The sequence below is a fragment of the Convolutriloba macropyga genome, chromosome 12 (assembly GCF_964194025.1).
Source record: "Convolutriloba macropyga chromosome 12, txConMacr16.3, whole genome shotgun sequence".
Lineage (NCBI taxonomy): Eukaryota > Metazoa > Xenacoelomorpha > Acoela > Convolutidae > Convolutriloba > Convolutriloba macropyga.
Window position 1 is genome coordinate 36573499 of NC_134479.1, and position 72089 is coordinate 36645587.

The 72089-nt window shown below is 34.5% G+C and overlaps 1 protein-coding gene across 1 annotated transcript; it reads left to right on the forward strand.

Moving 5' to 3' along the window:
* Positions 1 to 4642: 4642 nt before the first annotated feature.
* On the forward strand, positions 4643 to 43175 carry LOC142350763 (uncharacterized). Its single transcript, XM_075402717.1, has 5 exons — positions 4643 to 4877; positions 31678 to 31758; positions 34288 to 34460; positions 42671 to 42692; positions 42798 to 43175. Exons 1-5 carry the CDS (start codon positions 4709 to 4711, stop codon positions 42815 to 42817), a joined length of 465 nt encoding a protein of 154 aa, XP_075258832.1. The 5' UTR covers positions 4643 to 4708; the 3' UTR covers positions 42818 to 43175.
* The last annotated feature ends 28914 nt before the right edge of the window (positions 43176 to 72089 follow it).

Consider the following 72089-nt stretch of genomic DNA (forward strand, 5'->3'; position numbering starts at 1 on the left):
GCTGCTAGGCATTGCCACGTCATCACTCTAAGTTTTAGCTTGACTAGGATTGTTGCCAAGACGGCATAGTAAAAAAGAGACCTTGTCATTTCACGAAAATCATTATATCCGATATCGCGAGAAATTGAATTTGTAGCAAGATTCGTTGTTTCCAATTTTGAGTTTGGTGATATATCCCGAATCTCAATCAAGAAAGTATCACGCCTTGATACATCATTACCATCTCGCAATACACTTTATACTTGAGTCAAATTTATTCATAACTGAAGCAGAACTTCTCATTTTTTGTTTTTGTTTACACCGTGAACGTTAAAAGAAATTTACAAAAAACAGCATCATAAACAGATCCAGTAAATTGATTGATGTCTTTTCCAACAGTTCTTTCATTGAGAAAATAAAACAAGCGTCGAGCAGGTATCATTTTCACTAATAAAATTTGCTCTCGAAAAATTGGAGAATTAAACAAATTTTTAGTCAAACTGATCTATGACAAAACGTAACATTTTAATTAAAAAACCAAAGGAATTTCAAGTTATTTTTTTCTAAGTCTTTCAAGTAGTTTATTTTCCACATTTCTCTCTCTAACTTCTAACATAAAATAAAGACATTATCTTCTCTGAAGCTACATTTTGCTTAGAAAAAACTGTGTATATAATCCATGACATTTGTATTTGTAAAACCAGGAAAAAAATAAAACTATTATTATGTCGGAAAAATATATTGGCGAAACTTTGTTAATGATTCTCTTGTTCTAATATCAAGCTCTCAACGCTTCCATGACCTTGCTCAAACGCCCGGGAATAGAAGAATGTGAAATGGATAAAGAAAACTTCTTTTCTCATTAAATTATATTTCTAATATTTCTATATATTATATAGAAATTATATTTCTATAAATATTTCTAAGACTTATACAGCGCCGTAGTACGGCCGTACTAAGTTTTGTATGTTTGGTCAACCCGGGATTGTACTTACATCTCCTTACCCTTGTTCTGACATTTATTGACAGTAATGTCCAATATGATATCAAAAATTAGTATACGGTTGATTATAAAATTTGATTTAATTAGGATTCATGTGAGACAATGAAAAACAGGAGAGCCAAAATTTTAGCATCAAAGCAGACGCGTTCTCTAATTAAGTTAACTAAAAAACTTTTTCGTAAACCAAATTTGCTCGTTTCATTTACAGTTGCTCCTTTCGATGCTTTAAAACTTTTGGAACGTTACTGTGCTCTGAAAAAAAGTCTTTACCCATTGAATTGAAGAATTTTTCAAAAACAATTATCTCAAGAAACCAAAAAAATGAAAATTTAACTAAAAGATACACTTAGGGACCTCAAGGCAACTATCAGAGCTTCTGAGTTAAGTAATCGAACCTGGTCATTCATATTTCGATCATTTTTCTTTCTAATTCATAAAAGTTTCTGATTGTGAAAATGCGGATTTGGCTAAGCACTGGATTGAAATATACCGGTCGCACACCAACATCAAAACCCTCCGTGGATTGCGGAACCGTTCAGTCGACAAAGACAGCTATCTACAAAAGTCTGAAATAATGAACTGTTTGAGGTGTAATAAAAACTATAGTGTTGAAACAAAATTTTTCACATTGATACAAATATAATTAAATGGACCATATCGATGATGCCACATTGAACTGACAATTAGTGGTGTCAGCCTACTAATGCATTTGGATTGAGGGGAAACTAAAAATGAAATCGAAGAACTCATTAAAGCTTGTCAAAGCAGTGAAATTGAAAGTAGAATTTCTTCAGTGGCTTCGAAAAAAAAAAACAAAAATCAGTGAAATCACTAATCAACTAGAGTTAACTACTGTTTTATTAAATCAAAATTGCATCAATCTGAAAAATACACTGTAAAACAACCCCATCAACTCAGCGGCTTATATCTTTTACACCCCACAGGTGCACGAGCTATTTTTTACATAGTAGCGTGCTATATAACTAACATAATTCATAAGTGGGTCGTAAAAAACACTGCCTCGAACTAATGAATAGGTTGCCACGAAATTGACCGAACTGTTTCACAACTGAAGAATTCCAAATATTCTAGCATTCTCTTTTTTATTGAAAAATCCACAAAAAGTTCCGCAATCTTCCGTTAAATTATAAATTCAAATTTGATTTAAATGTTTGTCGACCCTAAATATGAAGAGTTGCCCGGACCCTAGTGCCATAGTATTTCAGTGCTGAAACATTGGATTCCAATTGTATATCGTCGGCCCAGTACTGTATCAGTGTATTCTAAGGGTATCTTTCAACTCATTATGTGCAGTATAAGTGCCATAGAAACTTTTTTTTCTGAAAATAGTCTGTGCATCTGGGATTTTGATTCCCATAATGTTCATAGTAAAGTCATGATAAATTGTGAAAATTTCGAAAAAATTTTTTGAAATTTTGAGTGATGCACTTTTTGAGCATGATGATGACTTACAATCTTAAAACGTTGTAACAAACGTATTAAGATTAGCAAAGAACCCGCCAAATCCATGGATCTTTTCCGTTTGTACCCCCGAACGTCTTGGATGCAAATTATTTATTTAATGAAGAATGGTCCAAATTTTTACATAATGACCGACTATTTATTGCTCTCTATCTGGGAGGTTCGTAACGTACTGGAGGGCACGAACGGAAAAGATCCAAGGAGTTATGAACACTTTTAGGGAGCGACAATCATTGAAAAATGCAGTTGCTAAGTACTGCATTTAATGTTCTAAAAATTGATAAATAACTCCTTTACATATGTGTTTGTCCTAAAATTTTTATATTAATCCAATTTATCATGAACATAGCTGAAATAGTTTGAACTATTGTATCTGAAAGCCAGAATTTAGTAATAATTGCTGAATTGAACGTACGATAATTTAGAAAAGGCATTAAACGGGCTCTAAATTCTAATGTAGTTTTCTGCAAAGTAAAACCAGTAAACAAACAAAAACCAAAAAAAATAATTGTTGAAAGCAAGAATTACACCTACTATATCTCTACTGATTCAGCAAATCAACTATGGGGTTGCAATCCGATAAAATTGTTGAAAACATAACAAATAACCATTCGATTAGGTCAGCAAAAGAGTACAGCATCTCCTTCAGATATTAATCTTTGACAAAGCAAAATATTCCGCAGAATTTTTAGGTCAAATATTTTGAGAAAGTATTTGAAACTAGTTTTACAGACTACAGTGTCGTGAAATGGGGATATTTCTAGTATAGAGAACATGGGAGTTTTTGTAGTTTTCGCAAATCGTTTTTTGACAATAATAAAAATGGTTTAATTTTACATCAAAAATTGGCCACTTTGCAATCTAAAATTTGATTCACGAGGAGAACGTGTACTAAATCCTAAAACATTTAGAGAGTTTTCTATGAATTCTTTTTTTTGTAATACTGAAAAATGGAATATGCTTTTTTTTAAATTTTAAACTGAAAAGAAAAAAAGAATATTAGTGAGGGGGCAAATTTTATACTCGAAAGTTCAGGTAGAGTTGAAAAGCAAACATAACATTTTAGAAAATTACAATGAAAAAAGAAACAAGTCCTCGAATACCTAAACTGTAATGTCTCAAGTCTGAGAGACTCTTTCAGCAGGTTGGAAGTGATATAATGTTTACTTTTGTCTCTATAATGTCTTAATCCAACGCCACGTTGATAGGAAATTGTTTTTCATGTTATTGTTATGCTTCTGGTCGTCGCTAATTTGTAAATTCGTTCAGTAAAAATTTATATTCAAACCGGATTCTAGTCTCACGATTGTAATTACTGTAATCAATGGCAATTTATGTTAAACAAAAACTATACAAATTGAATTTTCGAAGAAGAGAGTGGCTATTATAAGCAAGTTGATCAAACGTTTTTAAAGTAAAAGTTAAAAAAGACTAAAAATACCACAAAAACTTTGTGAGTTAATTAATTGTTTCTTGAGATTTCATTAAGAGAAAAATAAATTATCTGTATTTTCCGATTGGTTAGTCATACTTATGCTTATTTGTAATTTGGCATTGCGCATTTCTGTAGATTTTTCGCTCACCTCTTGATGAGTCGTTCGACTTGTATGGTGTCTCAGGCGGTGAATTGAACTTATGTACTGTAAAATTTATTGATACGTTCCGCCATCTGAAGTGAATTATTTATACTCTAGAACGGCCACTAGACGCCATCATCCAATTTTTAAAGTCTTCATTACCGATGGTTGCCTCATTGTTATAGCACAAAACGAAATTACGCTATGCATAGGGAAACTTATAGTTTGTATTTGCGGAACTTGTTTATGCTATAAACGGCACTTGTTTAGGAAATAGGACAGATCAATTTCAGTTATTCCAGATTTATCTATCAGCAACATTTGATTTTTCAGTATCTAGTTTTTAGTATAAAACATTTTTTCTGAAAAAGTGATATGGAACTTATATTTGACATTGTAATGTGATTGTGGGCAAACCTGGTCAACCTAACGAACAAGTTCATCTTGCAGGATATTGCAAGATACATCTTCTTAATTGGCATGTGGATTGTAGCCTGAAAACAAATTTTCAACTAATATTGCAGCTAAATATAAAAGTAACCCGGCCAATTAACATACCTTTTTAGAGTTCTAAGTTGACGACGAACGTGTTTCAGACACTAAATGCATCTTCGGTAACCTTGGGAATACGAGACTAGACGACCTTGGTCTAAATAATGAAAATTATATGGGCGAAAAAATGGACTGTGTTCGATCTGCTCGGCAAAGCCACACCGTTGCAGCTGTTTCTGAAAACCCTTATCAAGTTGACCCACCCCTTGACTGCTACTCGTACAACAGTTACACCAAAATCAAACTGGTATACGACCCAGGATTCATGACATGTTTCTATAAAGGTATGTGCGTACATTTATATTGTCAAATGAAGAAGAAGTTTGATCACCCAGTTTTAGAAGGGATAAAAATCCAACCGCAATATTAAGAGATGTAAGAGTTGAGTAGCGGACGGGGGGGGGGGCTGGTAGTCGGAGAACGTTTTAAAAATTCTGCTCTAATAATTTCTACCATTTTATGCCGGTAATGGGGCTATTTTTGCACGTAGAGGGTTGCCTTCTTTGTTGAATATGAGGGTTGTTTATGTTAAATTAGCGATATATAATAGTTTGTTTATTTTATTTATTGGATTGTATTTCAAGAATCGTCCTGCTACGTTTATCGTCCACAATGAAAAATCAACCAGAAATCAAAAGTGACAGAAGTGAATTTTGTTTACAATACACCAGAATAGAGCCTTAAGCAAAATTAAAAGAAAAAAGAACTAAATTAAATTGGACCTCAATTTCGCTCTTTACAAAATATCAACGATAGAGATAGGCTTGATAATTAATTTTGAAAGCAGACCAAGAAAGAAGTCATTATTTCATACTTTCTCCAGCGTTCAACTTTTTTTCAAGATTTCAAGTTTGATATCACACTAGATTTCGAACTTCATTGATCCGACCCACTTTAGAGAGGGAAGAAAAATAGACTCAATTGGTTTTTTTCAGTCCATTTTTACCGATCGAACATCATATATTCATCAAACAGGGCTGTGAGTGGTATCTTTAGGAAACTTATTGACGCAGAATTTTATCAAATTGTTATTCAATATCGCTTACTCTGAGGCGTTATGAAGGTTTATAGTTTTTTGAACGTTATAACCTAATTTCCGGTGTTTAGCTCAAATTTTTCGGAATTTTTGCTGAAATTTTGATTATTTTTTCAATGTTAGCTAAAATAAAAATATGAGGAAATTGTAACGACAGTCTTGTTGGTTTAACATTTAAAGATAAAAGGGAGTTGGTGAAATGTTTGAAACAACGGTTTGGGCTAAATTTTAGCTAAAGTTATGAAAAATCAGCAGTTTTTATCATTAAAAATAAATGGCATCAAAACTGCCTATTTGGCTTCTTTTATGCTGTTTGACCGAAAGTGCAGACATGAAAAACGCTGACGCAACATTCGTTTGTTCAGATATTAGCTCATTGTACATCCGGATCATAAAATTGTTTTCTTTAACTCATATATTTTTGGTCTTTCGCTAATTTAAACCGATATTTTTAAAAACTGAATAATTTGTTCTTGAAATATAAATTTCATCTGCAAAAAAATACTACGCAATGTTTAGCCGCGCTGCGAAAGAAAAGCCAGTTTTAATTTCCTTGTTGGTTTTTGCAATAAAATAGGATTTAGAATGCATTTTGAGTCTGACTTCTTCAAAAACATTTCGACAATTTGTTCATCCCAATTACATGCCGGTCCCTCGCAATTTAAAATGCGATTGAAAAGAGATCTGATTTGTTTTATTATAAGAATCAAAAGAAAACTCCTTTTTTTGAAAAAGCGCATGGTTTGTATGGCTTGTTTTCTTTAATTTCTGATGATCTCTAGAAGTTTGCCTGTATTTGATGTTGTTTGTCTAGTATAATGACAGATTATAATTATTCAAACGCCTAAGTCAGTATTGAAGGAGCTATTAATGAAGCTATCCAATGCTTTCAGTTGATACACAAAGATATTACGGTAATATAAGTCAATAATGGTTCAAAACTCTTAATTTTTGAAACATTGGTTTTTGGGTGTTATTAGCTATTTCGATAACATTTGGAACATTGTTTTATTTGTTCTAATGCAAAAAGGGAGGAAGTAGAGACTCAACTGGTCTTTTTGTTCAGTCAATTTTTGCCTATCGAAAATCATTTATTTATCAAACAGGGCTGTGAGTCGTATCTTTAGGATAGTTTTCGAAAGTAGCTTTTTAAAAAAAATTATTTCTCATTGTCGCCTACTTCGAGGCGTTACGGAGGTGTACAGTTTTGTGAACGTTATAGCCTTAATTCCATTTTTTTTCACATTTTTAATAAATTTTGCTTAAGTTTTGATCAATTTTTCAATGTTAGCTAAAACAACTATTACAAACTTGTTACGATTTTCTCGCAGTTTTAACATTTAAAAATAAAAGGGAGTTACTTAAAAGCTTGAAACAACAGTTTGGGCTAATTTTTAGCTAAAAATATGAAAAATCAGCAGATTTTTCCACTAAAAAGCAACGAATATGCCTATCGGGCTTCTTTTGTCCTGTTTGACAGTGAGTGCAGACATGAAAAACGCTGACGCAATATTCAATTACTCAAATTTTGGCCCATAGCACCTCTGGTTCATAAGATAGTATTCTTGAAAAAAAATTTTGAGGTCTTTCTCTAATTTATCCCGCAATTTTTAAAAACTGCATAATTTATTTTTGGCAACTTTTTTTTATTTGCCCATAACTCTACACAATACTTAAGCGCGCTGCAAAAAACGCTAGTTTTAATTTCCTCATTGATTCTTGCAATGAAAAAGGATTCGGGATGCATTTTTGGTCTGAATTCTTCAAATTTTTACACGCCAGTCCCTCGCAATTTAAAATGCAATTGAAAACAGGTCTGATTTGTTCTAAAATTTGGTTAAAAAACTCCTTTTTTGGAGAAGCGCATGGTTTGTATGGCTTGTTTTCTCTAATTTTTCAGTAATGAATTCTGATGAAATTACCTTGCAGATGATGGTGTTTTTCTAGTCTTATAATTATTCTAACTAACCAAACGCCTAATTCAGAATTGAAGGAACTATTGAAGACGCTATCTGATGCTTTCTGTTGATACACAAAAGTTTTAGGGTAACATAACTCGACAAGAGTCCAAAATTCCTATATATAAAATTGATAATTTGTCCTCATGATCTAATTAGCTATTTCGATAGCATTTGGAACAATGTTTTATTTGTTTTATTGCAGACGCAGCCAAAACAATACAATTTTTTTATAAAGTGAGTTTTTTAAGTTAAGAATTTTTTTCGTACTATGATTGCGCGCCGTATATTTTTTTAAATCTCAGAAATCTGCATCAATCTGATGGTACTGGAGCCTGAAGTAACATCGCTGCGACATCTGCTGTCATCGCGGTTGAATGCTCTCTTAATCGGATAATTATTCCTATTAAATTTTGTAGCAGATTTAAACCCGACAAAAGCATGTCATTCAGTGAAACATCTCGATCTAGCATTACAAACACTACAATTTTTTTCGGGTTTATTTGGATTGATAACCGGACGTTTTTTCATATTTTAGACACAGAACAGAATGATTTCTGATCTAACATTGATTAATAACAAGCGTGTTAATTAAAGCCAATAGACATAGATGATAATCGCAGCAGAATACAGTGTTTTTGGCTCCAGTGTTTTTGGCTAGCGTAGAATTGTTTTTGACATTTTGGTTTCTGCCTTTATTCGTTGTTAATTTAAGTTCTTTTGACTTAAGCTCACTAATAAAATGTCCAATTGACCTCTCAAGCAGTAAAGAATTAATTTATTTATCGTTTTCTGTTTGATAGCTATCGGTTGTTATCTCTTGCGGTTTCAAATTGTCTGTTTTCCAAGGAAATAAAGATTTTTAAAAAATATTTGCAACTTTCAATTTTTGTTCTGCCACCTTTTACCTTGATCTCAGCAAATAGAGGTTGCATTTATTGTCAAGTGAAAATCAATTTAATCTCCATTGCTGTTTTCTAATTTAAAGATTGGTTTTTGGCGTTGATACTACTAGTTTTCGAAATTGAAAAAGTTTTTTTTTGACAAACAGCAATTGTTGAGGTTGTATTTCGTTGTTTTGTCCGATCATCTCAATATTGGTAAATTAATGAGAAATTGCTTATCACATTTTTGGCATTCAGGTAAGGAGCATTTGATGATTTTGACGAAAATATTAGTTTTGTCGCAAAATGTAATTTTTTTAATTTTTGCCTGAATATGTTAATTCTGCAGTCGTATGCCATTCTGGATAATGACAGTTCTTAATGGTTTAGCTTAAAGGTATAAGTGAAGCCGCTGAATGGTTCCAGATGATAGCTAATTGTTTTCATGACTTTGAATTTAATTGATTTCAATACGCGTAAATTTTCTCCTGAGCTTAACTTTTTTTTTCTACTTGTTGTTTATTCTCAAAAAAGGACAAGTGAAATATTTTTCTGGTAAAATATAATTGTTTTGATGGAGTTTAGTTTTTGTTTAATGCAAGTTTGACCTTTCCATTATATTATTTTAAAGATAGTAAATGAGGTTTTGACGTAAGTAATTCTTGTTGTTTTCTTATATTGTTGCTTGTCTTGTCTCTCACTCTCTTTTATATCAGTCACCATCGGCTGTCTAATGTTTTATCAATTAAATTCAATGGTGGTTTGAGTTCAAAGATTTGAGTTCAATGGAATTGTATTTTTAAAAGTTGACTGTCTCTTCCTCAATGGTGGACCTTTCAGTCAAAAACGTGTTTGAGCGGTGTCTCAATAATACGTGCAATTGCACAATTTTGAGCCTCCTTGCCAGTTTTTCGGTCGCATATTTCCTGGCTTGAAGAAAGCAAGCTGAGAAATCGGTTTTAAATGAGTAATCAACTGAACAAGTTTCTTGAAAGCCCTAAGGAAGGTTTCTTGGAAAATTTATTGGCAAGCGCAAATTTTCTGGAGAGCTAAATCTTCTCTTCAAAGATAGTCAAATGGAATAGTAAAAATGCAGTGGCACACAATTAACAACTTTGGTTTCTTCTTAAATTCAAAATTGATTCAATAAAGAGAAAAATTTTCATAGTTTTCATAGAAAAATTTTTGTAGCTCGTTTTGGAGATTAACACAAGGGAAAGAGGAAAAATTGAGCACAAAGATTAAAGAAAAGCATATCGGAAAACAAACGTTCATTTAAGAGGAAACGTCCAAAGTACCAAAAAAGAAGTTATTGCGATGGGAGAAGAGAATAAGATTAACTCTGAGAGAAAACAAGTTAATGGAAAATTTTTCATTGCAGAATTGCAATGCTATTATAATTTCCCATTAAAATCTCCCTTTGAGTTTTCAACAGTCAGATTGGGGTCTAAATAAGTTAGAGTATAATTTGGGGCTGCCTTTGGCAATTCAAACTAAGTCTCGCGGGAAATTGCCCACTGCTCTGGGGTTTAATTGCATCGCGCTTTCAAGAACTGTTACCGGACAAATAGTTAATTGCTATTTCAGAAGAATAGGTTCCATAGTAGACAATTACCAGTCACTTGTTTGACATAAAATGAACAACGGCAATTTAAAATGAAGTCTGGATTAAGTTGATGAAAAATTGTAAGGAAGTCGAAGAAAAAGATTTGGGAAACTAGAGAAATTTGTACTTCGCCAACACGGAGAAATTGAAAAATATCAAGCAATGTTTTATTGTTTGATGACCTAAACTTATTCAATTGATTATATGAGAAATTAATCATTAATAGCCGCCCTCATCTTCTCAGCCGGCTATCATAGCTCCTATTTTTTTTTACAATCCAAGAATTGGATTGTATTGGTGCTCTGTCTTTTTTTATATTTTTGTAAGATGTTTTCACACCTGTTTTCATGACTTTGAGCTTTCAAAACGGGATAAACAGGTAACGCTCAGCGGGCATAAAGTTTCATTAGAGGCCCGCGTTTAGTAGTCCCTCAAGTACTCAGAGTGGTGATGCTACTGGGAAGGCCGTAAATCAAGGTTAAAAGGTCATTTTTGGGAGTTTTTGAGACTAAAAGAATAAAATTTTTAGCACTTTTTCGTCTTTTTTGGAGTTTTGTCTGCAATTGAAGTTTATTAAAGTTGATAAAGGTCCTTTGCAAGACGTAATTGCTTTTTACGGCTACTTTAAGCGCTATATCTATTGCTACTCCAAACATAAACACGGAAATTTATACTAATTTTTTCAAATTGTTTGAAATTGTTCGTCATTTTTTGAGTTGTTTCAGACTTTGATGTCAGAAAAAGCTCCTCTGGGGTTCAATAATAGTTTATTGCATAGTTTTTAGTGGTAATGAAGTGGTTTTAAACATATTAACTTCATGAGTTTTACCAATTTTTTTTAATCAATCTTTGTTTCTTTCAAATTTTCTGACATTTATTGTCATTATTCAAGATTTCCAGCCCCAGGGGGCAAGAAACCTCATCTAGGGTTCGATAACAGTTTACTGAAAATATTTTTTGGTCATGGAATGGTATTCAACATTTTAATATCTTTACCAATTTATTGATAAAATTGCAATTTTTTTTTAATTTTCGAAATTTTTATTCAGTGGCCAGGGAACCTCCTATAGGGTTTGCTAGTATGTTACATAGTTCCTAGGGGCAGTAAAATATTTTCTAAATTTTTAATTTTGCAATTGTAGGTAATTTTTTAAATAAAGCTTGCAATTTAAAATTTTCGATTGTTTTCAAATTTTTCGATTTTTTTGTCATTCTCTGAGTTTAACTATCTTTACTGGCCAACGAAACTTTTTAAATGTTGTAGACGGTTTACAAAACAGAAATCCAGAGTCAAAAAATTGTTTTGAATTTTTTGTAGCGACATTTTTGGAAATTTTCTTTAAATTTTCTCTTCTCAGTTTCTTGATGCATTTGTCATATTTGTCCAGTTTATCTACTTTTTAGGGCAGATTCATCTCTTTCAAGGTTTTTGCGTGAGTTAATTTACTTTGAAATGAGTCATATATATATGGCTTTCAGTTAAAAGCTTCAAGGCTTTTAGCAATGATCTCTTTTTTGGTTAGTTTGTTTGATTCTTTTAGTTTCTCAACTTTTGAGATTTTGTCTTGTTGGCTGGGATTGTTCAATTGATCTGCTCGTCAGGTTCATTAGGTTTGTCATTCACTCAATTACTTGGATTGTAATTCAGGACTTGTCCTGCTATGTTTTCTACTTCGTCGTATAAAGAAATGTTTCGCTTTACCTCATTTTCCCGCATTTTCAACATTTTGCCTGATAGCTTTTTGACTTCTCTAGGCTAGTTTCTCTCTTCTCTCATACTGCTAAAAGTGATTTTGAACATCAGTTGCTCAGCAAAGCAATTCAAAATGAACAGAGTCAGTATAAAAAATTGAAGTCAGAAGTAGAAACGGGATAAACCCATAAAGCCCAATTTTAGATGCCCGCTATTTGAACGTCGTTCCTATAAGTCTTAGTTACCATCTCTAATGCTTATTGGTATTGATAGTAGCCCCTGTAGCCTCTCTTGAAGAAACAGAAGTACTTTATGTTCAACTAGGAAATGCCATCAAAATAAATCGGACTTAAAAAATGTTTTTGTACAAAAATCTTTTTTTTTTTTCAATATCTTCTATTCTTTCAATCCCAATCATGCTTATTGGAATCATAGGCGACTATTTTCCGGCAATTTGCCGGGTATGTTTTGTTATTTGAGACAGGTCTTTGATGAGAATTAAAAGAGTTGGTTGCTATTTCTGGAAGCATTTGTGAAAGAAAATGGTGCACTTTGTGAATCTGTATCTGAAGACTCGTTTGAAAGAAAACTAACGTTTTGTGGTGATTCGTTAATTGCTGACACACTGTGAACTGGTTATGGTAAATCTGAGCTGTGAGATTCAATTTGGCTGCAACAATAATTGTTTTAGTAGAGAGGTTAGGTGAGTTTGAGTAGCTTAAGAGGTTTGAGAGTTGTGCTCTCGGTGGAGCTGGTTATAGAGGAAATTGTTGCAAAGGTGTGCTTGCTGTTTAATGACCTGTGTTAGGTAATAAGGGTTGTGTGTTTACTTGTTGTTGCTGTGATTGTTGTTTATGGGGTATTTCCCATTTTAGCCCCCACCCCCCGCATGAAATTATAGCCCCCTATTATTTTATAAACACAATGATTGGCGGGCTATAGGTTATCTGACCCCTAAGATTGGGGGGCTATGATGGGAGGGAACCGTGTTTTTTTGTGGTTATTCTTTTTGCTTTCGTTGTTGATTTGGTCGGTAGATTATGGGAACCAATAAAAATTATTTGTTATAGGGTTAAAATGGAGGAGAGTGTCCTTTAAAACGAGGTCGATCTGCTTATTTGGAAGAAGTAATGACTGAGTAGGGGGTGTTCTCCTGTTTCTTGATTTAGCGGTTTTTACTTAAAAATTTTTAGATGATGATCTTTTTGTGGTTGGATTGTTTTGTAGCGTCACTCTATGAACACGTTGGTAACTCTGTGACTGGGGGAGAGGTTGGATTTGCATTGGGAGAAAAGTAGGGATACCAATTCTGAATACCTATTCTGTACAATTGTTAGACAAATTTTACAATAGTATACATGATGAGGATTACATGAGGGAGAACGAGAATAAAAAATTTTAATGTGTTACACTTACATGGATTTCTGCGAAGGGAGATTGTGGTGAACGGCATTATATTGGTAGATGAGATCATGAAAATCAAAAGAAAGTTAACAATTCGTTTAAAGTAAATTACGGAACTGTTAAGAAAACAGCACAGAGGATACTAATTGCTGTATATTTTCTGGAGATGAGAATTTTTTATTGCTGTAGTTCTTATATTGGAGGGACAAAATGATTGTTTGTGAAAAAAATTATTCCAAGCCACTCAAATTCACGTTTTCAAAGGACCACTCAATGCGAGACCTATTCTGAGATTATTTTTGTGTAATTTTTAGTGACAATTAATAACAGCTTCTGGAGATATTCTCGGTTACATCAGTAAGCTCATTGTTTTCCCATTTCTCGCCTATTTTTGTTGTTCTGGAGTGTGGTTGAATTTTGATTTTTTGCACACTTTTGCAAAATGTTACTTGTTTGCACATGTTTTATAGGTCTTTTCTTGAGCTGGGTTTGGTTTGCATTGCTCTGTTTGCCACGTTTAAGCACAATTAAAGGAACACCGTTGTTTTGTGGATCCGAGGTTTGATTCTGTTGGATAGCGTTTATCGTTTGCGATGGCATACTTGTTACAATCTTTTCATTGTTTGGTCTTTTCATTGTTGCCCCTTTTGCTGTTTATTGTTGAATAGGCTTGCTATTGACAAGTATCATTAGTCATTTTAGTTGGACAAATGATTTAAGGTAATATAACTCGATAAGAGTGCAGAGTTCATAATTTTTTCTGATATTTTTTCTTTTTGCTCTAATTAGATACTTCGATAACATTTAGAACATTGCAGAAGCAGCGGAGGCGAGACAATTTTTTCAATGTTAAGTTTTTTAGTTAAGAAATTGTTCGGACTTTAATTGCGCGCTGTATATTTTTAAATCTCAGAAATCGGCATCATTCTGACGGTACTGCAGCCTGAAGGAACCTTGCTTCGACATGTACTGTCATTGCTACTGAGTGTTCTCTTAATCGGGTAATTATTCCTATTAAAATTTGCAGCAGATTAGAACCCGACAAAAGCATGTCATTCAGTGAAACATCTCGATCTAGCATTACAAACTCTACGATTTTTTTGGGTTTATTTGGATTGATAACCGGACGTTTTTTCATATTTTAGATACAAAACAAGATTTCTGATATAACATTGATTAATAATAATAAGCGTGATGAGAGACCATAGACATAGATGATAATCTTTGTGACATTTTGGTTTCTGCATTATTCTTTGTTAATTTATGTTCTTTTGATTTAAGCTCATTAATAACATGTCCCATTGACTTCATAGGCATTTACAAGTTAACTTATTCATCGTTTTTTGTTTGATAACACGCGGTTATCTATTGCGGTTTCAAAATATCTGTTTTCAAAAGAAATTAAGAAATTTTTAAATATTTGCCACTATCAATCTTATTTCTGCCACCTTCTACCTTTATCTCAGCCAATAGAGTTTAGATTAATTGTCAAGATAAAATCAATTTATTCTCCATTGCTTTTTTTTATTTTGAATATTTGTTTTTTGATGCTGATACCGCTAGTTTTCAAAATTGAAAAAAATAATTTTGACAAAATCAATTTTTGAGGTTGTGTTTTGCTGATTTGTCCGATCATTGCAAAGATGAAAAATTAACGAGAATTTGATTATCACATTTTCTGCTTTCGGAAAAACAGAACTTGATTATTTTGATTACTTTAACCAATAGATTGTGATTATTTTGGTCTTCGGCAAAATATTATTTTTGTCGCAAAATGTAATTGACTTTTGATTTTTGCCTGTATATGTTCTTTCTGCAGTCGTGTGCCATCCTGGATAATGACAGGTCTTAATGGTTTAGCCTAAAAGTATAAGTGAAACCTCTGAATGGTTTGAGTTGATAGCTAATTGCTTTCATGACTTTGAATTTAATTGTATTCAAACGAGTAAAATTTTTCGTAAGTTTACCTTTTTTTATGTCTACTTGTTGTTTATTCTCAACAAAGGACAGGTAACATTTCTTTTCTGGAGAACTATCATTTGTTTGATTGAGTTTAGTTTTTATTTAATGCAAATTTGACCTTTCCATTATATTATTTTAAAGATAGACAATGAGTTTTGGACGTAAGTAATTGTCGTTGCTTTTTTATTTTGTGGCTCGTCTTGTCTCTCATTTTCTTTTATATCAGGTACCATCGGCTGTCTAATGTTTTATCATTCGAATTGTATAGATGTTTGAGTTCAAAAATAGGAGTTCAATAAATTTGTGTTTTTGAAAGTTGACTGTCTCTTCATCATATAGTTGACAATTCAATTTAAAACTTGTTCGAGCGGGGTCTCAATATTAGGTGCAATTGCAGAATTTTGATCCTCCTTGTCAGTTTGTGGTTGTATATTATCCTGTCTCAAAAAAAGCAAGCTGAAAAATGGGTTTGAAATGAGCAATCAACTGAACAAGTTTCTTGGAAGCCCTAAGGAAGGTTTCTTGGTAAATTTATAGGGATTCGCAAATTTTCTGGAGAGCTAGATCTTCTCATCAAATACAGTCAAACGGGATAGTAAAAAAGTAGTGGCGCACAATTAACAACTTTGGTTTCTTCTTAAGGTCAATATTGATTCAGTAAATAGAAAAACTTTCATAGTTTTCATAGAAAAATTTTCATAGCTCGTTTTGACGAACATTAAGATTAACACAAGGGAAAGAGGAAAAATTTAGCACAAAGAATAAAAAAACATATCGGAAAACAAAGGTTCATTTAAGAAGTAACGTCCAAAGCACCAAAAAAGAAGTTAACAAAACAATGAATACGACCATTTTCTCGGATATTGCGGTGGGAAACGAGAATTTGATTAACTCAAATAGAAAAAAAGTTGATGAAATTTTTTTCTTTGCAGACTTGCAATGCTATTATTAGTTCTCATTGAATTTTCCCTTTGAGTTTTCAACAGTCAGATTGGGGTCTAAATAATTTAGAGAATAGTTCGGGGCTGCCGTTGGCAATTCAAGCTAAGTCTCGCATGCAATCGCCCTCTGCTCTGGGCTTTAATTGCTTCGCGCTTTCACGAACTGTTATCGGACAAATAATTAATGGCTATTTCAGTAGAATAGGTTGCTTAGTAGACAATTACGAATCACTTGTTCGAAACAAAGATCTTTGAATGACAAAATCAACAACGGCAATTTAAAATGAAGTCTGGATTCATTTGATGGGAAAATGTAAGGAACTCGAAGCAAAAGATATAGAAAACTAGAGAAATTTGTAGGTCGCCAACACGGGGATATAGAAATATATCAAGCACTGTTTTATTGATTGATGACATAAGCTTTTCCAATTCATTAAGTGAGAAATTAATCGTTCGTTTATTGAAGAAAATGGTGCACTTAGTGAATATGTATGTGAAGACTCGTTTGAAAGACGACTAACGTTTTGTAATGAATCGTTAATTGCTGACGAAGTGTGAACTGGTTTTTGCAGATCTGAGCTTTGAGATTTGGCTGCAGAAATAATTGTTGTAGTAGAGAGGTTTGGAGAGTTTGAGTAGTTTAAGAGGTTTGGGCGTTGTGCTCTCGGTAGAGCTGGTTTTAGAGGAAATTGTTGCAAACCCGTGTTTGCTGTTTAAAGACCTGTGTCAGCTAATAAGGGTTGCGTGTTTAACTGTTTTTGCTGCGATTGTTGATTTTGGGGTGTTTCCCATTTTAGCCCATCATGAAAATATAGCCCCTCATTATGGTAAAATTACAATGATTGGGCGCTATAGGTTATCTGACCCTTAAGATTGGGGGATATAATGGGAACGAACCGTATTTTGTTTGTGATTTTTCTTTTTGAGTTTGTTGTTGATTTGGTTGGTAGATTGTGGGAACCAATAAAAAATTACTGGTTATTGGGTTAAAATGGAATAGAGTGTCCTGTAGAACGAGGTCAGTCTGCTGATTTGGAAGCGGTAATGACTGGTAGTGTGTGTATTCATGTTTCTTGAGTTTGCGGTTTCTACTTAAAGACTTTGAATGATGACCTTTTTGTCGTTGGTTTGTTTTGTAGCGTCACTCTGTGAACACCTTGGTGATTCTGTGAACGGGGGAGAGGTTGGGTTTGTATTGGGAGGAAATTAGGAGTCACAATTGTGAGTTTTTGTTTTGTCCAATTGTTGGACAAATTTTACAATAGTATACATGAAAAAGAATACTTGACGGAGAACGAGAATCAAAAAGTTTAATTATGGTATAATTGCATGTATTGCTGCGAAGGGAGATTCTGGTGGGACGGCATTATGTTGGTAGATGAGTTCTAGAAAACCAGAAGAAAATATTCTTAACAATTCTTCTAATGTAAATTACGGAACAATAAAGGAAACCGAACAGGAGATACTAATTGCTATATAATTTATTTGAGATGAGAATTTTTTTTGATGTCTGGCTAATACTGGAGGGACAAAATGATTGTTTGTGAAAAAAATTTATTCCAAGCCACTCAAATTCACTTTTTTCAAAAAACGACTCTATCAGAAAATTAATCTGAGATTATTTTTGTGTAATTTTTCGTGACAATTAATAACCAGCTTCTGGCGATATTCTCGGTTACATCATTAAGTTCAATGTTTGCCCAATTTTTCGCCCATTTTTGTTGTTCTGGAGTATTGTTGAATTTTGATTTTCTGGAAACTTTTGCTAAATATTAATTGAGTGCACATGTATAATAGGTCTTTATTGAGCTGGATGTGATTTGCATTACGCTGTTTGCCACGTTTCAGCACAATTAAGAGAACACCGTTGTATTGTGGATTCGAGGTTTGATTATGTTGGATACCGTTTATCGTTTGCGAATGCGCACTTGTGACAATATTGTCATTGTTTGATCCAGATTGAGGACCAAACCCAAATTATTGTCTGATCAGAACTTCCAGATCGAAATTAAATCTGATCCGACTTTCCTGACGGAAATTGACCCTGATCAGATTTTTCAGACCCAAGATACCTCTGATCAGACTTTGCAGACACGAAGGGTCTCTGATCATACTTTTCAGACCGACGGCGTTCTGGTCAGACCACCTTCAGACCATGATCCAGACTCAAATTCAGACCATTGCCCAGACCTTAATCAGACTATGATCAGAATCAAGTGCACTCGAAGAGGTTATGATCCGTCCCAGTTGCGCATGCAGCCATTTATTATCAGACTGAAACGCGCTCAATACCAGTTTTGATCAAACTCGAGTGCGCTCGAAAAATTCTGATCAGAGAAAGATTTTATATATGAACAAATCTCTTAATTTCGCTATAATATATTCATTTCATTAAAAAATGATGTTTGCAGCATTTAATTCATCTAAGGAAAGATCAAATATAAAAGTATTGCTAAAGAAAACAAAACCCAACTGTTGAGAACGAATTTTATTTAGTGTACCGTTTAGTGTATATTTCTGACTCAATGGATGAGTTTAGACAGCTTTCCATAAGAAACATCGTGGTTTCCAGTTGATCAAAATTTCCTCTGAAGGGGACCGGCATTTGCTATCAGCTGATCAGAGCTATCGCACTTTAGATGAGTCTCTGATCAGAACGCTGCTTTATTGTTGCATCTTGGCAGAGCCAACATCTCCCAGTAAAAAAAAAACAAAAAAAAAAATGAAAAAATAAGGCGCTCGGGTTTGTCCCTGATCAGATCCAATTGCGTTCGAATCCGCTCCTATGATCAGACTTTTCAGTCCAAATTGACCTCCGATCAGACCAACTCCAGATCATGAGCCAGACTTTAGTTCGCTCGAAATTCCGTCCAGACCCTGTAATTTCGGTCTGGGAGCACACGGGTGTGCGCTCGACTGGGTCTGATCATAAACCAATTTGGGTCCATTGTAATTCTTTGAAACCATTGTAATGACTAAAATGACAAGTTCTTAAGAATGGAGTGTATGTAATCAAAATTTTTTGCTCTTTATTTTTGTTGCTAATTTTTTAAACCATTTTTCCGTATTTGTTGCGTGCGTAGTTAGCCACAATAATGACAGATCTCATTGGTTGCCATTGTGTCTTGCGTTAATCTAATTGTTTGTTTGTACTCCTAGCTATTGGGTTTTAGGAATCTGGGGTCAAAATATTAACTAGTTTTAACAGTTTTGTTACTTTTTGGTCGCTTGTCGCTCAGTCTCACTGACAACAAGCCTGATTGGCCAAGTGGTTTGTTTTTAATCAACGTACTGGCTTTATTTTTACATTGCTACAGTGGTGGTGAAGATATTAATTTCAGTAACCTGTTTTCTTTTGACACCACTAATTTTCAAATAAACATTCTTACTTGTTACAAAAATTCCATTTTTTGCTCTTTTTCTCTCTTTTCCTGCATTTGTTTTTCATTACATTGTCTTTTTTTAAATCTCATGAACAACATCATGGACAACGTTATGGTTACCAATGAGGCCCAAGTCACTCTTAAATTTGTATTAGTTCAACACAAATTGCGGCTAGTAGTCTGACACTCCTGTACTCAAAAAATAATTGTAGATTATTTGCCCCGTATTTTTGTTGTTCCTGTTGTTGTGTTAAGTCAAGTCATTTATATGACGAGTCTCATTGGTTTCTAAGTAGGACAAAAAGACTAGAAGTACATATTTAATCATTGCAAATGCTATCGACTAGTTTAAAAATAATGTAGACAAAAAAAATTGATGCAAATTTCAAATTTTGCTTTTGGTTGTTGTTAAATTTGTGTCATGTTTTACTTAATTATTGCAGGTTTCATTGCTGCTATTGAGGCAAAGTGATTTGAAAGCCATTTCGGGCCTAAGTTAATGATTTCTGAAACTTTGACACTATTGCAATGACTAAACGATTAGATCATAAAAATAGAGTGTACAAAAACGAAATTATTTGCTTTTAATTTTTTGGTGCTAATTAAAGACCTTTCTTAGTACTTATTGTCTGGCTTTTGTTGCTCTTGAAGTTAGCCTGATAAACGACAGGTCCTATTGGCTGCTAATGCGAATCACGTCAATCTAATTGTTGATTTGTATTCCTAGCTAGTGGGTTTTACGAATCTGTTGTTAAAAAATTAATTAGTTTTAACCGTTTTGTTAACTTTTGGTCGCTTTTCGCTAAATCTAAATAATGACAAATTTCACTGGCCTAATGTGGTGTTCTTTAATCATCGTACTCGTTTTAGTTTTTAGGTTGCTACGCTGGTTGTTTTTTTTGGCATCTGTAATTTTCAAAAATGTTTTGACGTGTTACAGAATTCTCATTTTTCATCATTTAACTCTCATTACTCTTTGTTGTATTGCTGATGTATACGTTCTTTTAACGCAGTGTCCATAAATAGATTTAAAACTGTTGTTGTTCAACAAATTTTCACTAGTTACTAAGTTTTTCTTACAGAATTAAATCATAAACGTTGCAGATTGTCGCAATTTGATAGCATCAAACTGTCAACAAAAGTTATCAAAAGAAGCAGCAAAATAAGAAACAAAATGATAACCTATATAGTTTTTCCGAAAACGTGTTCTGAAAATTGAAAATTGTCAGAAGTAACACTATTTTATGTACCGATCCACAACACGTCTTTAGAAATATGGCGATGTTTCTTAAAATTAGATATCTCTTTTAGATATTTCGTTTTCGATTTTTCAATTCTTTAGATTGTACGTCAGAACTTTTCAGTTTTTTCTGTAACAGTCATTTCACTTTTCGATTACTTTTTCTTTTTACACAAGTCAAAAGTCATTTGAATGACTGCTACCCAGGTTGAGGTCCAGACCCAAATTTCCGTCTGATCAGACTTTCCAGAACCAAGATTCCTCTGATCAGACTTTCTAGACACGAAGTGTCTCTGACCATACTTTTCAGACCGAAAGCGTTCTGATCAGACAATCTTCAGACCATAGTCCAGACTCAAATTCAGACCATTGCCCAGACCTTAATCAGACTATGATCAGAATCAAGTGCACTCGAAGAGGTTATGATCCGTCCCAGTTGCGCATGCAGCCATTTATTATCAGACTGAAACGCGCTCAATACCAGTTTTGATCAAACTCGAGTGCGCTCGAAAAATTCTGATCAGAGAAAGATTTTATATATGAACAAATCTCTTAATTTCGCTATAATATATTCATTTCATTAAAAAATGATGTTTGCAGCATTTAATTCATCTAAGGAAAGATCAAATATAAAAGTATTGCTAAAGAAAACAAAACCCAACTGTTGAGAACGAATTTTATTTAGTGTACCGTTTAGTGTATATTTCTGACTCAATGGATGAGTTTAGACAGCTTTCCATAAGAAACATCGTGGTTTCCAGTTGATCAAAATTTCCTCTGAAGGGGACCGGCATTTGCTATCAGCTGATCAGAGCTATCGCACTTTAGATGAGTCTCTGATCAGAACGCTGCTTTATTGTTGCATCTTGGCAGAGCCAACATCTCCCAGTAAAAAACACAAAATGAAAAAATAAGGCGCTCGGGTTTGTCCCTGATCAGATCCAATTGCGTTCGAATCCGCCCCTATGATCAGACTTTTCAGTCCGAATTGACCTCTGATCAGACCCTCTCCAGACCATGGTCCAGATTTTTCAGACCAAAATTACCTCTGATCAGACCATCTCCAGACCATCGTCCAGACTTTATTGTGTCTCAAATTTTGAAAAAATAACAACCTCTCTAATCTCTTCAGATTTTAGTTTGGTCCAAGTTACAGGAAAATGATGAAGATTTTTTGTTGTTTTTCGGTATAGACATTACGCTTGCTTAGAAAATTATTGGTAAACTTAGTCGGAATCCACAAGAAGCAATGGCGTCTAGACACATGTCATTTCAAAAAATGATAAATGAAATAAATAAATTAATTTTCCTTAATGATCAACATGCATGCGAGTGACATATTGAAAATAAAACTAAACCTATATATTAATTCTAACTCGAATGCTATACCACCATGTTTAAGCGCCTATCTTCACATGTTTTAGCGTCCCTTAAACATGCAGCCTAGCGTAATGCATGCATCCTATACCACCATGTTTAAGCGCCAATCTTCACATGTTTTAACGGTCCTTAAAAATGCAGGGTGTTCTGTGGCTTGGTTTTATGTGTGTGCGTGCGTGTGTCCGTGATCATGCATGCGTATGTGTGTGCATGTATGTGTGTGTATGTGTGTGTGCACGTAGGCTTTCAAATGACCATTTTGCTCTTTTTGGTTTTGGGACGTTCAATTCGTTTTCGAACGTTTGATTAGTTTTTCGAACGTTCGCTTGCTTTTCAAACGTTCAATTTGTTTTCGAACGTTCTTTATACCAGACCGCTTAAGTCTATGTGACTCTGTTTGTGTGTGTGTGTGTTTGTGACTGATAAAATTTAACTGACGTTAACCATGGCTTGGAGTACAACCACTGAATTTTGTCTTTGTGCGTTTGTGTGTGAACCTGTTTGCGCGCGCGTGTGTGTGTGTGTGTGTGTGTGTACGTAAGTGTATTTGCGTGCACGCGTGTGAGACCTTGAGATTTTGACATTTAACTGAAGTTAACCGTTACATTGAGTTGCTTTAATGCAATATTGATTGTTCTTTTAACATATTATCATTTCTTCTTGCATATCCCAGATGGCCAACGATTTGATAAGCATACATTGGTGATTAAAATTATTTAGGGCGGGCAGATCTTAACTGTTCTAAATGTTTTTGAGGCTTTGCTCAGGTTTTTTTCATTGTCTCAAACTCTTACCCTGAAATTCAGTTATCCTCCTGACTTTTCTTTGCTAAAACTTTTCTTCGCTTTTCTTGATTAAAGCGTTCTTCGCTTTTCTTCGTTAATGATAACTTTCAGAAATGACTGCTCTACCAATAAAAGGACTGCAGCAAAGCTTTAAAGCTGAGATCACAAAATTTGAGCAGCAAATTATGGTTGCTGTTGAGCGGTTGCAGACGGCATTGAATTATTCTGTCTATAAAACGAAAAGCCAAGAGTCTGACAGAAAGAAACTCAAAAAGATTGAGAGCAATTATCAAAAAGAACTTTTTTGCTAACTTTCCTCACTTTCTTTTCTCACTTTTTTTTCTCACTTTCTCTTCTCACATTCTTTTCTCACTTTCTTTTCTCACTTTCTCTTCTCACTTTCGCTGCTCACTTTCTTTTCTCACTTTCGTCTCTCACTATCTTGTCTAACTTTTTTCTCACTTTCTTTTCTCACTTTCTTTTCTCACTTTTTTTTTCACTTTCTCTTCTCACTTTCTTTTCTCACTTTCTTTTCTCCCTTTTTTTTCTCACTTTCTTTTCTCTTTTTTTTTCTCACTTTCTTTTCTCACTTTCTTTTCTCACTTCCTTTTTTCCCACTTTCTTTTTCTCACTTTCTTTTTCTAACTTTCTTTTCTCACTTCCTTTTCTCACTTTCTTTTCTCATTTTTTCCTCCCTTTTTTCTCACTTTCTTTTCTCACTTTCTTTTCTCACTTTCTTTTCTCACTTTCTTTTCTCTTTTTCCTTTCTCACTTTCTTTTCTCACTTTCTTTTCTCTTTTCTTTCCTCACTTTCTTTTCTCATTTTCTTTTCTCACTTTTTTTTCTCACTTTCTTTTCTCACTTCCTTTTCTCACTTTCTTTTCTCACTTCCTTTTCTCACGTTCTTTTCTCACTTTTTTTTCTCACTTTTTTTCTCACTTTCTTTTCTCACTTTCTTTTCTCACTTTCTTTTCTCACTTTCTTTTCTCACTTTCTTTTCTCCTTTTCTTTTCTCACTTTCTTTTCTCACTTTCCTTTCTCACGTTCTTTTCTCACTTTCTTTTCTCAATTTCTTTTCTCACTTTTTTTGCTCACTTTCTTTTCTCACTTTCTTTTCTCACTTTCTTTTCTCACTTTCTTTTCTCACTTTCTTTTCTCACTTTCTTTTCTCACTTTCTTTTCTCACTTTCTTTTCTCACTTTTTTTCACTTTCTTTTCTCATTTTATTTTCTTTTCCTTTTTTCACTTTTTTCCTCACTTTCATTTCTCACTTTCTTTTCTCACTTTCTTTTCTCACTTTCTTTTCTCACTTTCTTTTCTCACTTTCTTTTCTCACTTTCTTTTCTCATTTTATTTTCTTTTCCTTTTTTCACTTTTTTCCTCACTTTCATTTCTCACTTTCTTTTCTCACTTTCTTTTCTCCTGTTCTTTTCTCACTTTCTTTTCACACTTTCTTTTCTCACTTTCTTTTCTCACTTTCTTTTCTCACTTTCTTTTCTCACTTTCTTTTCTCACTTTCTTTTCTCCCTTTTTTTGCTCACTTTCTTTTCTCACTTTCTTTTCTCACTTTCTTTTCTCTTTTCTTTCCTCACTTTCTTTTCTCACTTTCTTTTCTCACTTTCTTTTCTCACTTTCTTTTCTCACTTCCTTTTCTCACTTTCTTTTCTCACTTCCTTTTCTCACGTTCTTTTCTCACTTTTTTTTCTCACTTTTTTTTCTCACTTTCTTTTCTCACTTTCTTTTCTCACTTTCTTTTCTCACTTTCTTTTCTCACTTTCTTTTCTCCTTTTCTTTTCTCACTTTCTTTTCTCACTTTACTTTCTCACGTTCTTTTCTCACTTTCTTTTCTCACTTTCTTTTCTCAATTTCTTTTCTCACTTTTTTTGCTCACTTTCTTTTCTCACTTTCTTTTCTCACTTTCTTTGCTCACTTTCTTTTCTCACTTTCTTTTCTCACTTTCTTTTCTCACTTTTTTTCTCACTTTCTTTTCTCACTTTCTTTTCTCACTTTCTTTTCTCACTTTCTTTTCTCACTTTCTTTTCTCATTTTATTTTCTTTTCCTTTTTTCACTTTTTTCCTCACTTTCATTTCTCACTTTCTTTTCTCACTTTCTTTTCTACTTTTCTTCTCTCACTTTCTTTTCACACTTTCTTTTCTCACTTTCTTTTCTCACTTTCTTTTCTCACTTTCTTTTCTCACTTTCTTTTCTCACTTTCTTTTCTCACTTTTTTTGCTCACTTTCTTTTCCCACTTTCTTTCCTCACTTTCTTTTCTCACTTTCTTTTCTCATTTTATTTTCATTTCTTTTTCTCACTTTCATTTCTCACTTTCTTTTTTCACTTTCTTTTCTCACTTTTTTTCTCACTTTCTTTTCTCATTTTATTTTCTTTTCCTTTTTTCACTTTTTTCCTCACTTTCTTTTCTCACTTTCTTTTCTCACTTTCTTTTCTCACTTTCTTTTCTCACTTTCTTTTCTCACTTTTTTTCTCACTTTCTTTTCTCATTTTATTTTCTTTTCCTTTTTTCACTTTTTTCCTCACTTTCATTTCTCACTTTCTTTTCTCACTTTCTTTTCTCACTTTCTTTTCTCACTTTCTTTTCTCACTTTCTTTTCTCACTTTCTTTTCTCATTTTATTTTCTTTTCCTTTTTTCACTTTTTTCCTCACTTTCATTTCTCACTTTCTTTTCTCACTTTCTTTTCTCCTGTTCTTTTCTCACTTTCTTTTCTCACTTTCTTTTCTCACTTTCTTTTCTCACTTTCTTTTCTCACTTTCTTTTCTCACTTTCTTTTCTCCCTTTTTTTGCTCACTTTCTTTTCTCACTTTCTTTTCTCTTTTTCTTTTCTCACTTTCTTTTCTCACTTTCTTTTCTCTTTTCTTTCCTCACTTTCTTTTCTCACTTTCTTTTCTCACTTTCTTTTCTCACTTTCTTTTCTCACTTCCTTTTCTCACTTTCTTTTCTCACTTCCTTTTCTCACGTTCTTTTCTCACTTTTTTTCTCACTTTTTTCTCACTTTCTTTTCTCACTTTCTTTTCTCACTTTCTTTTCTCACTTTCTTTTCTCACTTTCTTTTCTCCTTTTCTTTTCTCACTTTCTCTTCTCACTTCCTTTTCTCACTTTCTTTTCTCACTTCCTTTTCTCACGTTCTTTTCTCACTTTTTTTCTCACTTTCCTTTCTCACGTTCTTTTCTCACTTTCTTTTCTCACTTTCTTTTCTCAATTTCTTTTCTCACTTTTTTTGCTCACTTTCTTTTCTCACTTTCTTTTCTCACTTTCTTTTCTCACTTTCTTTTCTCACTTTCTTTTCTCAGTTTTTCTCACTTTTTTTCTCACTTTCTTTTCTCATTTTATTTTCTTTTCCTTTTTTCACTTTTTTCCTCACTTTTATTTCTCACTTTCTTTTCTCACTTTCTTTTCTCACTTTCTTTTCTCACATTCTTTTCTCACTTTCTTTTCTCATTTTATTTTCTCACTTTCTTTTCTCACTTTCTTTTCTCACTTTCTTTTCTCACTTTTTTTGCTCACTTTCTTTTCCCACTTTCTTTCCTCACTTTCTTTTCTCAGTTTCTTTCCTCACTTTCTTTTCTCAGTTTCTTTTCTCATTTTATTTTCTTTTCCTTTTTTCACTTTTTTCCTCACTTTCATTTCTCACTTTCTTTTCTCACTTTCTTTTCTCCTTTTCTTCTCTCACATTCTTTTCACACTTTCTTTTCTCCCTTTCTTTTCTCACTTTCTTTTCTCACTTTCTTTTCTCACTTTCTTTTCTCACTTTCTTTTCTCACTTTTTTTGCTCACTTTCTTTTCCCACTTTCTTTCCTCACTTTCTTTTCTCAGTTTCTTTTCTCATTTTATTTTCATTTCTTTTTCTCACTTTCATTTCTCACTTTCTTTTTTCACTTTCTTTTCTCACTTTTTTTTCTCTTTTTCTTTTTTCACTCTCTTTTTTCCTTTTTTCTCACTTTCTTTTCTCACTTTCGTTTCTCATTTTCTTTTGTCATTTTCTTTTCTCACTTTCTTTTCTCACTTTCTTTTCTCACTTTCTTTTCTCACTTTCTTTTCTCACTTTCTTTTCTCACTTTCTTTTCTCACTTTCTTTTCTTATTTTATTTTTTTTTCTTTTTCTCACTTTCATTTCTCACTTTCTTTTCTCACTTTCTCTTCTCACTTTCTTCTGTCACTTTCTTTTCTCACTTTTTTCTCACTTTCTTTTCTCACTTTCTTTTCTCATTTTCTTTTCTCACTTTCTTTTCTCACTTTTTTGCTCACTTTCTTTTCTCACTTTCTTTTCTCACTTTCTTTTCTCATTTTCTTTTCTTTTTCTTTTCTCACTTTCTTTTCTCACTATCTTTTCTCACTTTCATTTCTCACTTTCTTTTCTCTTTTTCTTTTTTCACTCTTTTTTCGTTTTTTTCTCACTTTCGTTTCTCACTTTCTTTTCTCATTTTTTCCTCCTTTTTTCTCACTTTCTTTTCTCACCTTCTTTCCTCACTTTCTTTTCTCATTTTCTTTTCTCATTTTCTTTTCTCACTTTCTTTTCTCACTTTCCTTTCTCATTTTCTTTCCTCACTTTTTTTTCTCACTTTCTTTTCTCACTTTCTTTTCTCACTTTCTTTTCTCACTTTTTTTCTCACTTTCTTTTCTCACTTTCTTTTCTCAATTTCTTTTCTCACTTTCTTTTCTTTTTCTTTTCTCTTTTTCTTTTCTCTTTTTCTTTTCTCACTTTCTTTTCTCTTTTCCTTTTCTCGTTTTTTTCTCACTTTCTTTTCTCATTTTCTTTTCTCACTTTCTTTTCTCTTTTTCTTTTCTCCCTTTTTTCTCACTTTTCTCACATTCTTTTCTTACTTTCTTTTCTGACTTTCTTCTCTCACTTTCTTTTTTCACTGTTCTCAGTTTCTTTTCTCATTTTCGTTTCTCATTTTTTTCCTCCCTTTTTTCTCACTTTCTTTTCTCACTTTCTTTTCTCACTTTCTTTTCTCATTTTCTTTTCTCACTTTCTTTACTCACTTCCTTTTCTCACTTTCTTTTATCTTTTTCTTTTCTCGTTTTGTTCTCTTTTTCTTTTCTTACTTTCATTTCTCAATTTCTTTTCTCACTTTCTTTTCTCTTTTTCTTTGCTCTTTTTCTTTTCTCTTTTTCTTTTCTCACTTTCTTTTCTCTTTTCCTTTTCTCGTTTTTTTCTCACTTTCTTTTCTCATTTTCTTTTCTCACTTTCTTTTCTCACTTTCTTTTCTCCCTTTTTTCTCACTTTTCTCACTTTCTTTTCTCTCTTTCTTTTCTGACTTTCTTCTCTCACTTTCTTTTCTCACTGTTCTCACTTTCTTTTCTCATTTTCGTTTCTCATTTTTTTCCTCCCTTTTTTCTCACTTTCTTTTCTCACTTTCTTTTCTCACTTTCTTTTCGCACTTTCTTTTCTCACTTTCTTTTCTCACTTTCTTTTCTCACTTTCTTTTCTCACTTTCTTTTCTCACTTTCTTTTCTCACTTTTTTTCTCACTTTCTTTTCTCACTGTTTTTCCTCACTTTTTTCCCTCACTTTCTTCTTCCACTTTTCTCTTTTTCTTTTCTCTTTTTCTTTTCTCACTTTCTTTTCTCTTTTCCTTTTCTCGTTTTTTCTCACTTTCTATTCTCTTTTTCTTTCCTCACTATCTTTTCTCGCTTTCTTTTCTCACTTTTTCTCACTTTCTTTTCTCACTTTCTTTTCTAATTTTTTCCTCCTTTTTTCTCACTTTCTTTTCTCACCTTCTTTCCTCACTTTCTTTTCTCGTTTTCTTTTCTCATTTTCTTTTCTCACTTTCTTTTCTCACTTTCCTTTCTCACTTTCTTTCCTCACTTTTTTTTCTCACTTTCTTTTCTCACTTTCTTTTCTCACTTTTTTTCTCACTTTCTTTTCTCACTTTCTTTTCTCAATTTCTTTTCTCACTTTCTTTTCTCTTTTTCTTTTCTCTTTTTCTTTTCTCTTTTTCTTTTCTCACTTTATTTTCTCTTTTCCTTTTCTCGTTTTTTTCTCACTTTCTTGTCTCATTTTCTTTTCTCACTTTCTTTTCTCACTTTCTTTTCTCCTTTTTTTCTCACTTTTCTCACTTTCTTTTCTCACTTTCTTTTCTGACTTTCTTCTCTCACTTTCTTTTCTCACTGTTCTCACTTTCTTTTCTCATTTTCGTTTCTCATTTTTTTCCTCCCTTTTTTCTCACTTTCTTTTTTCACTTTCTTTTCTCACTTTCTTTTCTCACTTTCTTTTCTCATTTTCTTTTCTCACTTTCTTTACTCGCTTTCTTTTCTCACTTTTTTTTCTCACTTTCTTTTCTCACTTTCTTTTCTCACTTCCTTTTCTCACTTTCTTTTATCTTTTTTTTTCTCGTTTTGTTCTCTTTTTCTTTTCTTACTTTCATTTCTCACTTTCTTTTCTCACTTTCTTATCTCACTTTTGTTCTCATTTTCTTTCTAACTTTCTTTCTCACTTCCTTTTCTCACTTTCTTTTCGCACTTTCTTTTCTCACTTTCTTTTCTCACTTTCTTTTCTCACTTTCTTTTCTCACTTTCTTTTCTCACTTTCTTTTCTCACTTTTTTTCTCACTTTCTTTTCTCACTGTTTTTCCTCACTTTTTTCCCTCACTTTCTTCTTCCACTTTTCTCTTTTTCTTTTCTCTTTTTCTTTTCTCACTTTCTTTTCTCTTTTCCTTTTCTCGTTTTTTTCTCACTTTCTTTTCTCTTTTTCTTTCCTCACTATCTTTTCTCGCTTTCTTTTCTCACTTTTTCTCACTTTCTTTTCTCACTTTCTTTTCACTTTCTTTTCTCACTTTCTTTTCTCACTTTCTTTAAGCACGAATTTAAGATTACGTCGTATGTGACGACGTCATCTATTGTAATAGATTGTTAATGTTCACCTCCATTTATGATGGAGGTAGATTGGCCAAGTCCTTCACTTGGACACATTTGGACTTTTCATCTCCAGCTTTCGCGCTCCCAGTTGGTCGGCACTTGCAGCACATGTAATCCCCTTGGGAATTTCAGCTATAAGTGTCAGAGCTCTTTTGAGTATGGGGGAGATGAATCGTTCATTCGTGTTTGGGTGTTGGACCTGGATTTTAAAGGTAGTTTGGGAGTGTGAAATGTGATCTCGAAAGATACGATTTTTTTCGAAAAATTAGGATTTTATTCTCATCCACTCTTCGCCTGTTTTACCGCACCTTAAACATGTAGATTAATGTTTTTATGAGTTGCGCTCTGCCATCATGTAGAAGTTCGTTAGCGGTCTTAGCGGTACTTAAATATGCAAGATAGCTCAGCCAATTAAGTCTTTAATCAAAAAATTGGTGTTACTTGGTGTAAAGTACTAAACCAAACACATCGGTAACGTAACGTAATACCTGTGGCTGTTGAACGAGTGGCATGGCTTACAACAGCTCGAGCTGGTACGAAAAAAATCTCAATTTTAAACCTATTCTTTTAAATGATTTTCTTGCGATGCTTTTGCGGGCCTGCTAGTTAAACTAAATTGGAAACCAATAATTGTAGAATTAGTATTTTTCAACGAGCTAAAGACTAAATTTCAATAAATTTGCAGAAAAATTCTATCCGATCAAATTACGCAAGATACCAATGAAGTTTTTGCGAACAGAACACAATCATAACCTTTGACTAAATTACAGTCAGCTTATTTAGCTTTTCGTATGTAAAGTCCTGACAATTATCGCATTTCAAGCTAAAGATACTGACGACTTTCTACGTTTTAAACCGAGTATGCCAACAGTTTTTTATGTTCTAAAATAGAACGTACTTAATATTTCATACGTATTAAACCGATGATGCCAACAAAACCAAACATTCAAAGCTTTTTTACGTTTGAAAGCGAACAAACGAAAAAGTGTATTGCCACTTGTTTAGTTTTCTGGATTAGGGCTACTCTATGGTTTTCAGTTAAGCATTTTGCAGATTACTTATAGTGCTGTTTTAACTACTACTTTTATGATTTCAAATATTTTAATAAAAGATCAACTGAATAAAAAAAGTGAGCAACAAGAAGTGAATACTTCATCAGTTTGTGTTTGTTTGGCTGCATAAAGATAGTTTGCCGTTCACCAGCTGCATTAGTTAGACAAATCATTGCATTTCAATTTTCAACTTTTCAATGACTGTTTAAGTCTCGAGTCACTTAAATTTTCGAATATTTCTTTGTGAATTACTAAAAACTTGTTTTTGGAACCAATAAGTTCAATGATTGTCAATCACAAAAAAAAATAATTCGCAGCCAAAGCCATAGAAGTTTTTTTTAGAGTGTAACCTATTCTTAATGATTTTTCCTGCTTCATCGATTGCATGCTTGCTAGGAAAAAAAACGAAGTAAGGCTTCAAAGGCCACAGCTTTCCCATTTCCATATCTCTCGCCTTGGTCCCGGCACAATCTTCTCATGCATATTTTTGTCAGATCTGGCAAGACAGTCATAGAATATGCAATAATCTTGCAAGATAACCCGACTTTGTTGTTATAGAGTACGTTTCTACGAATCTATAGTTATATTTTGCCCTCAGCTGCTTTGCACTGTAATGTGCTATCTAAAAACACATAATTTTTAAGTGGAGGGGGCAAAAACAGTTACGGGCTGGAACTGAAAAGATCCACTACTATTCGTGCCTTTTTATGCCCATGAGCTAGGAGCCCCAGAAACTAGCGTCTCAATTATAGCTTCAGTTTAAATTTTAATTTCAATTTGAATAGTAACAATCTAAATACAGATGAACCGCAATATCTCTCCTAAAAACTTGTTCTCGCATTAAAATTTAATGACGTCCAAAATTTTGTTCCTTTTTTCAGATAAAAACGAGTGCCCGGAATCTGACTATGCTCCAGAAGTTCCGGGTGCCTGGATTAAAGGCATTCGTTCCTCTTCCGCAGGTAAGAAAAACTAAAAACTAACGAGACACGTTTTTTCGATACGACTGATTTTCCCAAATTTATCAGAAAAGTTTCCATCCAGCCTTTCCAACCTTCATAGAAAACGAAATATTATGCTGTGATGTAGCGTGTCTTTAATTTTAATTTCAATGAATCAAAATTCTCGAACTTGAGTGTCAGAGAATTTCAGCGCTGAACCTGTACATTTCAAGAGTACAAACATATTTCAGTTCTGAAACATTGCATCTCGGGATAATTTTAAATTTTCTTGTGTGCAGTTTTCCCAGGATGAACTTATCCTGTATAGTCTGAAAATTATTCATACCACAAAATGAAGACTGAGTAGAAAAAGTCAAACTTTTGTAGCTTATAACTGGTACTATTTATGCTTAAGCTAATTTGTAGGCAATAAACACAAAGTAGGCAATAAACACAATAAACACAATAAACATAATTTGTAGGCAATAAACACAATAAACACAATAGCTTAGTGGTTACGACTTGCTACGCAAAATAAATGTTACAAGTACCCACGCGGAATTTCGAATCGCATATAAATCAAACCATGTTGACGGGAGTTCAGCTGAACATATTATTTTTCTTGAAGTAAATTTTACTCAAAAATTTTACTCAGACTAGTCATTTTTAAATGTAACTTGAACAGGGTACTGAACATTCTAAATAAAAGAATGTGTCTCTAGACTGATTCAGCGCTGATTTAACCTGCCACCAAACTCCAGGCAAGAATTGATGGTAATCCGGTTTACTATCGGCCAAGGTAGTCATTAATCATTGTTTTGGAGGAATTCTAGGCAAAATTGTATTACTACACAAACAGTGTTTTAAGCAAGTATTCATACTCGCAATTGTCACTGCTTTCAACGATGAAATTAACAGCATTTTAATTAGGCAGAATAGAAAGAAAACCTAATTGGTAAATAATTACATGAATGTTCCTCCTCAGGCTACTAATTGATGGTTTAAAGAATTAATTGATCATTAGTAATTATTCTCATCTCACCATGTGAAAAAGTTTGGCACATCAAACAGATGTTTAAAAATTTTAAAAGAGAAATTTGCAAAGCACCCATTGATTTGATGCCCCAAACAGACAACTGCTTTAAATATTATCAAGTGTTAAAAAAAACGAAGATTCAAATTTCACTTCTTACATTACATTTCTTCAAAATTATGATTCAATATGCATCCACTAATTTTGAACAGATAACACATTTGCTTTTGCAAGATTAAGATATAAAAAGTAGTTTTTTTGATTAAAAAAATGTCGTCCTAATTTAGAAATTTCTGTAATTCAAGAAAAATTTCGATCTCCAAAACATGGTGCAAGAAGACTGTTTAAATTTTATCCGCTAGATATCTGTTTATAAACCATCGTACTGCGCTACGCTATCATTTTTACAATGTCAAGCAGGACAAGAATAAAAGCCCTATCAGTTCTCATGCTACAATAAATCCTGACAGATGAACGTTCATGTGATAGAATGTTTTGTCAAATCTTACGCAATAAAAATATAACATGTAGATCTTTACACTCAGATATTAAACCATGCTTGCATCGTTTTTTCATTACAAAATCTGATGAAAACCTACTGCTTAAGAATTTTTGGTAAACAGTTTCGGATCTTAAACGGTGAAAGTTTTAAAGTTAGGGAGCAAAATTTTTCACTAGGAATTTCAAACGAAAAATTATCAAATTCTTTTCAGATCTCAAAACTATGTTTTCCCCTCAAAGTTCACTGTATTTATTCTGTTACTTAGAAACTTTCTGCAAACTACGCAAGTGATGCCCCACAAATCAGACTGAGACCTAGTTTAATTTTCCTCGGGCACGCCTATCAACAAATTGCCAATTTTCAAAAATTAGATGACTGAAACTCTGCGTTATATAAATGACAAGTATTAACTACCATTGTCCATTGTGAGCCGCCAGCCTCAAGCATAATGGGTGAACTTTTTGTAAAAAAAATGCGTTGATTGCCGTGGATGCGGTGAAAAAAAATATTTCACCGCACTTCACCGCATTTCTTATAAAAATTCAGCACAAAAATCACCGCATTTCTTACAAAATTAACGGCATCGACTTTTGTGTCAAATTAATGTAAGAAAAGCAGTGAAAGCGGTGAATGCGGTGAAAAATATTTCAACGCATTTCACCTCATTTTCATTGCAAAAATTCAGCGCATTTGCTTTCCGAACTTTACTCAATCTGATTTAAATTCACAAGAAATATTAGAGAGTAATTCACAGTAGTCGCAGTGGAATAAGATCACCAAGAACGCGGTTAAAATAAGTAATTCACCGCAATTCACCACATTCACCGCAAAAAAGATGTAAGAAATACGCAGTGAATTTTTTTTCACCGCATTTCACCGCATTTCTTGCGAAAATTCACCGCCAAACCTCGACCCGAGTAAATTCGAATAAAGTGTTTCTTATATCATTGTGAACAAGACCGTTGTAGATTTTTTAAACATAGTTTTTCAAAACAAAAAATTTTCTTTGTTTCAGTGCCTGGAAGTGGGATAGAGCTTTCAAGGAAAGGCCGCTGTATCAAAGTTCTGTTTGAAGAGTACGGCTATGATCTCATTGGATATTCTGCATACACTGACGAGAACTCCGTCATCTGGTGTTTTCCTTGGAAAGAAGGAGACACTATGGTGTTCCTCACGGACACAGACGTGGTAATTTTGTCTATCATTTTTAGGAAAAGTATTTTCCGTCGATTCAATAGCAGAGTCTCAAAGAAGGCCTGCACTTTCATAGCTGATCGAAAGTCAATGGTCGAAAAAGTGCATACGTTCTCGAAATTACTAATTGCGGGCTCAAAAGACTAATTGCTGAGATTAGCTCTTACCCTGATCCCCGTTTTGGTTTCTCAATGATATTTTAGTTTTTTAATAACGGTTTTATTTAAGGCAATTGTTAGTACAAATGAACTATTTTAGCTGAAAACAGTAACAAAATTTTATTTCTAGTTTTAATATAATAGAGAATTTCCATAATGTTATGTGCTGAAACGAATTATCGATGTTCATCAAAAATAAATTAAGACTTTTTGGTTTCAAGGGATTGCTAGCTTAAATTAATCGGCAGTGATTCGAATTAAACAAAGCAATATTGAGAAACAAAACACAGATAATTTACCCAAAAGGAACTCCAATATACATTAAAAACGTTTGGTCGAGTTTATACACTCCTCGCACTTATCAAGGTTTCCTTTAGATTTTGATTAGAGATTGAAAGAAAAACTAGTTTTACGTTTGTTGAAAATGAAGGAAATCCTTGAAATCTCATAAGGAAAGTTTTTCGAGCAAAATAAGACAATATAACATTGAGATCACACAAAGAACTAACAGAATAAGCTTCCGAGTAATAATAAAAAATTTTAAGAAAGGAGAAAAATGATAGAAAGCGCCAGAGGAATGGGTTCCAGAAAAAACGAAATGATATAATACTTAGATCATACAAAACTCACAGATTAGGCTTCCTGGAATGAACAGAGTAAACTTTCGTTGCAGCAGCAAGCGTTCCTAGTCAAAATTAGAAAAACGGAAGAGATTACCGAAGGAAAGGGCGTCAGGCAATTGCAAACCATATAACATTGACAGCACATAAAACTGCCAGAGTACACTTGTTGCCACACAGCAGTAGCCTAACAGCATCAGCAACAGCGGCACCACCACAATCACCAAAACCATTTCTACCACCACAAGCTCCGCCCCAACACCACCACCGCCACCACCACCAACACCCCCACCACGGAGATCACCACCACCACCATACCAGAACCACAACCCCCCATATCACCACATCAATCCTTAACACCACCACCACCAGCAGCAGCATAAGCAGAATAGTGAGCAATAAGCAACCGTAGTGGCAGCAGCAAGGGCAGGGGCACTCAACTCACCAATAAACCCTTTAAAATTTGTATGTGGATCAGTTGATGACGTGAGCTGTGAGATATTCAACACACTGCTCAATTGTTGTACTTGAGAGAAGGAGACTCTTAGTTGTCCTAATATATTGAGACTGATTTATGCTAACAAAGTGTGGGTGTCAAATATCACAAAATCTAGGAAAAGTTATATCTAGTAACCACAACACATTCAGCTTTTTAACCTTACTAGAGCCCATCAGACCATAAAAATTAAAACAATTTTTTTAATGTTGAACTATTTCAGCTTTCTTTTCGCTTTTTGCTGCTCACAGAATGATGTCAAAAAGTTTATTGTACTTATTAATCAAACGCACTGTTTCGAATAAAAAACATTTTTTCGTAAAAGCTGAGTTTTTGCCCGGTAAGGGAGTATGGCCTCGTGCCCCATGGAGTTTTTTGGGCACTGAAGCTTGTTGAAGGCTTTTGATACTTTAAATAATGTTTCTGTAAAAATTGAATCTAGCGATATCGATTTATTCGATTCGCGGTTGGTATTTTGTTTTGTTTTGTTGGTATTTTCTATTGCTGTAAACTGAGAATTTGTTTGAGATCAAGACTTTTCCGAATCACCCATTCGACATTATTGATTTACTCACTAGTACAGCCATTGAGAAGTAAACAGGGCTAACGAATGTTGCTTAGAATCAATGATTTTGTTAAAAGGAACTTTGGTCCGGTTTGGAATTGTTTCGACGTTCACAGAATGTCTTTAAATATTTCTCTGTTTACTTAAAAGTTTTTTGGCAATTATGCAAACCATCTGGTGATTAGACTGTAAATTAACACAACATAGGATAAAGACATTTTGGCCCACAGCTGAGCATTCTGCATGAACAACAAGAAATTTCTTAAAGGACAAAAAATAACGGAGGTCAACAAGCTGTAGGGCCGAATTGGAGGATTGTTAAGACAATAAATTTGAAAGCTGTCAAGAAATATTTTGAGATGGACAAGTTGACCGGGGACAGTATTTGTCCGTCAGCAATAAAAAAAATGCTACGGGATATTTTGTTACTGTTAGAATTTCGATCAAACTATAGTCTTAAACTTAGTGAGAATTAGAAAGAAAGTTCGACTTACCAGATTAGAAAGACAAGCAATTTGATTTTGATCAAAGAAATTATATAAATGAATCGTCAAGAAATGGTGCTGAGAATCAATATTCGGTTCAAATTGGTGAATCTAGATAACTATTATTAGAGTTAGATTAATTGATGTAAAATCTTCCCAGCACGTATTAAATGATGATGATATCTCCGGAAGTGTGAATGAATTCTTAGAAAAGTGCAAATGCATTCCATTTATGGTTCCCTTTGCGACTGATTTGCAGAAGCAAACCATATTGGGTAACCCTTGCGACCCCCACTATAAATCACGGTGCTAAGATTAGTTTTGTATCTTGACTTTTTCACACTGATAATGGGTATATATACAGCTGATTTTTGAGTCCTTTTTCATCCCCAAATTCAAATCACCATCTTGATCTAATAATCAGATCTCTCCTGTAAATCTCTAAATTTCTAATGCAAAATATCATTTTGTTATTCTCTCATTTTTGAGAAATTAATTCTTTTACTTAGTTAAAAACGCTTTTTATTCCGCTTGCGAAAGTCCATAACCCAACAGGTTATGGGCCCAGCAATTTTTTAAGTCATAAAATTAATTTCCAAAACAAAACTAATTTGTTGTTGACAGTCATAATCCTTTTCTGCTTAGTACCTTTCTTTTCACAACTGTTTTGCCTGCTCAAACTTCAATGGATCAACAGACAGTGAAGCTGCTGACCTACACAGGAAAGGCACAGGACTTTCCAATCTGGAGCACAAGATTTGTGGCGATGATGCAGACGAAGGGACTCTACAAATCACTACTGGGGACAGAGGAGCAACCCAATGAGCCTGCGCCACTGGCCAATGGGGCAACCAATGATGAAAAGAAGAACCACAAGGTGCTGAAGGATGCATATGAGAAAGAAGTTGCAGACATCAAGGAGAAACGGAACAATGTGTGGTGCCATCTGGCACTGACTCTAGATGCAACAACCCTCATGCTGATGAGACATGACTGTGTGGGAGATGATGGCATTGGAGATGGAGCAAAGGCTTGGAAGCTTTTGCAAGAGAGATTTCAGAGTGTGGAGACGCCGACAGTGGTGACTTTAGTGGCACAGCTTGCTCGACTGCAGCTCGAGGATTCTGAGGATTTGGACGGCTTCTTCATCAGAGGACAGGAGTTGCTCACAAGGCTACAAGAAGCAGGGGAAGCAGTCTCAGAGACCCTCTTCAACGCCTTGGTCCTCAATGGTCTGCCAATGAGGTATGAAAGTTTTGTAATACAGGAAAGCTTCAACCCGGCAACGAACTTCACAGAGTTGAGAAAAAGGCTGCAGAACTTTCATGAGAGCACGGTGCAGAGACACAAGGGACAAAGTGGTTCAGTGGCACTGGCAGTGAAGCGTGACTTCATGAAGGGACCCAAGAAAGGAAACTGCTTTGTGTGTGGGATCCCTGGACACTTTGCCAAGGACTGCAGGAAGAAGGAGACAGCACAATGCAGCAAGTGTGGTGAGAAGGGTCACCTAGACAGGGCATGCAAGAGACAAAGAGATGGAGGCAAACATGAGTCAGTGGCAATGGGTCCAACATTGGCTACACCAGACGAGGAATGCTGGGCAGCTCTTACCCAGTGGAAGACAGCAGGCATGCTAGTGGACAGTGGTTGTACGGATCACATAGTGACGAACATCGATGCGTTCCTGGACTTTGTGCCCATTCAATCAGTGGTCAGAAATCCCAACGGAGAGGCTTCCAGAGTGGTGGGCAGAGGCTGTGTGAGGATCAGCATACCCTCAAACAAAGGGGAATTCCAATGCGAACTCAAAAATGTTCTGTGTGTGCCGGACTATTCTTCAAACCTCCTATCAGTCTCAAGATGCACGGAGTGGGGACATAGCTTCACTTTCGAGAGAGGAAACAGCTGCATGAAACTCCAGAAGGGAACTCGGGTAAAACTAACACAAGAAAATAATTTGTTTTACTTACCCTGCAGCGTTCTAGAATTCAAGATGAGTTCCAACAGCGTGAAACTTGACAGTGCAAGGAAGTGGCACAGACGATTGGGTCATTTGAATCAAGCAGATGTGGTCAGGGATGCACCAGAGACAGTGGGGGAACTCGATGATGTATGCAATGTGTGTGCATTGGCCAAGATCACAAAGACTCCAGTACCAAGAGTGGCAGAGACCCAAGCAGAAGAGAAGCTGGAGAGGGTGTTCACAGACGTGATGGGACCTTTCAGAGTAGAGTCACTGTCAGGGTTCCGGTTCTGCATAGTGTTTGCAGACCAATACACGAAGTTTGTGTTTGTGGACTTGCTTAAGGCAAAGAGTGAAGCACTGGCCAGCCTGAAGAAATTTGTTCTCAGTGTGGGGACGCCCAAGAAGCTGAGGCAAGACAATGCGAAGGAGTTTCTCTCAGAGCAGTTCGAGACGTACTGCTTAGATGCAGGCATTCTACAGGAGAAGACCATACCAGAGACGCCACAACAGAATGGGTTAGCTGAGAGGTGCAACAGGACACTGCTGGAGATGGCAAGATGTTTGCTCATTGACTCAGGACTTCCAAAGATGATGTGGGGAGCAGCAATTCTTCACGCAGCAAGGATCAGAAACTTGGTTGTGAGACGAGGAGAAGAAAAATGCCCAGCAGAGCTGATGAGAGGTATAAAACCTAAGCTTCCAATTAGTAAATTATCTATTTTTGGTTGCACAGTCTTCATGAGGAAGAGGGACAGAGAAGTCAGCAAACTTGAACCCAAGGCACTGGAAGGAAAGTTTGTGGGTTACACTGAAGGAGAAAACGGATACCTGGTGTACATACCCAACACACGCAAGGTGATGGCAGTTCGAGATGTGATCATCAAGGAGTCTGAAGTGGGCTCAATCCCTGACAACAAAGAAACGGCGGACCTACTAGATGATGGGTCGGAACTGGGAATCTGGCACCCAGATGATGGTCATCAAGACGATGACAACAGAGAACGACAGGACACATCTACTGCAATAAAGAAGGAGTGGCATGACGCAGGGAGCGTGAATACTCAAGAAACAACACTGAGACAAGAGGCCTCGGATGTTGGAGAAACAGCACTAGATGAAGGATCTACTGCAACAAGAGGGAGTCACAGAGACTCAGAGTCACTAGAAGACAGTGACACAGAAGACTTCTCACAGTTAGAGACAGTTGGCTTAAATGAAGATGCACTGGAACACGCGGACAGAGCAGAGCCCAGACGAGGGACACGAGCAAGGAATCTTCCGCAATTTTTTGGAGAAGTCAGGACCCATATTGTTGTGACTGAGGGCGACTATGTGCAACCCAAAACAGTCTACGAAGCCAAGCAAGGTGACGATTGGGACCAGTGGCACCGGGCAATGAAGGACGAGGTCAAGGCACTCCAAGAAAACGAGACTTGGAACCTAGTGAGACCACCCACAGACAGGGACGTCATACCGGGCAAATGGGTTTACAAAGTGAAATTGGGACCCAGTGGTCAAGTGGACAAATACAAAGCGCGCTATGTGGCGAAAGGTTTCAAACAAGTGGAAGGACTGGACTACTTTGAGACTTTTGCGCCTACCTGTAAGCCAGAGACATTCAGGATTCTACTTCAGCTATCAGCGAAGCAAGGCCATGTGATGCACCAATTTGATGTCAAGACTGCTTTCCTGCACTCACCAATCGAGGAAGAAGTGTATCTGCAACAGCCACAGGAGTTTGTAAAACGCGGATCAGATGGGGAGAAGTTAGTATGTCGACTAAATAAATCAATTTATGGTTTGAAACAGGCTGCTAACAACTGGTACAAAGAGCTGGCAAACTTCCTACTGAGACAGGGGTTCACCAGAAGCAGGAACGATCACTGCTTGTTCGCAAGATCAGAAGCAGAGGATCACACCTTCATCTTGGTCCGGGTTGACGACATCATAGTAGCATCAAGAAGTATGACAGTGGTCTCTGATGTCAAGAAGGCACTAGAAGCAACCTTTCACATGGAAGACAGAGGGAGACTACACTGGTTTCTGGGTCTAAGAATCAGACGAGAAGAGGGCAAAGTCAACGTCGACCAAGAACGCTACATAGCAACAATGCTTGAGCGGTTTCAAATGGATCAATGCAAACCCTCAAGAACTCCAGCTGATTTGAATTTGAAACTTCAGACAGCACAGAACGGAGACGAAGAAGTGGACCAGAGGATCTACAGAAGCTTGGTTGGATCACTTCTGTATCTGGCCAAACAGACGAGGCCAGACATCATGTTCACAGTCAACATTCTGTCCAGACACATGAATGCACCTACCAATCAACACTGGATGTGCGGAAAACGACTTCTGCGATATCTTCAAGGTTCAAAAGGTTTAAAACTTACTTACACAAAAGAGGCTAGTTATGATTTAGTGGGGGAAAGTGATGCAGACTGGTCTGGAGACGTGAACGACAGAAAATCAACAACGGGCTATTACTTCAAGCTCAACGGACGTGGCGCAGCACTCAGCTGGGGTGTCAAGAAGCAGGCCACAGTCGCTCTTTCTTCATCAGAAGCAGAATATCAGGGCATGGCAGCAGCAGTTCAGGAAGCACTCTACCTGAAACAACTTCTAGAGGATTTTGGCATCCAACAGAAACGTCCAATAGCAATTGGAGAAGACAACCAAAGTTGTATCAGACTCTGCCAAAACCCAGTCATGCACAAAAGGAGCAAGCACATCGAAACAAAGTTTCACTTCATCCAGGACAAAACGGAGGATGGGACTATTTCAATTCATTACGTTCCTACAGACAAAATGGCAGCGGACATCTTCACAAAGTCCTTACCCGTTTCGAAAGTGGAAACATTCAGAGCAGTTTTGATGGGAACAGACTCTACGCAATCAGCTCAAGTCTGAGTGGGGGTGTTAGAATTTCGATCAAACTATAGTCTTAAACTTAGTGAGAATTAGAAAGAAAGTTTGACTTACCAGATTAGAAAGACAAGCAATTTGATTTTGATCAAAGAAATTATATAAATGAATCGTCAAGAAATGGTGCTGAGAATCAATATTCGGTTCAAATTGGTGAATCTAGATAACTATTATTAGAGTTAGATTAATTGATGTAAAATCTTCCCAGCACGTATTAAATGATGATGATATCTCCGGAAGTGTGAATGAATTCTTAGAAAAGTGCAAATGCATTCCATTTATGGTTCCCTTTGCGACTGATTTGCAGAAGCAAACCATATTGGGTAACCCTTGCGACCCCCACTATAAATCACGGTGCTAAGATTAGTTTTGTATCTTGACTTTTTCACACTGATAATGGGTATATATACAGCTGATTTTTGAGTCCTTTTTCATCCCCAAATTCAAATCGCCATCTTGATCTAATAATCAGATCTCTCCTGTAAATCTCTAAATTTCTACTGCAAAATATCATTTTGTTATTCTCTCATTTTTGAGAAATTAATTCTTTTACTTAGTTAAAAACGCTTTTTATTCCGCTTGCGAAAGTCCATAACCCAACAGTTACAAACTCAAAGTGCTTGAAAAAATGAAACTAGATCACCGACATCTCACAACACGCTCAGATTTTGATTAGTTAGCTTTATATCCCAGTAACATTTCCAATTTTTTTGTCAACGGCTACTTCTTGTGGATTTCTTTTCATGAAACAAAAAAAATTATCTCTTAAAAACTTACTTCTGAGTTAATATTTGCTTAAATGTGCCCCCAAAAATAAGTGTAGGGAGAACGATTTGGAAACAGATTCACTTTTTGATCCGAGTAAATTCAATTGACCCGCATCGAAGCCAATTCGAACCTGGAAACGTTTGGTCTGTAGCGGCGTGTGTTTGTTTTATATATTACCCTTGGCTAAAAAGCTCTGTTTATTTTTAAATTTATTTTTGTTTCAGGATCTGGACACGTGTCTGTTTGGTAAGTTTACAGGAAATGCTATCGAGAACATTTACATTTTTTTCATAATTACCACGAGTTTCAGAAGTATGTCCTATTGAAAAATTAATTCGTTTTTTGTTTCAGATACGAAGCCTTTTCTCTGAACTCGTTGGCCGTGTGGAACCAACGATTAACGTGGACTAAACAACAGAGACTTATGGAAGAAAGTCTGTATACGAATTTTTATAGACGCAAATTAGTTAAACTTGCGCCACCACATGCAGTTGTTAGATTTTGAGTCTGTTCGTGCTTGCTTCATTGTTCGTTTTTATTTTTGCTTGTAATAGTGATGTTCCAGTTTTCTAGTAATATTAAAAGCATGGTTTTCTCTATTTTGAATCTGAAAGATAATTAACTCTTTCTTCTTTTTGTGGCAAACCAAATGATGTGATTTTAAAAAATTTAAATGCTATGATAGAAGAGTTGTGATAAAATTATATTTTCAATTAAATTTGAGTAGTTTTTCCCTCAAGTACCCTAAGCAAACTTTGTTTATCATCGTTTACACAGAATACGCGAAATTACTGGAAGTTACCAATTTCATCAAAGGTACAGCCCTAGTCCAGAATACAGAACAAAATCATCGTTGGAAATCGTCGTTTTGTTCGGTCTGATAAATAAGTCGACGCAGCTTTTGCGAGATTCTGTTTGTTTGGTTTTTAAACCTAAAACCAAAGAAACAATGTTGTTTACAATGTTGTCAAACGTTGTGATAGCGTTTTTTCTATGAACTTAAATCGTTCTTTCCAAAGAAATGTTGAAAAAATGTGAAAAAGTTATTGAAAATGTTTATTAACTTGTTGACGAAATTAGCTGACTAGATACAAATTTTCTGCTTTTTTTAAAAAAAAAATATTTTAATTGAATTTGATGAACATTGATTTGAGTTTTTTGACTAAATCTCATTCAAATATTTTTCATAAGTTTTTTTGCGGCTTGAAACCGAACACACCGACGGCTTCATACGTTTCAAAATTAAAGTAACCATGGCTTCTCCCGTTTGAAATTGAAAATACCGACGATTTATTACGCTTGAAACCAAACATACCAACAATTTCCTCCGTTTAAAAACAAACACTATAATATATACAAATATAATATACCGAAAAAACCTTGAGTCTTTTTTGCTAACTAAAAGCTAACTATTCTTTTGTCAACAAATGCAACTTCTCAAATACTGAATGATAATGTTACATAATTAAATGAAACGCTTATGAATAAACCTAGAAACCCCTGCAAGGCACATAGGTTAACTAAATATCACAAAAAATTTTTGCATTCTATAACCAGTTAGATTATAAGGGTTTTAATGTCGTTCATGGATCATTGTCCATAACTCCTTTTGTAACAATTTGCAACTATGTTTTTAATCTTGAATGTTGTCGTGAGGGGCGTGGCTCGTTTTCTTTGTGACAGTCTTATGGGAAAAGGAAAGTAAAACCGATCTGGTTAGTTTTGCGTTACATTAACTAGTTGTTGCGAACAGAAAACAGTGCTAACGAGAATGTTCAAGTAAGCTCAGATAAGCTAAAAACAGACACTGACAAAGTATTCAATTTTTTTGGTTTCCAAGATTTCTCCAAAAACAGCCATTATGTTAGAAAAATAACGGACAAATGCTTCTTGCGCTTAGTCATTTTGACCTCTCCCGGAAAGCTATTAAAGCTGACTGTAAAGCTGCTTTTTCGAATCAAAATGGCCGAACATAACAAATTTGTTAGTTATATTGGAGATGCAGTTGTAAAAGTTCGTTTGGTTAACAATATGAATAACGTTTTTGTTCATCAAAAAAGACTATTTTCCTGAAATATCAGAAAGCGAACAAACACAATAAAATTATTAAGTTGCGAAACAAAATCAATCACAGAAAAATTTAGTAAAACTGTTACGAAAAGTTATTGAGTTAGTGATAAAGACTGTATATATTATATCAGCCTATGCCAGGAAATGACAATTTTTTGGAAAAAAAGGGGTTCTTCTGCTAGGGCTACGATATTTTCTTCTATTACCAAACTGTAAATATTTGTACAAATATGCAATTATGATTGCATAAAGTGGCAAACAAAATCCATTGAATTTTTAATCTTCTTATTTAAGGAAAAACTATCAACCGATTTCAGTTCAAGTTTATGTGATCAGGAAAAATTAATACCAACTACGTAAACTTTTGATGCAGATTTTAACTGGTTCTGATTAAAAAGCTTTGTGAAACAAAAAGATAATGATTTGATTGCAAATGAAGCTCTGGAAAGAGGACAGTGGATATTCTCGAAGCAAATGTTCATTATAATATCAAAAAATCATTTAAAAAAATAATCATTTCAGTCATCGCAATGTCTTTAAAACAAATGTTGCTACTTTTTTCCGGACTACACCTGAAAAGAAATAAGGTTTTGCTTGCCTTAAAATGTGACTGTGGATGTAAATGCTTAAGTGCTTTTCTTTTATGTTAGATGTAATGAACACCATCATAGCAATCAATTTGTTTTTATAGAAAGATAGAAAATCGTTCAATTTTCTTTGCTTGATTCGAAACATGGCAAACAGAAAATTATCTGAGCTATTATTTTGCTTCAAATCAGTATATTTCAAAATATTTGAAGACAGCGTGATAATATAAGTGGACGTGGTCATGGACTTTTGGTTTAAAATAATTTTTGTGCCCCTTTTACAGAAATGGTTTAAAGGGTCAACTTTAAAACGTTTTAAATTTTAAAACGTAATTTTCATGCCGACAAAAACTATTCTCCAATTCACAAAACACAAAGTTGTCATTATTTTAATAGTATTTTTGCTTTCATTTCTAAAATTTCTAAAGTTAACAATTATTAATGTTCTTAACATCTTTACTGGAAAAAAGTATTATTCAAGTCATATCTCTTTGCAAACTTCTTTTTCGTGGCCTCTAAAACTAAAATTTGAAACCACAAGCGACAGAGAGATATTTAAAATACATTAATCATGTTGTGAGCTGTTAATATTTCTCAATAGAACATAAAAAAATCAATATTCCAATAAGAAAACTTTATGCTGTGGCCATAAAAAACAGGCCTTGCTGGTAGAAAAGAGAAGGGTTTTGAATTAGCATAAAAGAGGCTTGATAATTTTTAATAAAATTTAGGCGAAACAAAAAAGAAATCACTCTCTTTCTTCTCTTATTGTATTGTTTGTATTATTCCAATACGGGTAGTCACTTATTGAATTAGAGATAAAATAAGCGTAAAAAACTTGTTGGTTAATTTTTGCCGATTGGAAAGATGTTTGCCGAAAGCAATAGATGTTTTAAAAATATCAAATTAAATTAAAAAAAAACTTTTTTAATTTAATTGTACAAAAAAATTCGAACTGTACAAAAAAATTTGAAATCGTTTCGTAGAAGGCGATTTCAAATGCCGTTAACCAGATTGCTAGATTAACCTATTAGGCGGTCACAAATAAGTTCAAAGCAGAAGCACTTAGTTCTCTATCTCATCGTGGAATACAATCACCATAAAACGGCTTCTGCTGCATACAACGAATTTACAACTGATCGATGTAAACTTGATCTTTTCCGATGTAATTCATTTGAATGACATTTTCACCTCTTTCAGTTGAGATCAATGACATTGTAGATCACAAATTTCTGATTAATCAGCTCTATAATAATGGGGCTATAAAAAAACTCAGTAAACCAGTTTCACAGCTTATTGAATTGAAAAAACCAGTTAGGGAAAATCAGAGAGGTTCTGTTTAAAAAGGCGTTCCGCGTTTACCATTTTGGTTTGACTTCTGTTTGATTGTATGTTAATTTCACTATGAGGAGTGAGAACTACCAAAGCCACCTCTCAAGATGAAGACACTGCTAAATCTCCTCTCGGCTATGGAATATAATCTTTGATGTATTAAAGAAAATTGACTTGTTTTGATTGGCTTCCTTGCTTGGAATAAATCAAACTTTAAATACCAACAATGAGACACTTTGACTCATTGGCGGCATGGACGAGCCCGCATTCTCTGTCTTCGAAATTCAAATTTATCCCTGATCTCAATTCATTCGGCGATTACAGTTGTCTACAAAATAAATTCGAAACCATTGTGAACCGACTCACAATGAAAATTTTTTTCACTGAATTTTGAATCGTTCACATCGTATTGTCGTCCGAAGCTTTTGCATAAGCGGTGCAAAGTTTTCACAACACTGTTAACTTCTTATCAATTAACATAAGAAGCAAGAATCCGTGATTCTCTACTGAATTCAATAAAAACTACAAGCAATATGCTTCAAGAGAGCGTTTGATCAGACACCTGCTGTGTTTGATCAAATCGACATCAAATCTGTTTTCGAAATTTTTTCAACACTTTTTTTGATGACATCTCTTTTGGTTGAAATGGAGTTGCAAATCAAACACCCTCAGTTTAAAAATAAGAAAGGTAAGAGGAGAAAATATAAGGCGAAATTATAAGAATCAAAAAAAGAACTCATACTTTTTCATCTTATTTCCTTGTTTGCAGTCTAGACATGCTCGTAGTCTAATTGGCGTGTTGGAAGTGAATTAAGCTCAATAACGTGTGCGACAAGTTTTGCCATATAAAAAAAGTTTCCTGAAAACAAAAGATGCGTTTAAAATATAGAAATATTTTTCTTGGCTGGACATAAAGACTGAACATGAGAAAGAGAATGATTTCGGATGCCATTAATCAGATTGTTAGATCAACTTAGAACCAAGTCAGAAATTACTACAGGAATTCAGTTCAATCCAGATACAGTACGTTGCTTGGCCGACATTCTATCCTTCTGTACTGAAGTGTGCTACACTCAGTAACACTTTTCGATAATCTTAGTGCTACTTTGAGAATTTACGTTATAGTGCGTGAAGCACAATCTGGAGTTGGACAAAATCCATTTTAACGTGTGAACAAATTGCTAAGTAGTTTGGATTAAATAACTATTTTAAGATCAATAACTTAAACTGAGAATACCATGACGTGATATTGTCACGCCACACAGAGAACACCAACTTTACCTTGGTAGCTCTGTCGACACTGTTATCTCTATCCAATAGGATAAAAGAGAACCACGTGTCCGCAAGTATAAATGGAGCTTGCACGCTCAACCACCAGCACAATTTGGTCCCTGATAACTTTTGATTTAAATCATACTCCCGTATTGTTCCCTTGCTTAAATCTCAGCCTACTTGAAGATAGATTCTAACTTAGAATATTTTGTGACAAGTTCTGAACTAGGAACTCTCTAAGTCAGAAAATATCAACTAAGCAGAAATTTGGAAATCATTTAAGTTCAGCTTAAATTCTCGTTAAAGATATAATCTAACATCTCTCAAATTCTATCTAAGTTACAAATTAACTTAGAATATTTCAACATGAGCTAACTAGTGCTATCTTAGTCTTAATAACTTTAACTATTCTATCCCTTCATGCTCCGTTCATATCTGATGCTGTTTAACATAACTTTTTAATTCATATTTGTATTTAACATTCTTTAATACTTAACTATAAGCCAAGAGTAGAACTAGGGGTTGAACTCTCAGTTTATACATGCATGTGGTCCCAAGATTAATCCCGTCGTTTAAGAACCTAATGTACGGACCAGAAGTATAAATGTTGGTTCCAGAGAGGCTATTTCAATTTAACTTGTTCATCTAAATTATTTGAGACATTGAATTTAACTTGTTTACTTTATATAGAGAGGCCATTAAATTAACTTGTCTAATTTAACTATTCAAGAGGCTTCTCACTTAATTTCTCATTTGCATTTGATTTATACTATTCTTCTGTTCTAGACAGTTTTAATATAAAAATTTCAGTCCATTTAAGCAATGACTAGTTCTGGTAGTACTCCTCCACCAGCCGTTACCACCCCACCTGAAACTCACATAACACATCCAAACCTTTCACTTGTATCTTTCTCAGGTAATGACCCTAATCAGGACGCGACTTCTTTTTGGAATTCTGTAGAAAACAAAATACTCTTTTCACTAGGAGCTAGGCCTACAGCACCCGGTGCACAAACAAGCTATGACAAAAGGCAACAGTCCTTATTCGGCTCACTTTTAACAGATACAGCACTCGAATGTTTTGAGAGCGAGGTTACAGATGCTACAAATTGGAATGCTTTAAAAGACGAGTTTATGAAAAGTTTTACAGACGGTAGATACCAATTCAGAATTAGACTTGTGGTTGAAAACACATTCAGGCAGGAAGGAGAATTAATTAAGAACTATCTACGTAGAATAAAGAGTGGAGTTGATAAAGGTTGACTAGAAAAGATACCAACAAGCATTACAGGTGATGACATTGTAAGAAAGGAGAAGGAAATTCAACAAAGACAATGAAGTCAGAAAAACATAGTTTTCGCTGTAAGAGGACTAAGACCGCAAGGTTTAAAACGCAAAGTGCACGAGAAACTTATTGAGAATCCTTCAAAAACTTGAACACAGTTTGTTGATCACTTAGTCGTCAAGGACTTAACGTTTTCTGTAACAACAGAATCTAATGGAGCTCCAGGACTAGATAAACTTAAAACACTTGAGAGCAAAATCGAGGATTTAACCAGCCTTTTCAAAAGCAACGAAGTAAATGCTATAGATACTTCTAGGCCTAGACACCCAAACATAAAAGGCAGACCTAACAGTATTAGATTCTGTGACTATTGTAGATGCAATGGTCATTCCATCTCTAGATGTACAAAGAAACAGATAGACGGTAGTGTTATTAAACTGAGAAAGGAAATGTCGAACCAAGAAGGCAAAATATAGCATTCTCTAATGATTACAGAAAGAAAAACCGAGGCAATACAAGATTAAATGGTCCTAGAAACCAAGGCTATCAACCAAGAGGTCGCTACTCAAACTATAATCCTAGGTTCAACAAGCCTATTTTTCAACAACAAAATACATCTTTTAGTAACTATTGTAATAGATTCACTCAACCCTACGAACAAACCTTCCCTCATCAAAACACATATAGAAACAATGAGCCAAATCTTAAACAAAAAACACCATCACCACAACAACAGCAACAGCCACAACAAAGCGCTAGATTCTATGCACCAAACAGAAAAAACTCTCTACAACAAAGACAACCAGAACCTAACAATACTCAGCAACAACCAAATCAATTAAGTTTCGTTGAAGGTGACGATGATTACGTAAATGCTATAACAGATTTCGTTCCTTTAAACTAGTAACGTGTCCGAAAGCTACTAAAAATGTACTAAGTCACGAATATATCTCAACCTTTATCCCTTTGCCACCGGAGACATTAAAAATAATAGTGGTTTAGAAATAGAATTTAAGATTGACCCAGGATCAACTTGCACTATCATCAATCATCCTACATACCTTGCTCTAGTAAATCTTGGTCAAAATTTGCATCTACAAAATACAAATTGTGATTCAGAAACTTACACTGGTTCATCGATCAGAATGCTTGGCTATACAACTATCCAGTCTAGTTTTGAAACCGACGATAAATATACAGTCCCCCATACATTCGCTACTAAAAAACAGAGACAGAACATAATTGGTATTGATTTTTGTCATTTGTTTCTAAAAGCACTTCACTCCACTATTCCCGCAGTAGAGTTAAAAACTGAAGGAAACTTAATTTGCTACGCTTCACTCAACAATGAGAAAGATTACCCAAACATAACTAAAATGACCGTCTTAAACATAGTTCAACCAATCTTTCTACAAAAGAAAAGGGCGCAATTACACAATTAAAGGCATCCCAATCAAGTCTTATTTCCATCAGGAACATATTTCATGCCTCATATTAATGTTGCAAAATCTAACTTAGTCTTGGGTAATCACACTTTGTCCACAATCCGAAGAAATTCTACCAATATTCATGGAGAATCAAACGAATCACCCAATACAGATAAAAAGAGGAGTAATAGGTCATGCTATGTGAGACGTGAGACCTAACAGACAAACCTATACAAAGGTACAATATCAATAACTGTGCTGAATTCACAAGTACAAAACTAATTGAAAGTGAGGACTATAAAAGTTGTTTTGTACTAAACACAGTAGTAAACAATTTACAAGAAGGACAGTAAATTCAAAGTAATTCTTGCATCAGGTTTGTAAATTTTTGTACGCATTCTATTTTTGACTCTAATATGCCCATAGCGCACGCAATATCCTCAAATGCAGAAATGAGAAAAGGTTTTGCCAATACAATTTACAAAAAAGTATAACTCATTAAAGGATAACTGTAAAAGTAGAAACTGTGGTACAGGTGACATAATAACCTTCAGAGCACAAAATAACTTAGTATATAATCTGATCGCTAAGGCTAATCACTATGAGAAGCCAACAACTGATACAATCAAAACAACGCTAATTGCTATGAGAGATCACGCACTAGGCATAAATTTACGCTGTATTGCAATGCCCAAAATGGCATTGGTGGTTTAGACGGAATAGATCTGAGAGAGATATCTTTTCTAATTGAACAAACATTTAATAATTCAGGAATAACTATCCATGTGTATACAAGCAAAGATGATATTGACATACTACAAAAAGTAGAAACCAATACGCTGGAACAGGAAGAGGTGCTCGAAATTATCGAAAACGAGTTAATCGAAAAATGCAATGAATATGAGAGAAAATTAGCAACAGACTTCTCTACCGAAGCCAAAGAATTAGGTAGACCTAAAGTCAATGATCAGTTCCCTAAGATTAGAGATAAACTACAAATCAACCGAATCATAGATGAAGCCGTCAGTGATTTTCCCATTAAACAAAATAGAAATATATTTCAAGACATAAAAAATCTTGAAAAGTTTTTGGATAATTTTGATTTCACACAAAGTGATTTTACTGACGATGAATTGTTTGAGTTAATAGAAATAATACTTGAGGATAATGATGTTTATTCACATCATAAGTATGACATTGGCAGAACTAAGCATAAGTTCCATTTACCCCTGAAGAAAGACGCGACCTTTAAAAAGCAACAGCCTAGCAAAATAACCATTCATTTCAGAGATAAATTAGAAAACCTAATGCATGAAATGATCCAAGCAGGAATTATTGGAGAGCTCAATGGAAACAACGATATGAATAGTTGGTTTATTAATCCTGTTATCATGCTACCTAACAAAGACTATGTAAAACTAGTTTTTGATGCTAGATACCTAAACTCTATAACTGATACAAGTAACTCCAGTTGGCCACTTGAACAAAATGAAATTTTTTGCAAGTAGTGACTTATCATCAGCTTATAATCAAGTACCACTAACCGAAGATACACAGAAGGTTACAAGTTTTATTGTAGGAGGCAGACAGTACGCCTATCAAGTAGAATTTTATGGCCTTAAGCTTTTACCCAGTTTCTTCAGCAAACTTACAAGTTACGCATTTGGACCTCTATAAAACGTAAACAAGCCATAACATCCATAGACGATATTTTATTACAAGCTAAAGATAAACGAGAAATGTCCACTATAGTAAGAGAAAATCACTCTTTGCTTCGAAAGGCAAACCTTAAAGCAGCCCCTGATAAAATATTATTTTTCTGACGGAAAGTGAGATTTCTAGGACATGTTTTATTTAACGACGGACTATCTCCTATTGCTTCACGCGCAGATGATATTAGAAACCTAAAAACGCCAGAATCAAGAACAAGTTTTAAGAGCTTTAGGAATGATGAGTTTCTATCACACCTATATTTTAATCTTTCACAAAGATGCAAAACCTCTATATGATTTAACTAAACATACAACACTATTCAAGTGGTTACCAAAACACGAAAAGATATTCACAGATCCTAAACAAAGATTATGTCGCGACATTTCAAACGCATTTCCTTCAAATGACCATCCCTTTCATATACATGGTGATTAATCTAATTTAGGAACAGATTGTGTTCTTATTCAAGATTTCCGTGACAGAAATTGTATGATTTTAGCAAACTCGAGAGTATTTGATAAGGCTGAACAAAAGATGTCCCCTCAACATAGAGAACTATGCGGAATAATATCGGCATTACAAACATTTGAATTTCACCTTATTGGCTCCCCATTTCCAATCTATCTCTATTGCGATCAGAGACCAATTCTATTTCTTTGGTCACGACGTGGACAAATGTCCATCATGTTGTAATAACTAAGTTTAAAAACTTGCAAATTATTTACATAGAAGGCAAAAATTTAGCGTTCCCTGATAGTTTTAGCCGAAATATTTTCTTAGCAGATGCTAAACTTTATCAACTAGAACACAAGGTACTACCTAAAGATATAAGATTTCATATTAACGGAAAAGAATTTAACAATGGATGCAGCAGCTAACGATTGTTATCCAATAATTGCTCAAGTCAAAGGCGAAAGAAAAAACTAATTAATATAAACGATGCTGGTGACTTTAGCGTAGATGGTGCACCAGAATACATAGGTGAACACTGTAATGCTTTACACTGTTTTTCTGATTGTTTTCGATACGGTACACAAAAAAATCAAATAAAGAAATTAACCTCAGATCTAACTAGTGAGTATGACAACCACCACTACGAGATTGAAGAAATAGCTGAAATAAGTGATGACCGAGAAGGTTATGATGACCAAGATTGGTTAGACCTATTAGAAGGAAATATTGAAAATTCTCTTTTAACAATTAGAATCTGCTAAAGCCGATAACATTAGACGTACAAAATTTAAGAAATTTATCGAACCAGAAGCTTTCCGAAACATCTCAGAAAAGGATGTTCACACATATACATTAGATTTAATAGATAAAGTTACAGATTTTGCAAAAAACGCTAATCTTGACACTGATAATAACCTTGAAGAGCAAGTAAATGACTCCATGATAGATAAAATTAGAGATTGGTTAAAAGTAAGCAAAGCTCCAGAAAAAAACTACACAATTAAACAATCTAAAGCGTTACAAACTTAAAGAAATAGTTTCAACTTGTTGTTTCTAGAGAGCCAAAATGATTTACTCTGTTATTCTAAACTTTGTGAAGACTGCTCTTTTGACGTTAGGATATGTGCTCCACTTTCACTATTCATTAAGGTATTCGAAGTCTCTCAGACGCATGAATTTAGTGGTCACTGAGCGGAAAGCAAAACTTACAATAGAGTTAATATTAGATTTAAATGTTAATGTTAGATTGCTTAAATTGCCAAACAAATAAGTCAGCACGCGAAGACTTAAACGAAGCACTCTTAGAACCATAGGGACAATTAGAAGCTATATTCCTACATACACTTCATTTTGATCATAAAGGGCCACTAAGACCACTTAGTAAAGGAAATAGATTTTGTCTTGTAATAGTAGATGCTTTCTATAAATTTATACAGGTTTACCCTAGCAAAAATGCCGAAGCCTCCACACACAAAAAACCAGTTGGAGAAATTTATAACTACATTTGGTATACCTCAACAAATAGTACATGATAACGGCAAAGCCTTTATTAGTAATGATTTCGTTCACTACACAGACGAAATGGGAATTACACTATGCCCCCGATTTGCATATTCAACGTGGACTAATGGCAAAGTAGAAGTAAAACATGAAGATTTGACTAATTACCAAAGACATTTTAATAGTCAAAGTGGATCTAATTGGTCCGAGTACACTAGTAAATTTGCGTTTTCACACGATACTGCAGTAAACTACAGTACAGGATATACGCCGTATGTAATACTATTCGGAAAAAAACCGCAAATACCCTTATCACTGAAGTTACGACTACTACGAGATAATCAAAAGATATATACACCAGAGTATTGTAGTAATATACCACCACACTCGCATAGTGAAGAAACTTGTAATAACAAAAAGAAATTATTACAAAACAGACAAACGAAATATTAAAACTATAGAATACATTTGAGACAATATATTCGAATACCTACACTAAAAGTAGACAAACTACGAATAAAGCACATAAGTATTGAAACAGATTTAAACTCGGAAACCCTATGCCTGAAGGTAGAAAAGTACGCTTCGAAATTCATTCTAAAGGACTGCTAAAATCTAAAAAGCTACAAGAGCTAGGCTCAGGACCTCACACAGTGCAACGAATGTTGACTAATACTACATATCAAATACAGCATGACAAAACAAATGAGAAGAAAACCGTGCATAGAAATCATATAGTACCTTATTATCCGAAAGAAGAGAAAATACAAGAGTTAGTTCAGAACTATGTAGTTCCATACACATTATAATAAGCATAATATAGCCAAATCTAACGCTCATAGAGGCGCACAACATATTGCTATTCCGCAGTGGCCTTTATTAGAAACACAACATACGGCAAACCCTGATACTACACTACAACCAACTTTTAACGTTGAGGCTGCCACAACAAAAGATTCAGGCTTAGAATTGCTACAAACACGATTAGATAATAATAATACACATATACAAGGCACAAGCTCCTACTCACTACAAGGCAAAAGCTCCTACTTCACTACTCCTACGCATTTCAACCCCCTACCCTATACAAAACTTGCATTCACCTAAAAGCCCACAGCAAGAATATTTTTCAAACCCACCTGATAATACTAGTAAATATAAAGCGACACGTAAATTATTCCCCCATGCCACGCATAATAGCCCAACATCATCACCTTTTAATACTACAATTACAGCATCACCTAATATATCTAATTTACCCGACGCAGATGAAGTATTAAGCAGACCTCAGCGTAATAAAAAAGCACCTCCATTCTTCAGTGAACCTATTCCCTATGAGTTGCTACATAAACTCAAAAAGAAAGAGACACAAAATCTCTTTTAAATAATATCTTTTATATAAAAAAGCGTCACCACGCACAAAAACCATAAAAACATATTAATGTTAATATATAACGCGCAAACCCATAGTATAAGCGCACAAAACCTAAATAAAAAGATTAAAAGTATAAACATGTACTCCCCTTAAAGAAAATTTTTCGACAGATTTTTCAACACTGTGCTTCTCAGTTTGTCCCTTTTATATACAGTTTGTCCCATGCACACTCCGGAATGATGATCTCTTTCAACAACTTGTACGCTCTCTGGGGCCCAATGGCTGCTCTTCTGGGGCCCACTCTACTTTGTCCCCCACAAAGAATTTCCCGAAGAACTAAAATCGCAAAAATTTTCTCTCTGTAACTCTTTTTTGCAAAACCTTTACCTACTCTTTAGCTTTTCTTTACTACCTTACAACCGTTCTAAATTAATTCTCCCAAGCGCCCCTGAAGTCCTCATTACAGCAAACAGTTCTTCTGAGTTATAAATAACAAACACTCACATCGAGGCCCAAGAAGGAATCCACCAACTTCAGAGTCTCCACGGACACACATTTTAGTTACGCCTCCTCAACGGGTTGCTCATAACACTCACACGGTCGAGTGCCCAAATCTCCTCATCCCCCGAGACCATTTGTAAACGTTGATATGCCTCCGACATATAAATACATAATCGTCAGCTCCGAGTCCTGAAATTTCCTGACCAATGTACCTCTTATAATAGAATTCCCGCGCCCTCTTTTTGAAGCCCGAATCATGAACTAGATTAGTATCCTTTTGACTGAGCTTCACCTCGGCGTAGTCTAGCTGATTCTCTAAATCCTAATCAGGCTCAAGGAAGTTTACATGCATACCAGACATGGATAAGAATAGACGAAACAAAAAGTTAAATAAGACAGGAAAATTAACAGAGAAGAATAAAATTTATAAGAACTAAAGTTGAAGAAGAACTAAAGATTTAAATTAAAAGTTGAAGAAGAACTAAAAGATTGAAATTAAATGTTATGGAAGAAATGAAGTTAAAATTTACTAGGTAAGAGAGATCAACTGTATTGTGAGAACATTAAAGGCAAAAAGCAAATAGCCCACTCAACGCAAATCTTACACAAAGTACGCGATTATTCACCATTGCAAGCTGTAACACACATAACTCTTCTACATGTTCAATGCTTGTACAACTTCAATATTTACGCACGCCTTTCATTGCAATATAACGCTGAAAACACATGTTACCTAGAGCAAAACTAAGTACAAGCTAGTCCCACATGGGCAAATACCTTACCTATGTTAAATACCTTAAACAGAAATTTGTCGCTTGCAAACTGATTAATCTCGTTAAATCACATTTTGTCAGAAAAACGAACATTTAAGCAAAATATGAAGTCTGCAAACAGAGTTTAATGTTACTAGATTAAAGACTCAAGGAAAGTTAAAAACAAACTTTAAGCCACTTATGGGCAAACAAAGAACCGTAATCATATTTACTACACGTTAGAATTTTGTCACCTATGATCAAGCACAACTTCTCTCTAGAGCAAATAGTCTCGAACTAGGTTAACTTGGCTAAATCCAGTACTAAATCCACCTTGTTGAGCATGCATATCGATCGTAAACTAATTGAACTTATAAAATGAGCAAAACCAAAGAAGAAATACGAAAAATTCATTTTTTAGATATATTTTGAGCTCTCTTCTAAGAACGAGTTTAGATAGAAACCTAATATATTGCAATTAAACGCACCAAAACATAAGAAACAAAACGTTGCAAGCAGGTTATCTATATCAATCTTAGAAGAGAAAATATCGCGCTTTATAATTGGTGTTCTACACTAAAGTTTGATATTTCAACTTCTCACAAAAAAAGTCTCCGAAAATATATAAAGACACTAGAAACCTGAGAATTACATTCACTTGTTTTTAGCAACTAGTACCTTAGCCCGACACAGGGATTTTTGAATTTCGACTTTTTAGTACATTTTTTGAACGCATAAAAATTAACCATAGAGGACAATTGAAACAACAATTCTTCATCATTAAATTTTGAGCCATTACCATTTTAGTTATATGAATAGTTTATCACGTTACTACATGGCACTAGTCAAGGTTAGTGATCAACCAAACATATTTGAGTACACATCATTTGGTAACTTAACCCTGAGAACCACCATATAAGGGCCTCATCCCAATTCAAAATCAGTTTTCTCAGTTACTTGTTGAAATCAATTACTTCTTTCGCTCTCGAACTCAGCTAAAAACTTAACAATATCTCTCTCTCTCTCTCTCTCGCTCTCTCTTTCTCTTTCACATCTTTCACATCTTACCCCTTTTAACAAATAACTTAGAAAACTTAGAAAAGTTTTCAAGCGTTCAAAATTGTGACTACTGGTAAATACTTGTCACAGCACATATCCACAACACATATACCAGGTATCTTAGTTCACTACTAATTCTAAATCTCCACTTCTCAAATTATCAACTACAGAAAGAGTATATAACTCTTTAGTTTGAACATAGTACAAAACTGAAACTTCTAGTTTTTGAATTCTAAACAACACTACTCACACTAAACAACTTCAATCCTAATTTATGATCAAATTCTCATTCCACCAAAACTGTTTTCTTATTTCTTTTTCTATAAACCCTGATGCACTTGTAAAAGTTTCTGTTAAGGCAAATCAAAAACTGAAATTCAATAGTGAACTGAACAGCCTAAGCAGTTGTCAAATTTCTAACGCAGCAAGAACTGTAGTATTCTTTGCTACTAATACTATCGAAGTCCCTTGCTGTCTTTTGGGGAAAGTATAACCCTCAACAACTCAACAGTTTATTAATTCAAACTCGTTCTTCAAATTTAGTTGATTTAGATATTTCGAATGTCCCTTTTTTGGTTTTAGAACCACCAAATAATCAATGAATATTCCGTTAAATGATTTTTGGATTATAGATTCTAAAACAACTCTCTCAACTTCAACATCCCTTATAAAATCCTGAAATATAATATCAAGTCAGCCACAATTGATCGATTGTATACTTCATAAAAAGAAAACATTGTTATTTTTTTCGTTAAAGACGAGTTTGGAAACTTAGAAATAATTGTTTGTTGAACCCCTAAGAAAACAGAACACATTGAACGTTTTCATTTCCAATTGAACAGCAGAAACCAAAAATAAACCTTGATCTCATCGGAGCTCTCTTTACTGTAGATCCTTAATCTATATTACCACTTTCTCTTGAAACACAAATTCTTACAGCTCTTGCATACGACTCGCTATCTTCTATTAGAATATTCCTTATACAGAAAGTGTTGATATTGGGAAATAAATTTGTACCACTTGACAAGTGTTCCGTTTCTAATCAACAAAAAATAGTTGCATTCTTTTTAACATCAAACAATAACGCAAAGTTTGTCATATTCTGGGTACCCTATAATCCCACTCGCGTTTACGAGCTAAAATATCAGATTACTTTCACTGATAATATTAACTTGAATTTGTTAGACGAACCTCATACTGTCTTCATTTATTAAATGGAAGACGGTGAAACCAGAAAGTCAACAGCAATAGACGAAGTAATAAAAGCAAGTTACTACTCACACTAAGCAACTTCAATCCTAATTTATGACCAAATTCTCATTCCACCAAAACTGTTTTCTCATTTCTTTTTCTATCAACCCTGATACACTTGTAAAAGTTTCTGTTAAGGCAAAGCAAAAAGTGAAATTCAATAGTGAACTGAACAGCCGAAGCAGTTGTCAAATTTCTAACGCAGCAAGAACTGTAGTATTCTTTGCTACTAATACTATCGAAGACCCTATTGCTGTCTTTGGGGAAAGTATAACCCTCAACAACTCAACAGTTTGTTAATTCAAACTCGTTCTTCAAGTTTGGTTGATTTAGATATTTTAAATGTCCCTTTTTTGGTTTTAGAACCACCAAATAATCAATGAATATTCCGTTAAATGATTTTTGGATTATAGATTCTAAAACAACTCTCTCAACTTCAACATCCCTTATAAAATCCTGAAATATAATATCAAGTCAGCCACAATTGATCGATCGTAATTTTCATATAAAGAAAAAATTGTTATTTTCTTCTTTAAAGACCAATTTGTAAACTTAGAAATAATTGTTTGTTGAACCCCTAATAAACCAGAACACATTGAACGTTTTCATTTCCAATTGAACAGCAGAAACCAAAAATAAACCTTGATCTCATCGGAGCTCCCCTTACTGCAGATCCTTAATCTATGTTACAACTTTCTCTTGAAACACAAATTCTTACAGCTCTTGCATACGACTCGCTAAAGCCCTTCAAAAGCAAAATATTTTATAACATACATAGGAAACCAAATTCGTTCTACTCAGTTTCTTAAACTTATTGCTTGATACCTCTTGCTCTTCTCTGTGTTATCACTGCTTGCAATGCAAAATATTTGATCTTTATAATATTTCTTGCACTATTACTCTTAGCCTCTCTCACTGACGCCAGACCAATTGAAAAGATGAGTAATTATGAAAATACAGCTCCAGACCTTCATGTTAACCACTTAGACTGCTCAAAAAGGATTTCAATCCAGATGTATTCTCTCAACAAAGTAGCACCCTGCGAAATTCGACCTGATAAAATTAGCACTAATCAAGCACGAGTCAGTCTTTACCAAAGAAACTATAAAGTTAAGTTAGAAGCAACTATGTGTAAAGGAACCCAATAACAGTTACGTTGGTTTTGCGATTCTTTTGACTCAAGCGGCATAGATGCCAGACAAAATACTAATACTACTTCAATTAAGCTCGACGCTCGGAAATGCAAACATATAAAGTAAAGAAAAAAGCTAAAGCTTTCGCCTTCTTCCAGTTCAGTAAAACTTGATTCCGAGAAATACTTGTTCTCAAACTTTAACTCAGTCAATGTTGGAACTGACAACAATGAATATAACTCCCGAGGCTTGATTACACGCTACACTTATGAAACTTATATGCAAAAAGTTAGCCTGAATGTAAATCTTAGAGATGACACAGTTAATAACTGGCAAAATATACCTCTACCTTGTCCTTTATCAGCCGGAGGCTGTGATTCTACCTCTACTGATCCATTCGCATACACTTGGGATGAACCCAATGATTGCCTTTTCACTACGATTTGCACTTTTGACGCTCAAATGATTAAAGTTAATGACAAATACTAAATAGTGAAGGATCCTAAATTTACCTCAGCTCAGTCAGATTTCGATTTACAAAGCTTCAAATTCCAAGTTTATAATAAACCACAGTCCTTAGGTATTCATCCACAAAAACTATATTCTACGCCAAATGATTCTCTATATATTAGTCTTTGTGACGGTTTCGATATGAACACTGGAGAACCCATTCACATATTTAAATCGGATACCTGTGCCATCACGCTTAAAAAGAAAACATTATTCCAGTGACAACAAAACAGTTGATACAAAACATTTTCAGGTTTCTGATAAAATTGATTTCGAAGCCCATCTCGGAACATAAATAGACTATTTACACTTTAAATATCTTCGGCAACTTCAAATTTCTACTCTAGAGCTATTAAGAAATGACTGGGAATTAGAACGCTCAACTACTTTTTGCTGATTTCTCATGAAAATACGCGTTTAGCTGGATATACCTTAACAAGGAACAGATCTATGTTTATCAAAACAAACGGCAATGTTGCCTGACTATATAATTGTCCTGAATTTCATTCACCCTAACAAATTCTTAGTAGGTGCTATAACGGAATACCAATTCGTTATGAAGATGAAAAACATTTCGTTGATCCGTTTTGTAGACAAACCTCCACTGAAGCCGAAGAACAATTGTGCTCTGATAAAAATTCAAACTTATTTAAACTAGATGTTGATGATGACCGTTCATGCGTTGAATTAACCCCGCAGATAACAAAGGTTCGATGACCTGCACAATTTAAACCACGCATAGTCATTCAGCAGATTGCGAATATCATCACTGCAAGCATTCAGGCTTCTATCTACACATATAATGAAATCACGGCTTTCTGGGATTCAATAAAATTGAACTCCAATATGAAAGGAGTTCTCAAACACTTTACTAAGTCATTATTTGGTGACAGGGAATCATTTTCAAATATTTCAGGAACCAATTATTAAAACTCTAGAACAATCTATCTGGATTCCTTCATTTCAACCGACTTCTTTAATAATCAATTTGTTGAAACCTTTGGTAAGATACAATATATAATCGAGCAATGCGGAATATTCTTTGCGGCTTTCTTATTCATTATGCGACTCATCGACATATTCTTATGCTTATTTCGAGCGATGCAGATTAATAAAATTACAGATGCATCTATTCACTTTGGAAATCCACTCTTTGCTGCCGCATTTGATTTAATATCAGTTCCAATTCTGACTTCTATTGTTCAAGCAACTATTTCAGAGGATAAAAAACACAAATTAAAATAGAGAACGGACAATGCAGGTTCCAAAAACTGAAAATACTGATATTAGAGAACAAGTTATTCAAAATCCACTTTATGCAGAGAGTATAAGCTTACAAGCTATAAAATTTCAGAATAAAGCTGTTTATCCAAATATAATTGATGAGAATAGTAGAGACCAAAACAGAAACGATCATAACGTTCCTACGTCTCCAGTATAGGATCATTTCCTCTATCACTCTTAATATCATCAATTTAGACGATGATACAGACTGACATCACATTTACTACTGATTTTCTTTGAAAGAGAATACCAAAAGTAAGAAAAGAGAATACTTGCAAAACAACTTCAAAAAAAATATATTCTTAGAATAGAAAAAGAGTAGAGAATACTTGATATTTTAGGAATTTTCTTCAAACCCTAACGAATTGATACCCATCTTTCAGAAGGAACCTTCAATTGGTTGGCCCGATTACAATACACAATCAACTTCTAAACCCCAATCTGGAGTTAAACAACTTGACCAACTAGTACAACCCACAACTCACGTGACCCCATCTGCATATTCTCTCTCAGCTATCAAGATTTCAGCAGTACAAACTCAAGCAACAAAAGCTAATTCATCAACGACAGTTACATCATCTAAACGGAGAACTAAAACCGCAGAGACAATTGCAAATAAACGACCACGTAAACAATTCATTTAACCCATCAACACCGCTAGAAATAAATATACCCAAGACAAAGAGTACGGTATCTAACGTCCTAGCAAACATTACAACTACTCAGTCATCACGACCAAACTTTCTTAATCTTCATCAGTACACAACTACCCCCTGCAAGACCGTCTACAAAAACAACATCAGGCTGAAATACAAGATAAAACCCCCGGTTTTAGAGGACACCAGAATTACGACTCCAATTTATTCTTCCATTTGCAGCCCAACATCAACAGATTCAACCTCACTGAATTCTTGTCACACCAGAAATCTTATCTACTAAATAATCAAACTCTACAAGGACAAACAATACAAGTCCCGTTTGATAATATTACAGCAAATCTCACTCCTCAGCTTGATATCTTTACTCGTCAGGTACAGCAAAAAATTCTGACAGAAAGGCAACGCACTAAACAGCTCAAAAAACGGATTACTGAGCTCAAACTGGAGATCGCAAATCTGAAGCATCAACTCCACATCCTCGGCTCATCACGTTGAGCACTCACGGAAAGGAATAGATATTTTTGTGGTTGTTGATGTGCAGTACTTCCTTCAATACTTCTTCTTTCTCCGGTGGTGAGGAAAATGATTCGTTTAATACATTCGTTTAATGCTTAATTATTAGAGTCAATTTGATTATTCTTTAATCAAGCTCTTACTCTCAATTTACAGTGAACAATGAGTCGGTTCTTATTGTCAAATTACTGATTTCGTTGAACAATGAGTCGGTTCTTGTCATCAAAATACTGATTTCTTTAACAATAAAGTTATTTTAACTTCGAATTCCGTTCCATCGAATTCCATCTTAATCTATTCAATGTCTTACAATCTTTCAGTAGACGTTAAGTACTTAAAAACGTATTGTGATCTCGCTGAATTTATTCAATCGCAAGTTATTAAAACTTCGAAAACGTTCTTAGTTAGAAAAAAATTCTATACCCCAGTGTCAGTTCATTGGACATTTGAGTTACAGGAGATTATCTTATTCTTGCAAGATAATAATTCGAATGAAATTGTAGTATATTTTCATAAAATTCCTGAGTACGCTTTGTTTGAAATTCTAAAGCTTATTCATACAGAAGAAATTCTTAACATCAATAATCTAAACTTTCGACAGCTTACTTATTTCAATTAAAATTTTTAAACATTTTTGTGATGACCAAATTACGGATCTAGAACACTCTTCTTACCCTGTTACATCATTTCGTTAACAGATTTTCCTGATTGCCATCCGCCATTTGTAGTTTTAGTACTAATTGAATTTCTCCCGTCAATTCCCTTCAAGGATTAATTTGTCTTCATTCTCTCCATACTTTGAAGGAGGCGTTGATTATCAATGGTTCAGAGACTATTGTCAATTTTCTGAGCATATTGAATGTGCATTGATAAACTTATCTAACCAGGTTATTTTCGACAATAAAAATTACAAAATCTTTGAATTTTATTACTCCGAATGCCAAGACGAAGTTATTTCTTGAAGACTTAGAGCAAAAAGATATTGTTATTCATTTTGAATTGATGACAAAAAGCAAAATTAATCACCTTATGAAGATAATTCAAAACAATCAACAAAGTCTAAACATTAATTCTTTAAACTATAGCTTTAAAGCTCACTTCGATTAAATCCTTATTTAGCATTACTCAAATAAAGACGAATTACGAAACCGAAATTTTTTACTTGGGGAGTTTTTTCCGCAACACTAAACCTTATAGTGTTGTGCGCCTTCATTTTAATCTCCTTATTCATATACCTTGGTTGTCATTACAGACCATTAAATTAACCAGTATTTTCTTCAATTTATTACCCAGCTTCAGATGTATTAACAACACAATTTTTATAGAAAAACGACAAACGGTCTACTACGACGACCACCAAAAACATTTTACTTTGTACAGCTTAGAATCTCAGGACATCGTCAACCCTTCTTCAAGAGAGAAACCCAGATACAAGAAGCTACGATGAACTCTAGAACTTTAACCAAGTAATCAACCTCATAAACATTTAATGCTTAATTATTATAAAGTTAATCTTAATAATTTATTCCTTTATGAAAAATTTGATGTTTTGATTTAATACCTATGGACCGGGATGGGATGTACTGAAGTGTGCTACACTCAGTAACACTTTTCGATAATCTTAGTGCTATCTTGAGAACTTACGTTATAGCGCGTGAAGCACAATCTGGAATTGGACAAAGTCCATTTTGACGTGTGAAAAAATTGCTAAGTAGTTTGGATTAAATGACTATTTTAAGATCACTAACTTAAATTGAGAATAGCATGACGTGATATTGTCACGCCACACAGAAAACACCAATTTATCCTTGGTAACTCTGTCGACACTGTTATCTCTATCCAATAGGATATAAGAGAACCACGTGTTCGCAAGTATAAAAGGAGCTTGCACGCTCAACCACCAGCACAATTTGGTCCCTGATAACTTCATATTTAAATCATACTCCCGTTTTGTTCCCTTGCTTAAATCTCAGCTCACTTGAGATAGATTCTAACTTAGAATATTTTGGGATAAGTTCTTAACTAGGAACTCTCTAAGTCAGAAAATATTAACTTAGCACAAATTTGGAAATCAGGTAAGTTCAGATTAAATTCTCTAAGTTATAATTTAACATCTCTCAAATTCATCTAAGTTACAAATTAACTTAGAATATTTCAACCTGTGCTAACTAGTGCTAACTAGTGCTATCTCAGTCTTAATAACTTTAACTATTCTATCCCTTCATGCTCGGCTCATATCTGATGCTGTTTAACATAACTTATTAATTCATATTCGCATTTAATTTTCTTTAATTCTTAACTATATACCAAGAGTAGAATTAGGGTTTGAACTCTCAGTTTATACATGTGGTCCCGTGATTAACCCCGTCGTTTAAGTATCTAATGTACGGACCAGCAGTATACTTCTCGAAGATTTTAATAGATGTCTGTTCCAAACTCAATTAGCGATTGCTTTTAACTCTGACTCTGATTTCATTTTCAAAACTATTAAGACTGACTCACAACAAAAATTTGACAATCAATGAATTTTGAATCGTTCACAACGTGTTGTCGCCAAAACTTTATGCTTAGGTAGTGCAATGTGTACGCGAGTACGTCGTTTAATTGTTATCGGAAAACATTATGAAGAAGATTGCGTCCCCCTGAACGAAACTCAATAAGTATTTTATAAAATTGCAGAAAATATGCTTCTAGAGAACGTTTCAGCATTGTCCCCTGCTTTCTTTGATTAACACTGGATTTGTTTTTGACCTCTTTCCACCACTGTTTTTGAAAAGCACTCCACTAGTTGATATAGATGTACAAGGTAAAAACACCCTTAGGTTGAAAAGATCAATCATAAGAGGAAAAACTATAAGGCAAAACTATGAGATAATTTATAGAGCAGAAGAATAAGACACTAACTCTTTTTTCCTCTCAGTTCCTGGGTTGCAGTCTGTGCACACATGTTATTAAAATATTGTATTAGAGGTGAATGAAGCTTAAAAAATGGGTCGGATAAGTTCTGCCAAAATAAAAATTGATTCTTGAAAACACAAGATGTAAAAAAATATAAAATTAACAATGTTGGCTTGATAAAAAGACAGATCTTAGAGGGAAACTATTGCGAATGCCAATAACCAGATCGCTGGATCAACCTATTTCAATTTCACACTTTACTACACCAATTAAAATCCATCACGAAATAGATATTACTTTAACTCGTACGTTCATCGAGAAACGTCTTTTACTGCATATAACAAATTACAAACAATAAAAGAGAAATTGTCCTAATTTAATCACTATCAGTGAAGATCACAGAATTAATCTAATCAACTCTATAATAATGCGCTAATGTGTAAACTGGGAAGAAAATTTCAGGGCTGTTTGAACTGATAAAATCAAGTACGATTAAATCAGTGAGGACATATTTTTTAAAAAGTTGCACGGTTTACTTTTTAATTCGACCACTATTTGATTTTTGTTAATATTTTACCATGAGCAATAAGAAACAGCAACACTACCTCTTTTGTCAACTCAATATCTTTTCTCGGCTACAGGAAAAAATCTGCTTTTTGTTTTTCTTGAAAAATGACTTATCCTGATTGTCCTCCTGGCTTGGAATGAATCACCGACTTTAAACATTTAAAAATTTAGCCAATTAAATTCAGCCAATATCCTGTCCTTCTTGGGAATTCACTTGGATGTTAGTTCCCAATTTTTTTACGATTACAGTTCACTCTAACATAAATTCCAAAACTATTGTGAACTGACTCAGCGACAATTTGACAATCAATCAATTTTGAATCCTTCACACCGTATTGTCGACAGAATATTTTGCTTATGTTAAACAATGGTTGTGCTAATTGGTTAGCTTGTTGTCGAAACGAACTAAGAGGAAGAATGAGTCAATTGGAACAGGATTCAATGAAAAAATGAGCAATGTGCTTTTGGAGAGCGTTTGAGCATAACCCTGCTTTCTTTGATCTGTTCAATATTGGAATTGTTTTTGACATTTTTGGACGCATTTTATACTGAAGAGCACTCTATATTGGCTGATATGGAGTCATGAGGCAAACACCTTTTGGATGAAAACATCAATCATAACAGGAAAAAAACACTAAATTTTACAAAAATTACCACAAAAATGTGTTCGAGAGAGATTTTCAAACTTGGATTTATCAGTATAATCAGTATAACTATACGTTATCAGCATAATCAGTATCAGTATAAGTGCTGCTCAATAATTTGTAAGAAAAACTACGTCAGAGATTATCAGGACCTTCTTTTTTGTATTTGTTCATCTGAATGACGCAACGGTACCCGGGTCGAGGTTTTAGAGTGAATTTTCGTAAGAAATGCGGTGAATGCGATGAATTTGCGTAAGAAATGCGGTGATTGCGGTGAATGCGGTGAAAAAAAATAATTCACCGCTTTTCACCGCTTTTCTTACAAAAATTCACCACCAAATTCACCGCATTTCTTACCAAAATTCACCGCATAGACTATTATGGCAAATTAATGTAAGAAATGCGGTGAATGCGGTGAATGCGGTGAAAAAATTAATTCACCACATTTCACCGCATTTCTTACAAAAATTCACCGCATATGGTTTCCAAAGTTTACAAATCTGATTTAAATTCAGAAGAAACAACAAAAAACTAAGTGCCAGTTGGCGCAGTGGAATGAGCATTTAAAGGCATTTAGGAGGTCAGAGGTTCGAACGCGTGTGGGGACGATTCTTTTTGTAAGAATACTGAGAACGCGGTGAAAAAAACATAATTCACGCGATTCACCGCATTCACCGCAAAAAGATGTAAGAAATACGCGGTGAAAATTATTTTTTTCACCGCATTTCACCGCATTTCTTACGAAAATTCACCGCCAAACCTCGACCCGGGTATGAGTTACCAGTTATTTCACGCTCTGGTAACAGTCTTTTTGATTAATTGACTACTTTCATGTAATAAATGATTTATTTGCGCCTACTTTGGTACGTACACAATCAATACAATTCTAATCGATTCAAATCATTTCAAGAATATTTAAGAAATACATCAGCAAAGATAAAAAGAGTTTGTTAAACTAATATTTCTCAGTTGTCGAAGAGAAGAACGCGATATTTATTTGGCTTCAGTTATTCAGAAAATCGTTTTTCCAAAAAGTGCGCGTTTTTAGGCAATGATGAGCTGCGCCAGTGATGTTCAAACGAATTGACAGACAAGTCAGCCGAGTTATACAAACGAAGTCAAGCAGGTCAAAATTTTTTGAAGAATTCTAAGTTGCATTCATTGATTCAGTATGAGCGCTCTGCGCATCAGAACATCAAATCCATACCCAGTCCTCACGTTTTGGACAGTATCCTGCAGCAATTGAGAGGCATGGCGGTTAGCTGGGGCACGGTTCCTAAAGATATTAAGTACTTTGCTCTTTTGGTAGAATAGAAATCCTTATAAAATACAGATTGTAACCGTTGAATGTGATTGTAACCGTTAACCATGTATTTGTTGAAGGTCTAAACAACTATTTCATACCTGCTAACCAACTATTACATAATTACTAACCATCTGTTACATACTTTGTAGGTTGGCTATACTTCCAATAATTTCAGAGAATCAACTGGCTGCTAGGATTTAGGTTGCAACCACGGATAGACCTTCTTTACGCTATTTTGTAGGTACTTTTTCTCAAAAAATGCCACTAAAACGATAAGTTTAGTTTCAACCTATCAAAACACGGGAAAAATCCGGCTTTAGATCTCATTTAATGACATTCTGCTCTGCGCCCGTTCGGCTTTAACGGCGTCCGCCAATCCATTTGCATTCTACGGCATACTACCCAGGTCGAGGTCGCGCTCGAAATTGCCTTTGATCAGACCGTCCCAGAGTAGTGTGACCTCTGATCAGAACGTTCCAGACCAAATTGAACTCTGATCAGCCTAGTGTGCGCTTGAAGTTTATTGTGTGCTCGATGTGTTCTTGAAGCCGCCTCTGATCAGACAAGTTCCAGACCGAAATGACCTCTGATCAGACAAGTATCAGACCATTGCCCAGACGAGTTCCAGACCATTGTCCAGACTAAAGTGCGCTCGAAATGTTGTCCCAGACAATCATATGCTTTCATGATCTCTGATGATTAGACAATGTGCAAACATAGACAAAAATTATTTTTCGAACATCATTCAGGTCTTTCAAGCTGTGTCTTTCAAGCTATGTATGTTAAAAACCGAAATTGCCAGCAAGGAGATATAGCGTTGTTTTCATTGGTTAATTTCAAAAAATTTTACATAAACACGAGAAGCGATGATGACACTTTGGTTTTTATAATAACTGCATAAAGGCATGTCTCAGAGGCCCTCACTTCTGGCATTATTTTCTCTTCATTTAATTGTTTGTTGAAGAGAAAGTAAAAATTTAAAATCTTGACATCTCTATCTTTTTCTGTAGACATTTATGTGAAAAATGAGGATGAGGGGGAGTCGAAACATTAAGTGCGACCGCACACTAGCGGGTCTCTTGTTGTACATATAGAAGGATTTTTTTGCCTATAAAAGTTCACCAGCTATGGCTACGATATTATCATAAATTGCATCTGAGGGACAACCTTTCAACACCGAGATGAGCTCATCCGCGTCTTGAACAGGGCAACGACTACTATGATCTTGCAATGGTTTTTCAAAGTTATAGTCAGACCACAATATTCTAAAAGTTTATTAGAAAAATCCTGTCAGCAAGCGCTTGGATTTCGAACAGATGCGTTGTCATCCAGAGCTATTTGCAAACTGTAATGTTTATTTCACTGTTTGAGCAGTCTATAATTGACAAAAGATATCAGTACATAGGGAAATGAGCACCTTAGCGGCCGAGTCAACAGACCCAAACAACAGAACAAAATCATATATTAGACACAAAGTCCGTTAATGGTGTTTGTCGAAGAAATGATGATAATCTGACATGAACAAAGCAATAACAAAATTGAAGACAAAATGTTTGCAACTATTGAGCGCTTCTGGTTTGAAGCAAATATTTGCCATTTTCTATTGTTATTTCCATAAGTAAAAAAATTGATAGTGGTAACTCGGGTTGGCCCATCTTATATCCCATAACTAATATCATTTCTGGTTTCATCCACGTAGGGCCAAATTTTCGTGTAAGATCTTACCATTGTATCCAAGATAGCATTAATAGTCTAGTGTATGATATCTAAGATAGCCATTATTGATAACTCTATGTTATCCAAGATGGACGTAAATCGAATAAGTATGGTATCTACGAAAACCATTCATTGTAGGCTCATAGTATCTAAGAAAACCATTAATGGCAGATTTAGGATCTCTAAAAAAGCCATTTTTATAGATATATGGTATATAAGAAAAAAGTGGAGAAGAAGTTCCAAAAAAAATCTTATTTCCATATTTTCTCCAACTTAAACGATTTTTGTGCAATACGCATAGGATTTTATCTTATAATACCATAATGATCAAATACAAAACTTAGCAACATAGTTTTAAAAGGTATAAAAAAGATGCTATAGAAAACACAACCAAACATTTTGAATAAAACAACTCTTTCATAGCATAACTGTTTAGAATAAGATTCAGACAATTTAGATTGAGTTTTTACATTCTCAATTATTTGTATCGGAGATTTTGTTTTGTCACTTCGAAACAAGACTTTTCAAGATTGACCTAATTTTATTCGAAGAAAGGATGTTAATTGAATTTTTAATGTTCTCTGAGTTTTGCTGTTTCAAAAATTATTGTCTTTTATCAGCATGTCAAGTCTATGCACATTTTGTTCGAGAAAGTTTATAATCAGCAAATATCAATTTCTTCTAGTCCAACAAGTTCAGTTACTGATTTCCAGAGTTCAAAACATCTCCACAATTCAAATAAATTTTGGAATAGCTTCTGCTGAAGAAAATTGTTTGCTGAAAGCGTCCTCAGCTGTTCGATCGTCAGACAAATCTCGAGGAGATGACAGAATTCAATGAAAAAATGATTAAAACAGCTACTCGTGCTTGGTTTCTAGTGGCGATAAACTTAGACATGCTTGTAATCTGACACAGAAGCATAGCTATAAATAAGAAAAACGTCTAAAATTGAAAACAAATATGAAAACCTTACATAATAAAACACATCATTAAGAATACTGCATGATCAAAAAAATAATTGAATAGTTTTCATACATTTGTAGAGATTTTTCAACGCATGCTTCAAGCGTTTTGAAGATCCTGTCAGTGTAAATTTTGAAGATTTCCCTCACAAACACTCAGAAAATTTTTGATCTCAGACTCCAGGCAATTAAATTGCCTTTTAATCAGGTAGAAATAGATATAAAAGCTGTATAATGCGAGTGCATGAAATTCTCTTCTGTAGATTATATGTTAAGAAAGTTCACATTTCCAAAGTTTAACCACTTTTTGTCAACCAATCAGCAATTAAGTTTGCTACAGGGACATTTTTTTACTCTTTCTCAGATTTGCGTCTGAATTTCAGTGTTCTGTCAAAAGATGCAAAGCTTCCGGCTCCAATTTTTTCAGCTCAGTTTTATGATACTGGAAATTTTATTTTCAAAAACTGATTCAACCTTCGTTTTTGAAACGAAACGAGATTTGTTCGTGGTTAATGATGAAATACTACAGCTCAGCTACGTAACATGGGTGCCAAGCGCATCCATTTGTTTTGATAAATGCTCGGAAAAAATATCAGACATAACAAAGTTGGTGGCGGAATATTCTGAAAATTCCCAAAAATGCAATTGCTTCATTTGTAGCGGGGAGAAACTGAGAGATTTTTCGGATCCCGAAAAATCCAGAGGAAAATCGTGGACGTATTCAAGTGAGTTCGAATTGATTTGAGATGCATGTTTGCTTTGTTTTCTAGAGCTTAAGAGTATAACTAAAAATTTTGCTAAGAGTTTAACTTCTGTGTTGAATGTGGCTACCCGGGCCGAGGAATGAGCGGAAAAAAAATGCAAGAAATGAGCG

Bases quoted from the DNA above. Each gene is read 5' to 3' on its own strand.
- LOC142350763 (XM_075402717.1), top strand. From the start codon at position 4,709: ATGGGCGAAAAAATGGACTGTGTTCGATCTGCTCGGCAAAGCCACACC. The intron at 4,878-31,677 runs GTATGTGCGTAC...TCCTTTTTTCAG, and splicing joins CATGACATGTTTCTATAAAG to ATAAAAACGAGTGCCCGGAA. The intron at 42,693-42,797 runs GTAAGTTTACAG...TTTTTGTTTCAG, and splicing joins TCTGGACACGTGTCTGTTTG to ATACGAAGCCTTTTCTCTGA.